Source organism: Durio zibethinus, chromosome 6 (genome assembly GCF_047325235.1).
Source record: "Durio zibethinus cultivar Kanyao isolate XHJ-2024 chromosome 6, ASM4732523v1, whole genome shotgun sequence".
NCBI lineage: Eukaryota > Viridiplantae > Streptophyta > Magnoliopsida > Malvales > Malvaceae > Durio > Durio zibethinus.
In genome coordinates, this window is record NC_143167.1 from 11,769,367 (window position 1) to 11,841,455 (window position 72,089).

The 72,089-nt window shown below is 32.8% G+C and overlaps 1 protein-coding gene and 1 pseudogene across 1 annotated transcript; both read right to left on the reverse strand.

Annotated features, from left to right (window-relative positions):
* Positions 1-33,566: 33,566 nt before the first annotated feature.
* LOC111285762 (nuclear pore complex protein NUP98A-like) lies at positions 33,567-50,345 on the reverse strand (annotated as a pseudogene).
* A 2,281-nt stretch (positions 50,346-52,626) lies between these two features.
* LOC111285529 (peroxidase 15-like) lies at positions 52,627-54,663 on the reverse strand. The gene is made up of 4 exons (XM_089762129.1): positions 54,388-54,663; positions 53,923-54,108; positions 53,674-53,842; positions 52,627-53,519 (listed from the first exon to the last, which is right to left on the reverse strand). The coding sequence occupies exons 1-4, from the start codon at positions 54,610-54,612 to the stop codon at positions 53,059-53,061; spliced, it is 1,041 nt and encodes a 346-aa protein (XP_089618255.1). The 5' UTR covers positions 54,613-54,663; the 3' UTR covers positions 52,627-53,058.
* Positions 54,664-72,089: the final 17,426 nt, after the last annotated feature.

Consider the following 72,089-nt stretch of genomic DNA (forward strand, 5'->3'; position numbering starts at 1 on the left):
TTCTGTTATTTCCAAATAATTTTGTTTTGTTTATTTTTTCCTTCTTCTTCTTCAACAATTCACTCTTTTTTTTTTTTAAGAGCTCTATCAGTTTCTGGTAAATTAATTTAACGCATGCTCAATTTCAACAACTAATCGATCAGACCGCCTTTTTTTTTTTCTTTCAAACATAGATAGTTGCGCAATGATTCCCAAGGAAGGAGTAAGGCTGGATAAGGCAGAAATTTTGCAATATTGCAAGAATGATCTTGCAATTTTCAAGGTCCCCAAGAAGGTTTTCATCACTAATTCCTTACCAAAAAGCGCGACTGGCGAAATCGAACGGAGGATTGTAGCAGAGCATTTATTGTCTCAAATGTCTGCTGCTAAAGTTCCCAAATTTGGAGCTTAATTCAGCCCTGCTTTCTCCCTCCCTACATTTACCTTTTGCTTTGTACTTCTTTGACCTTTGGGTGTGGTGGCAAGGGTCAGGTTACTTAGGTGCAGATTTATGTGGCTGAAGCTTTTTTTTTTTCTTTTACTTATTGGAATTAATATGATTTTTGAAATAGACTAATGACATCAAATAATTCTGATTTAAAATTATTTGCCATAGAAACATACTGTTGAAATTACTAATAAAAAGAAAGCAGTAATGCAAGTGGTATGTAATTGTGGAGACAGTAAAAAGTCCAGAGAAAATTAACAATACAGTGATCCAAACTCCAGAAACACGCAATGCGAGATTGCTTCAACGGACGGCACATGCACAAAAATATTCAAAGCACAACAAAAGCATTCAAATATCCTACAGTCTACAGAACAATGAGTCAAGCATATTCCATCAGTTTCAAGCCTCTTCCTCGTATTCCTTGTCTTCCTCATACTACTCGTCATCTGCAGTTGCATCCCGGTATTGTTGGTACTTTGAGACCAAATCATTTATGTTGCTCTCAACTTTTGTGAACTCCATCTCTTCCATCCCCTCTCTGATGTACCAATGTAAGAAAGCCTTCCTGCGAAACATAGCAATGAATTGCCCACGGACCCTCCCGAACATCTCTTGGATTGAAGTAGAGTTCCCAATAAATGTGGATGCTATCTTCAGGCCGTTAGTAGGGATGTCGCAAACAGTGGACTTCACATTGTTTGGAATCCATTCAACAAAGATTGAATTGTTGATTAAACTCCCTATTTGTCAAAGCTAGAGAGAGAGAGAGAGAGAGAGAGAGAGAGAGAGAGAGAGAGAGAGAGAGCGTAAGAGTTAGAGAGAGAAAGTGGTCCTGGAACGTCAGGGATCATCATCACAGAATAATAAGGAATCGCAGATCCAGCTTGTCAAAGAATGAGCAGTGGAAGAGGAAGCTGATAACTGTGTTTATTGACAACATTCATGCGAAAGAAACGAACATGACTTATGGAATCTGATAATGCAATACGGCCGATTATTAGACTTCCATATTCCTCTAATCAATGAAAGTTAAGATGAAGTAAGTTTGGTTTTTCAGGTTCAAGGATCTCGAGGACGCTCTTTCAGTATCTAGAGCATTGGACGGTTTCACCTGGAATAGAAAGAGATTTAGGGTTAGTCTTGCCAAATATAGCAGAGAGTTCAAACATCAACCAAGTCAGCTTACACAGGATAGAAGGGGTGCTAAAATCCCAGGATTGCTGCGATTCTCTAAGTGGACTGAAAAAACATCTTATGCTGAAATGGTGAAAAGAAAGCCTATGATTCAAAACAAGGAGGAGTTTGCAGATGAAGAAATAAAGATACCAGACAATATTGAGGGGCCACACTTGGAAGTTCCAAACACTCAGACTCCATTACATTAAAAGATGAAGAGCTTGAAATGGATTGGCAGGATAGATGTGCTGTTGCAGAAGTGAAGAATCCGCAAGCAGTCTACATGCTTCAACGACATATCTTAAGTCGGGGAGTTCTACACTTCTCAATAACAGTTATGGGGGGAAGTATGGTCCTATTAACCTTTGAGTGCAGAAAAGAAATGCTTGGCATGTTGAAGGATGGAAATACATGGCTAAGCGATTTTTTTTTTTTAAACCAAACCATGGAGTCCAGAATTGGTTTGTTTCGACAAATTTGTACGGTTAAAGTTGGAGAGGTTTGTACACATGGTGCTATGAACTCTTTAAGAAGGTGGGGAATCAGTGGGGATGTTTCATCACTATCGACGACATCACAATGAATAAAAAAGATTGGATTCTGCTAGAGTATTATAATTGATTAGGAATGATAGCCTCATTCCAAGCACTATTGGAGTTCAGGTGCAGGGGAAAACAAACATTAAAGTATCTTTGGAATGTGGGTGTTAAACAGATTTGCAATAATAAATCTAATACCTCATCATCCAATTCTCTGTCATATTCAAAATCGCTGAAAGGTAATAGGCGGAAAACAGATCACCATGAGATCATATTAGTAGTCTGTTCAGTGATCGTTGCATGCAGGAAAAAGAGGAACAGGCTGTGCTAGTAAAGAATTTTGAAGATAGGACGATTGATAGTCCATCATTGGGAATGATCACACCAAATGGTGGGGAATTAAATGTGTTGCCTAACCTAAATGATACCCCATCTCAAGGTGCTGTGGAAGAGTTGGGTTGGATTGCGAAGGATAATAAAGATCAATGTATGTTGGAGCAAAGGCTGATATCAGTGGGAAGATATTAGGTGGAAGAGCCGTCAAGTACAAAGAGGGAAGCCCGTACAAAGCCCAATTACAATGGGAAATAATTATGGGCCCCCTTCACTCGGTGATGGAAAATGATGATCCTCCAAAGTTTGCTGGGGGCCTTCATGGATCACCAAATGAAGATTTCCTTCTAGAAGCTGACAGCAACCTCGACGTAGAAGGGCTTAAGTCGACGAATGTAAGGACTGAGGATAAGGAAACAGAGGAGATGGAGCTGACTTTGAAGAACATGGTTACAGGTGTAGGCAGAAAATGAAGGAGAGCTCTCAAGTTGGAACCTCCAAATACCGACCTGAAAAGAGCAAATAAGGTGGCGAATCGTCCAAAAAAAGGTTAAAAAAATTTGTTAAATAAGTGGAGGGCAGATAGAGACGCAGTAAAACAGCATTTTATGAAAGGGGCAAACGTCTCAGATGATGACATTAGAAGCAGAAACAGGGCATTACGTCAGGAGGCCATAAAAACTTTTGAAGAGGAGAAGCTCCTGGGATTGACTTCAGAAGCTTCAGATGAGGAAATCATCCGCGAATTGATGAGCATGGATGAAGAGGACTGGGAAGGTAACCTTTAAGCTCTTTTAATACTGCCATTCGTTTTTCTTTTTTGGGGGACTCTGCTGTTTAATTATGAAGATAATTTCATTTAACATTAAAGTTATGGGTTTGAAAGAAAAGAAAAATGCGTCAAGAAAGCTTATCTAAAAAGAAAAACCTTCTATGTTTTTCATCCAAGAAACAAAGCTCTCTGGGATTTCTGGTAGAATAGTGCTCCAAATTTTGGGGAAAGATGGGATAAAATTTGCTTATAGTGATGCGTGTGGCCAGTCTGAAGGTCTATTAAGTATGTGGCCAGAGGATGGTTTTCAAACCTTCTCCATTACTATTAGGGAAAGGTACATCTGGATTAAAGGAAAATTTCCCACGAGCCAAGAAAATGTCAACTTGCTCAACTTATATGCCCTTAATGAGGTCAGGGAGAGGAAGGCTTTTTTTGAATAAGTGGCAATGGTTATTACCATTGGGGAATTTGGGTGTCTTGCTAAGGATTTCAATACGATCTTGAATAAAGAAGAGAGAATTGGGGTTTTTCATGTGTCTAGATCATTGTGTAATTTTAATAAGTTTGTGTGGTCTTATGGATTAATGGACCTACCACTTAGTGGTAGGAAGGTCACATGGTACAAAAGGTCCAAGGCTATAGTTATGAGTCGTTTAGACAAGTTTATAATCTCTCCAAATTGGCTATATGCTTATTCCTCCATTAATAAGTGGAGTTTAGAATGCTCCATCTCCAATCATGTAGCAATTTGTTTTGGCATTGATACTATCGATTAGGGGCTTAAGCCGTTTAGAGTGTTTAATCATTGGCTTGATAATGGTGATTTTAATAATCTAGTGGAGGACAAATGGAGAAGTTACACCGTTGAAGGCTTTACTGGCTATAGAATTCATCAGAAACTGAAACTCTTGAAAAGAAATATAAGGCAGTGGAAAAGATACACAAAAGGGGAGTGTAATTAAGGAGATTGATGCTATGGAAAAGGAAATTGCTCGTTTGGAAAAGGCCCACAAAGATTACCCTTCTGATGTTGGGATCAAGTTTTTAGTTAACACTAAAAGAAAGGAACTATGACACTTTTAAAGTGTTAAAGAATAGACATGGAGGCAAAAAGCAAGTAGGTATCTAATTTTGCCTGAAACATTTTAATATTGTTGATACGAGCCTATTTTTACATGTAGGCTAAAAAATCACCATCTTAAAGGCCTATTAAAGCCCAAAATGTGATCCATTATGCGGCCCTTTTAGGGGCCTTTTACCAGGCCCCAAAATGGAGTCCAAATCGACCCATTACAAGCCAAGGACGAGGCTAAGATTGGCCTTAGCAATGACCCATTTAAAAGGCCCATCACATGACTCGAATAAGAAAATTCTAAGCCAAAACAAAACCCAAAATCTTAGCCCAAATAAATGAAAACCCAAAATAAAAGAAAGGAAAAAATATGGCTTATGCATTTAAAAGCCCAAAAATAAACCAACAAGAAATAAAGCCCATGGTTGAGAGTTTTATCCTACTACCTCAAGATTCTTGCATGGGATTTTTCATAGACAAGAGGAAAGAAGGAGATCACGGGAAACAAAACTAAAAAAAAAAATGTTTAAATCGCAAAACAAAAAAGTAATAGGCAAAGGGAAGCCTGAGAATACCATTTTAAGTCTTGCATATGAAGGGACAAAAAAGATAGTCTCAACATGAGATAGGCTTATGGGTTTTAGTAATAGCAACCTGTAAAACAAAAAAAAAAGAGTTAGTGGCCAACAAAACAATCTACAAGGGCTGTAGGAAGAAAGGAAAACAACAAATGGTGAAACTTAATAAGGAAGGCTTATAAGAAAGGGGTTTAAGAAATCCTGGAAGAGGTTTTTTTGGCAAAAAAGAATAAAGAGAAAACCAAAAAAAAAAGTAATAACTTTAAAAAAAAAAGGTTCTTGAAAAACCAAAAAAGAAGAATAAAAGAAAATAGAAAGAGTTGGTGGAGGTTTTTAGTTTTGAAAAAAGATATTACCGAGAGAGATCTGAAAGTGAAAAAGGAAAAAAAAAAGGTTTTCAAGAATCCATTTAAAAGAAAAATAAAAAAAAAGAATAGCAAAAAAAAAGGAGAGGTCCTAAGGGAGGTTTGAAAGTTGATTTTTTTAAAAAAGAAAAGAAAAGGAAAAAAGGAAGAGTTTAGTAAACAAGGGAAGCCGAAGCTTTGGAAAAGGCAAAAAAAGGTAATTATTTTTTTTTTTGGTTTTTTCCATGCATGAGTGCTACTATGTTTCTGTATAGGATTTAGATACATAAAGCTTAACGTCACGAGCTTTACAGTTTCTTATATGTGATTCCACGATTTAGAGGTTTATGAAAGCATAAAGTAGTTTTTTTTTTTTAGTATTTGAAAGCTTAAAAAGTTGTTTTTTGGATATTTGTCTCATTTCATTTCCTTTTCCTTAATGTGCTAGGAGCTTCACCCTTCCTTCTAACTAATTGTTAGCTATTGGAAACAAAAAAGAACTTTTAAATGGTTTCAAAGTGGGAAAAGAAAATGGTTTGAAAGAGGGGTGAAGGAAAATTTTGAAGGTTTTTTGTTTCTTTTGTGGAATCTATCTATATTAGTTAAAGTTATATTAGTATATTTTGTGAAGACTATTCTTGGATGCTTAAAATGTTATTCATTCTACATTTGATTTTGGTATGTATGTGTGTGAATGTTTAAAGCTTTGCACTAACTGGATTTTGCATGATATACGAGTGCTTGTAAGGAATTACTACTTTGTTTTGTTGTGTGAAGATTGTTCTTAGGTGCTTAGAATGTCATTCTTTTCACGTTTGATTTTGGTATGTATGTGTGTGAAATTTTGAAGCTTTGCATGTTCACTGGTTTATGGTATAATGGTTGTTTGTGAAGAGAAGAACCTTAAGGCTTTATGTGCTTGTTCGGTTTTACACGATCTATGGCTGTTTATGAGAGGTTAAAAGTTTAAAACTAGTATATTATTCCAAGGTCCCACCTGAACATCAAGAGAAAGCTTCAAGCTTTCATGCCTATTTCTTGTCCTGTATGGTGATCGTATAAAGGGTGGGTAGAAAACTTAAAACTAGGCCATCATTCGTAAGAGAAGTTGTGAATCTTACATGTCTAATGCTCATCTACATAGTAGCCGTTCAGGGTGGGGAAAAAACTTAAAACTAGGCCAACATTTCAGGGCCCCACCACCCATGTTTTTTATCGTAGGCTTTATATAGATTAGTAGATAATATAGTACATTTGTCTTTTATATTATATATGTCTATTTCTTTTATGTTATTGAATTTAATATAAGCTTAAATCTCATATATTATGATATATGTGTCATTCAAAGTTTTATGTTAAATTTAATTCCATGCAATTTAATTTTTTGCATTGTAAATTATTTTTTGATTCAATTTATTTTCTATGCACACTAGCTTAATGCAAAATAATAATAATAATATCCGAAGATGATATTTTTAAAAAATCAGAGCAGTGATTATTTGAAATCCCTAGATGAGAATAATTTTTAAAAACATACTATCAAAGTAATGGAGTATTTAGGAAAATATTTAATACAAAAGATTTTTTATTCATTTATTTTCTTAAAATTATATTTATAATTAAAAAATGTTTTAAATAAAAAAATAATAAAAAGGAAAAATTATTCTTCTTAATAATAAATTTAATACAATGATACTTGAATATTATGATTAAGTATTTTTATTTTTAAATAAATATTAATTAATAAGGATAGTAATAAAAATTAAAAATTAGAATAGAATTAGATTAAAAATTAAGTAGAAATAAAAAGAGAGGAAACAAAAATGGAAATCTTTGTAGATGGGATTTTAAGGAAGTCTGAGTAAAGATTCCTAAAAAATCCCTAGGTGAAAATTTTTTTCTAGAAATACCATTAAAATATTGGGGTATCTAGAAAAATTTTTGATAAAAAGACTTTCTTTGCTTTATTCCTTTTAAAAATTTTAAATATTAATGATTGTAAAATAGCTAGGTGATTAAGATGAAATTAAAATGAGTAATGAATAAATATAATAAATAATACGTCTTTTAAAATTATATAAAATTTTTTTAATAATAATAATAATAATAAATTTTCGTATACATATTGCACTTGTCATTGTCATTACATAATCTTGAAAGTAACGTGAGTTTTCAATTATGGGACTTGGAAAATCGTAGTAATTCCCGAAAATTTCTTAGGTGAGGGAATTTGCTTAAAAACATTGTCAAATTATTAGAATATTTAGGATAATTCTTAATACAAAAAATTCTCATTTACTTTTTTTTTCTAAAAATGTACTTTCATGCAATAGCATCATGAATTAATCTATAAGCATCATTTGTAAAAATAAATGAAATCTCCAAGAATGAGATCCAAAAAAAGTCCGAGTAACAATCTTTTAGGAATCTCTAAGTAAGCAAAATTTATCTAAAATGTCGTCAATTTATTAGAGCATTTAAAATAAATTTCAATAAAAATTTATTGTTTTTTAAATAAATAGCGTAAGAAATAAATTTTTAGAAAATATTATTTGATTTTAAATTATAGATATCATTTTTTATAAAATGCTTGGTAAATATAATTATTGAAGATAAATATGAAGTACCAATGATAGGATTTTTGAAAATTTTGAGTAGTGATTATTAAGAACTCTTCAAGTGAGAAAATTTCTTTTAATAAAATTTAATTAATTTTTAGGATTTTATTAAAAAGATAATTTTTAATAGGTGGCCAATCACACATAGTCAAAAACAATTGGTGGCAACTCCCATTTGTTTTTAAATTTGTCAAATGGCTTTCAAACCATTACGATAGTTTGGCCACTCCACTAAAGATGTCAATTTTTTTAGTAAGTCAAGTAAAAGGTTAATAATGTGTTATATTTAATTTTGGTTTAATGGTCTTAATTTTTTTAATTTTATTTTTATTTTTTTAAATAATAATAACAACAACAATAATAATAAATAAATAAATAAAATAAAATAAAGCTTGTATTTCATTCTAACCATGTCATGTATATCTTATTTGCTCATTTATTTTATGCTTCGTATATAATATTATTATTATTATAAGGTACTTAGAATAAGGATTATAATACTCTATTCCCTCATTCACACACAATACATTCATATCATGCATGAGCTCTATACTAGGGCTCTAACTTTTTTAAGAGGGAGTAAGTATCTATGCTATCATGAGGTGGTAACCTCCACATTAGCAAATGAAACACTCTTATTCAAATTGAACCATTTTTGTTTGTAGCTTGTAATGGGTGGGATCAGGGTCCTTCACTAGTCTTGAGTGGATGCCAGTGAGGAACAATTTAGGGACTTTAGATGTGAATAAACTTGAACCAAGCATATAGTATGCCATAAGGGCCAACCCTAGGTACAGCTAAGCCCACCATTTTGTAGATCATCCCTAAAAATTAGGGCCAGTAAAGGAACATTTGTATTGCAATACTTTTCTAAGGAAACTCATACATGTACGCATCCATATTTGTTTTGATTTCTCAAAACCAAAAAATAAGATTTTTGTCTCGTTTCCTTGTCTTTTTCTAAAAAAATATATAAAAAAACTTTTCCTCTTGTCTCTTTCATTTTGCAAGCTTTTATTGCTATTATTATTTCCATTTCTTTTTTTCATACACTAACTTATCTTTTTTTTTTGTATTTCTTTTGCATAAATTACATTAGTATACTGCAATAACATAGTGAGTTATTTACTCCAAGACATCTTTAGGCAAAGTTTCTTTTCATGGATCCCACAGTACTAGAGATCTATTATTCTTTCGTAAATGTTCCGTGTGAGTCATACAATGAGGTGCATGAATGGTATAAGAAAACCTAACAAAAGGCAAGGAATTGCTTACCTATTGGTTATGTGTTAAGATTGTAAAAAAAAATACATCTGAATCTTACACAGAATAATTTAGAGGATTTGACTACCATAGGAATTAGATAAGTGAAGCGAGAAAAAAGAGATTTTTTGAAAAGTACGGGTAGATTGCATCTCTTATCTTAATAGTGATTAAGAAGCTTTTGGTTAGGGCAGTTGTTCAGCTTTAAGACCCATCATATAGATGTTTCACTTTTAATGAAGAGGATTTGACATTAACCATCGAGGAATATTCGTTTCTGGTGGGATTGGAATTGCATTATCCTTATAAAATATATGTTAAAAAACCAAAGTCAAGGTACTATAAGAAAACTAAATTGATTAGAATGAAGGTAGAGGCTATGGATGCTCTAATGAAGGACAAAGAAAAAGGTGTCAGCTTACTTTGGCATTTCTTTCAGAATTTCATTTTAAGACACATGAAAGATAATCAAGGTATGGTAGTATTCGACCTCGCAATTTATAGCATGGTAATCTTTCCAAAAACTTTAGGGTATGTTAAACTGGCAGTGGTTGATATGTTTAAACAAATTAAAAGTTAGGCGATTAATCCTATTTCAGTAATCTTAGCCAAGACTATTAAGTCTTTGAATTTTCATCACTGAAACGAGGGACATTTTATAGGGAGTGCATAGCTATTATTTGTTTGGATAAAAAGCCATTTTAGAGGTAAAAAAAAATGTTTTTTCTAAACCTTATCTTCGAAATAGAGCCCCGGTCAAAGAGTTTTGCCAAAGTTAATGGCCAACACTAAAATCCAAAGAAGAATGGATAGCGTTCTTTCAAAGGCTTACTAGTGATCAAGTATGGCACCATGAATGCCTCATGTGCTTATGTTATATCGAGGTGGAGATGAGCCATGAGTACTGCTTTTGGGATTGTAGGGGTGATAAGTTACGCTTCATTTATGGTGCTAAGGCAATTTGATGCAAAGCAGTTTGTCCTTGCAACACATAAACTTGCCTAAGTAGAATTTGTTTATGAAAAAATGTGCTCATCAAGAATAATAAAACAGTCAGTTCAAGTATGAAAAAAGACTCGAAGGCTAAAATTAGGACCTATCCTTGATAAAGTCACTCTTGATTACTCAATTCGAAAGGCACAGCATTCTAGAGATATTGTGCTCCATTCAAATGATTTCTCATTTCAACAAGTTAACTTATGGGCAAAAGAACCATTGTTAGAAGTTGAGCTTGTTAGGCAAGAATTTGAAGCAAAAAAAGAGAAATTGAAGAAAAAGAATTTAAGACTTTGAGAAAAAAGATGGGATAATTGAAATATGAAGCGAAAGCCTGAAAAAGTAGACTAAAAAAGGTAATGCAAGATTGGGATGTGGCCAAAAATGATTTAAAGAATTTGCATCAAGAGAAGAAAAAGATGCGAACCTAACTGAATGAGGGAAAATGTGCCAGACTTTATGATAGGCAACATAAGGAGATGATTGAACTTCAAGAAAAGATGCAACTTTGGAAAGTAAAGAAAAAGTCGAAAAGATTTAGTGAGAATAGTAAAACTATGAGGGTTTGTATTCAACAGCTTTAGCAAGGTTGATAGAATGTCAAAAAGAAGATGTGAGATTAAAGGCCCAAATAAAAGAGGAAAAGAGAAAACACTTTGAAATGCAAAAGAAAGAGTCACTTTACCAGGTAATTTAGGAGATAGAATAGTAATTACGAGACCACAAGGACCATATTTCCACGGTTATCAAAGAATGATAAAATAGGGAAGAAGATTAGAGATACACATGTGATCTTAAAGTGGATGCTTGCAAGAAGTGGAAGGTAGAGAGCTTGGGAAGGCAACAATACATAAAGCATCTAGCTATTCAAATTTGCAAGGCAGTGAGAAATGCAAGAGAGATGGTCGAAAGGGTAGAAGCTTTGATGTGAGAAATCAACTCAACTGAAAGTTATAGACAATGTCTATTAGACTTTTTGGTTTAAGCTAAAGATCATTATGAGTAAATTAAATATTTCTATGGTTACAATTCTAGAATGATAGACTCTTTATAACCAAAAGTTATTTAGAATCAATGAAAAATTTTAATGTTTGAGATATGTCTTGGAGTAAATACCTTTTAGTGTCTTCATGCATACATTGTGCATGTTCTTTCTTTCTCAATACTTCAACTCACTAAAATGATGTTTTTTTTAAATTAAAATAAATATTTTTCTTTCATAAAAATAATATGGTGTCCTAATTTTCAAATTGTAGTAATAAAAGTTTAAGGATGGCTTAATCGTTGAAAGTTCAAAATCAATCAGCTCGCCACTTATACAATACATATTCATAGATCAAAATTATGAAAAACGAATAGGTAGCCAAGATAGAAAAAATGAAAAAAGCTTAAAAAGATATATGAGAACGCATGACTAAAATGCAGAAAGAGATGAGAAGGCAAATGATAGGTTAAGGGAGTTAATGGGGGGCACGACCAAGGGAAAAGGTGTGATTGAAACCTCTACTGTAAGAGAGGAAAATTAGCCCAAAAAAAAGAACAATGTTAAAAAAGAGCCATTTTACCCATTTAGGTTTACACCACTTTATGCTTGAGCTTCTCAAGTGGTGTATCCACCACCATGGGTGGGCAATTTTACCCCTTCATACATGTGAATTTACCAGCTAATTAACAACAAAATCAGGGGTAATTTTAGTAAAACCCAAAATGTAATCCAATCAAACCAGTTTTCGTTCCTAATCTAGATGATCCCAAAGAGCAAGAGAAATTAAGGGGCATATCAAAGTTAAAAGAAAAAAAAAGAGATTCAGTATAAATATGGCTTACTATAAGAAAGATTAAAAGTTATGGAATGAAGGGATACCTTTGGAAGCATTGATGCAAATGAACTCAATTTAGTCCCTACTCTAGTAATTTTGTTGAAGTTTAAAATTTCTAATTTTGAGAAGTATGACAGAACTAAGTGCCTATTAGTTCATCTCACAATGTTCTATTGCAAGATGGTAGGCTACACGGATAATGATAACCTTTTGATCCACTATTTCTAAGACAGCCTTATTAGGTCTGTGGCTAGATGGTATGTTCAATTAAATAAGACTCGCATACATTCTTGGAAATATCTCGTTAGATCTTTTCTAGGCCAATTCAAGCATCTATCGGACATGGCTCTTGATAGGTTGTCAATTCAAAACATGAAAAAAAAATCCAATGAAATTTTCAAAAAATGTCTATAGATGAATAGATCTTACTATTCAAGTACAATAAGTTTGGATTAAAAATAAGACAATAGTATTTTTTGTCAGTACTCTTAAGGCATCATATTATGACAAGCTTGTTAGTAATACAATGAAGAATTTTGTTGATATGGTGATTTTTTATGAATGATAAAAAATGCTATTAAGAGTGCCAAGATTGAGAAAGATGATACCTTTAGCTCCAAAAAAGCAATGCCACCTAAGAAGAAATATAGAGAGGCACATGCTATGGCTTATGGGAATCAATCACCTAGAAATTTCATCCCATATCACCCCTATCGAACCTATCCACCCTATTACCCCACCACAAATAACATTTTTGAAGGTCCATACTTATATTAACTGGTACCATAATTGGGTTCCAATAGAGCTTTCACCCTTATATGCCTACTCACACCCTTACACCTGTAGCTCAACCTTTCAATTTCCTAAACAGTTCATGAACAATCTGAGAGGCTTAAGAGCCACTCAAGAGAAAACTCTTATTGACCCTACTTTCATGTCCTACACTAATTTACTCATTTAGCTGATAACAAACCATTTTCTTGCACCTGTCCCCTAGAGCCATTGAAACCTTCATACCTTAGATGGTACGATCCAAATGCTCATTGTGATTATTAAGATAGGGTTATGGGTTATTCCATAAAAAATTGTACAGTTCTTAAGTACAAAGTGTAAAATTTGATCAAAAAAGGATATATAAATTTTGATTCTAGCAGATAATCGAATGTCAATGAAAATCCTTTATCAAATCACAACATAATAAACGGTGGTATGTTAGGGTGCATTACGAGAAGCATTGATGAAATTAAAATCTTGATAGGTCAAGTGTTTGAAAGCTTGGTCAAAGTTGACATACTTTATCTAATTTTCTCAAACTAAGAGATCCATCTTGAAGATTATGATCCAGCTCAAACTTGTATTTATCATATAAATGTGGTAAGACACTTTATCTAGAATTGTGGCATGTTTTGCCAAGTGCTTCAAGTAATGATAGATTTGTCTTTGGTAGAGCTTTATGAAATAGATAATCAAGACTCAGTGAATGCACCAGAAAGAAGATTTTCATAAAGCATGTTCAGCAAGTTTGTCCCTAAGCCAGTGACCATTTTCTGCAATGAAAAACCAAGTGTGGTAAAAGAGCAACCCATTTCTTTTCCCATGATGAATGCAATAGAAAGAAAACCTTCAGAAACATGTTTTCCAAATTTGTACCTAAGCTGGTGACTATTTTTTGCAACAACAAGCCATGCTTGGCAAAGGAACAATTTATTTCTTTTCCTGTAAGACCTATAACAATTCAAACCCTAGCCTATTCCCTCACCAAAGTGACAAAATAGTGCCATGAAAATATGATTACAATGTCACGGCACAAGGATCAAATGACTATCAGGTTGTAAGTAACCAAATGCAACCAGCACTGTAAATATAATTGAAGTGGGTGGAATGACATGGAGTAAGAGATTTTATACTCTAGAATTGTTAGAAAAAGCTTGAAAAGGAAAAGCTAAAAAAGAAGAAGAGGTGTTGGGAAAAAAAGAAAAGACTTATTTTTTAGTGAGTTTTTGAAGCTAATTAAATAACAAATGCATAAAGTGGAATAGTTAAACAAGATACCCTCCTAAATTTTTCTGCTGTCACTATTGTTAAACTTTGAACCATATAGGAATCCTCTACTGAGAGTGTTGAATTAAGTGCATGTGGACAATAACATATTTGTCGAGAATGTCGACCATATTGTGAGAAATATTATGGCTCCAAATTTTATAACTTTTAATGATAATGAGATTCCATTGGAAGGTCAGGGCAGTACCAAGGTTTTTCATATTATTACTATGTGCAAAGGTCATATCTTAGCTAAAGTTCTTATTGATAATGGCTCTTAAATGAATGTCATGCCCTTGATTAACCTAACAAAGTTACCCATTGATACATCATATATGAAGACCAATCATATGATAGTGAAGGCTTTCAACAGGTCTTGAAGAAAAGTGCTAAGAGACATCAAAATATTGATGCAAATAAGGCCATGTACTTTCTCTATAAAATTTCAAGTCACAGACATTTTGTCGTCTTATGGTTTGTTGGGGTGATCATGGATTCATATGATATGCACTATCTCGTCATCTCTACATCAAAAAATAATGTTTATAGTTAAAGATCAACAAATTTATCTTTTTTAGAGAAGAAAACTTGTTGGTGACCAAAACTGTAAGTGCTTTTTTAAATCTTTTGAATTTATTAATGTAACTTATGTAGGAAAGGGATCGAAAGTGCCCACTCCATATTTATCAAGTGCAATAGTGATGGTCATCAAATAAACAGTTGGTAAAGGATGACGTGTTGGATATGGCCTAAAAAAAAATTTACAAGGAATTAATGAGCTGTCAAGGGTATTTGAAAACAAGGAAAGATTCGAACTGGAATCAAGGTCATTGTAGCAAAAAAGAAGAGAGTTATGGCTGAAAAAAAAATTAGCCCATTTTAAGGAACATGAGCCAGAGAATAAGAAAATGATTATTCATTTCCTCTATGATACGTTTCACTCTAGTGGATGTGTTCACCTTAATTTAATAGGAATCACACAAAAGGAACCCATGCTAAACATGGAAAAGGCTTTCTCCGAACTTCATATCCATATGGTGGGTGATGAAGCAACAATAACTCTGGAAGAGAAGCCCCTTGTTTATGTATATCCTTTGAGTGAAGAGCTATACAATTGGAAAACAATAAAGTTACCAGTTATCCTTAAATCTTTCAAAAAGTAATATAGTGGGTTATTTTCCCCAATGCTTTTACCTAAGAGCATTTGGAGGACTTTTGTGTATGGGCTTATCTTTCCTTTATCATTTTAATAAAATGACTAGTGTTTTTCATTTTCATTTCATCTATTATTTCATTCATTCAAAGTTACAATTTCTTTTTCTTTTTTTTTCCTACACATAAGCCTACATATTTTCAGTTTCACCTAATTTTAAATTTTCAAATAATGAATACAAGGATAATCATGATGATAATCCAGGATTTAACTTTGAAAAACTTATTCATGTTGAGGAACTTGATAATGAAGAGAATTCAAATGAGTACAATTTGTCCCTTGATTTATTAAAACTAATGAAACAAGAAATAAAACAAATTGAACTTCATGAGGAAGCTATAGATGTAGTCAATTTGGGTGATGAGAAAAATAAAAAAGAGGTTAAGATGGGTACATCCCTTTTTCCCATAAAAAGAAGAAAGTTAGAGGAATTGTTTCATGAGTTTGTTGATGTGTTTATATGGTCATACCAAGATACGTCAGGACTCAGTTCAAATATTGTAGAACACTGATTGCCATTAAAGCCCAAATGCAAGCCAATGGAATAGAAGTTGAGATGCATGAAGCCAAACATACTTTTAAAAATTAAAGAAAAAGTGAAAAAAATAATTTGATGCAAGTTTTTTAGAAATAGCCAAATACCCGTAATGGATAGCTAACAAAATCTCGGTTCCAAGAAGGATGAAAAAGCTTGAATGTGTGTGGATTATAGAGATTTAAATAGGGCCAGCCTCAAAGGCAATTTTTTTTTACCCCAAATTGATAATTTCATGGACAACACTACTAGGCACTCCACATTCTTATTCGTGGATGGTTTTTCAGGTTATAACCAAATTAAAATGGCCCATACTAATATGAAAAAAATCACATTTGTTACCGTGTATGGCATGTTTTACTATAAAAAGTTATGCCTTCGGATTGAAAAATATAAAAGTTACTTATCAAAAAACAATGGTAATCTTTTTCTATAACATGATGCATAAAAAAATAGAAGTGCATGTAGATGATATGATTGCAAAATCTCATAAAGGAAAGGTTCACATTACCAATCTTAGAAAGTTGTTTAAAATATTGCAGAAGTATCAATTTAAGCTAAACCTGACTAAATGCATGTTTGGTGCTAAGTTAAAAAAATTATTAGGGTTTGTGGTTAATGAGAAATGCATTGAGTTGATCTGGATATGATATTTTCCATCTAAAACTTATCTCCCCAATGCATGCAAAAAAAGTTAAAAGGTTTTTTTAGAAAGGTTGAATTACATTTCTCATTTTATTTTTCAACTCACTTCTAAATGTGACCTAATTTTAAGTTGCTTTGAAAACATGACTCCAGTAAATGAGATGAGGAATGTCAATGTGCTTTTGAAAAGATTAAGGAATACATGTCAAATCTGTCAGTGTTGGTGCCACTTATTGCGGGGAAACTATTGATTTTGTATATCAACGTGCATGACCATTCCATGGGATGTGTGTTGGGGCAACGAGATGAAATAAGCAAAAAAGAGCAAGCTATTTATTACTTGAGTAAGAAGTTCACTGAATATGAGTTTAAGTATTCCCAATTGGAGAAAATGTACTGCACATTGGCATGTATAGCCTATACGTTCAGGTAGTATATGCTATATCATACTACTTGGTTGATAGCAAGATTAGACCCTCTTAAGTATATCTTTAAAAGACTATCATTGTCAGGGAGGTTAGTGAAATAGCAAGTCATACTCTCTGGATACGATTTTATATATGTTGCATAAAAGTTGATCAAAGAAAACATGACAGCTAAATTCTTTATAGAGCATGAAACTAATGAATATGAGCCTATAAAATTTGACTTTCCTGATGAAGATTTGATGGCCATCTCCAAATTGAAAAAGGTGAACCAATAGAAAAGCCATGGAAAATGTTCTTTAATAGAGTTTTGAATGCTTTAAGGTATAGGATTGGAGCAGTTCTGAGATCCCTTAACGAAAAACACTATCCAAGCACTATGAGGTTGGATTTTAATTATACTAACAATGTGACAAAATATGAAGTATGCATAATGGGCTTGCATATGGCAATTGAAAAAAAGATTATAGTGTTAGAAACGTATGAGGATTCGACCTTGGTAATTTATCAATTATGAGGTGAATAGGAAATAAGAGATTTAAAGTTGGTACGATACCAAAAATATGTGATAGATTTGATCAAACAATTTAAGAAGGTTCAATTTGGACATGTACATTGAAAAGATAATCAAATGGCTTATGCTTTGGCTGCATTACCTACAATGTTCAAAGTTAGTGATAAAATAGAGATCCAACCTATCTTGTTGAATATAAAAGATCACCTAAAAATGTATAGGGATTTGACTTTGGTAATTTATCGGCAATGAAGTGAATGAAAAATAAAAGATTCGAAGTTAGTACGATACTAAAAATATATGGTAGATTTGATCAAATAATTTGAAAAGATTCAATTCTGGCATGTACATCGAGAAGATAATCAAATGTCTCATGCTTTGGTTACATTGGCTCTTCAAAATGAGTGATAAAATAGAGATCCAACCTATCTGGTTGAATGTGCAAGATCACTAGCATATTGCTAAGTGTTAAAAAGGATATTGATGTCCTGCCTTGGTACTATGACATAATGCAATATGTCAAACACCAACAATACCTAAAACATGCATTAGAAAATGAAAAACAAATTATCAAAAGACTGGCTATGAAATTTTTCCTAGATGGAGAAATTTTATACAAGAGAAATCGAGATCAAATGTTATTGAGATGTGTGAATGCTGCAAAAGCAAAGAAGATACTTGAAGAAATGCATGAAGAAAGTTGTGAAGCACATGCAAACAGTTACATGATAGCTAAACAAATCATGAGGGTAGGTTATTATTGGTTAACATTGAAAAGTGATTGCATTAACTATAAAAGAAAGTGTCATAAATGTTATATTTATACAGATAAGATTCATGCTCTTTTGATTCCTTTATATGTTCTCACACCTTTATGGTCATTCTCCATGTCAAGGATGGATGTGATTAGACCCATCACTCCAAAAGCTTCAAATGGGCATCAATTTATTTTTGTAGTGATTGACTACTTCATAAAATAGGTAAAAACTAGACCTAATAATTTAAAATATGACAGGGTAACATGACATGAATACGATATAAATATAGGACACGAAGGTGACATGGCTTAAAATTTTAGTAATAACTATATCAAGGTTTAACAAAATAAAGAAAATATATTTTATATTTTTATGTTGATATGAATTATGACACGTGATTTTCGTGTAAAATATAGTACGAATACACAAATCACCAGGTTCGATAGAAACAACTTCTTATACTAATATGATAATGGTGGTGGTGGTATAGATTTATATATAAAAAAAGAGATAATATGTCGCTATGGCCTTTCAGAAAAGATTATCTTTGATAATGCTTGCAATTTGAATAATAAGATGTTAGCGAAAATTTATGCTTAGTTTAAGGGAAGCCTCATAACTCGACCCCATATCATCCAAAGATGAATGGGCCGATAAAAGCTACCAATAAAAATATTAAGAGGATAATAAAAACATGACTGATAAGTATAAGGATTAGCATGAAAAGTTACCTTTTACGCTGCATGCTTATAAGACATTAATACACACATCTACTAAGGCAATTCATTTTTGCTCTTCTATAAGATAGAGCTCGTGTTGCCAATTGAGGTGAAAATTTCCTCTTTAAGAGTCTTGATAGAAATGGATTTATAGGAAATAGAATAGGTTTAGAATCATTACGAAAAATTGAACTTCATTAAAGAAAAAAGGCTCAAGACTCTTTGCCATAATTAATTGTATCGAAAAAGAATGATGCGAATACATGACAAGAAAGTTCGATTTAGGTGCTTTTAAGAAAGAGAATTGGTTTTTAAAAAAATTCTTTCAAATCAGCCTAATGATAAAAAAAAAATGGATGTCGAAATGGGAAGGTGCATATGTAGTCAAAAACATTTTTTTCGAGTGGAATGTTGATCTTAGCAAAGATGGATAGAGATGACTTGCCAAACTCAATAAATTCAGATGCTATGAAAAAGTACTTTGCTTGAGAAAAAGACAAGGAAGGGTGAAAAAAATGAGAAACAAAAACAAAAACAAAAAAATAATGAAAAAAAAGAAAAAAATTGTGATGAATAAGGACTCATAATTGAAAACCCAAAAATGACAATTGGAGTCGAAGGAAATATCTAAGTTAAAAACTTGAAAGAAGGCTTAGACGCAAAAAAGTATCAATTTTCAAGTATAGAGGGCAATGTCCAATACAATGAACTCAGAAGAATTAAGTGCATCGATAGAATAGGTTTTAAGAGAAAGAATTTTGGAATGTTGTTCATAATTGTTCGAATATTCACTATCTAAATATGAGTCCTTTATTTAAATTTTATACTAGTGCTCACTTGTCTAAACTCCTCACTTAACATGTCTTTGTACCTTCTTATAATGAACATTTTATCTTTTTCTAATTTAGCTTGCTTTTTAATACTTTTCATTCTCATAAATAGAGGAAATGTTAATTTACTACACTAATCATGAAAATTGGAATTATGATAAATGATTGATAATGTTCGTAAAAGGTTTTGCATTAGTTTGCGAAAGTCAAGGATGACAAAGGTAAAATAAAGATTAAGAAAAACAAGGGAAAATTTGAAAAAGTGCTCACGTTCAAAATCATCAAGCCAAAAAAAACTTGCTAGAAGTGGTGTCGAATAACGATATTGGCAAATGATTGTCACAATTTATAGGAAATCAATTCCTAAATTTTGCAAATCAGTTTGAGATTGGCTATTTTCAAATAAAAAAGATGAAAAAGTAAAAAGGATTGACTTAGAGAATTTTTTTATCATAATTTGCATGCATCATAATGGTTTCTAATAATACCTACATTGCATGTATTGCATTCATTGCATTCATGAATTACATTCTGTATATTTTTCAAAGAAACAAAATTTTTAACTTTCGATTTTTAAGGTTGAACCTTTCAAAGAAAAGATTGAGGTATGGGAAACGATTTCAAAATGAGCACAATTTGCGAGAGCCTCGGGTCATAATTTCATGGAGCATTTTTTAAATAAGGTTTTTAAAGTTTTAAAGCCTTTGTTTATGGGGAGTAATTTTCAAACAAGATTTTTTTTAAAGTTTGAAAACCTCTATTTATGAGGAGCAATTTCCAAACAAGATCTTTAAAGTTTCAAAGCCTTTGTTTATAGGGAGTAGTTTTCAAACAAAATTTTAAGTTTCATAACCTCTATTTATATGGAGCAAATTTTAAACAAGATTTTAAAGTTTCAAAACCTCTAATTAGAAGAGCTTTTATACATGTAGAGATTTGTAAGACCTCCGAACAAAACATTTTAAATTTTTAGAGTTTCAAGGTCTCTGATAGAGAAACGTTTATACATTTTGAGATTTGTATAACCTCTGGTATAATCTCTAAGACTTTTAGACAAAACATTTGAAATTTTTAAAGTTTCAATGCCTTTGATTATAGGACCATTGAAAGATCTCGAGATTAATAAGACCCATAAGCATAATCTTTAAGACCTCTGAACAAAACATTTTAAATTTTCAAAGTTTCAATACCTTTTATTAGAGGAGCATTCATAGATCTTGATATTTGTAAGACCTTTTAGCATAATTTTTAAGTCCTCCAATTAGGATTTGTAACTCTTCTAAGTTGAATCTATTTTAGTTTTGAGATTTGTAAGATCTCTAGGTATGATTTCTTATTTTATTTTCAAAAGTTATCAAGTCATTGTTTAAAGAAATATTTTTGTAAAGTTTTTAAATAGTCAAATATTTTGAATCCTTTAAATTAAAAAAAATAAAATAAAAAAAGAAGGGAAATGGAGGGGTTTTCTCTCTTCCAAAGGCATCATCTAAATAAAATTATTATCTACATCTTTACAGTATTCCTGATTCTCAGAAATATATAATGAAGGGTAACTATATAGATCTAATTTTGTCAAAAATATTTTAGCCTAGTTTTGCACGTGGGCTAAAGACCATTATTTTTGGGCCCATTATATGACCCATATAAACCTCAAAATATGACCCATGATGCGACCTTTTAAGAGACCTTTTACCAAGCCCCAAAATAAAGCCCAAATCAACCCATTACAAGCCAAGGATGAGGCCCAAGATTGGCCCTAGCAACAACCCATTTAAAAAGCCTATTGCATGACCCGAATAAGAAAATTCCAAGCCAAAACAAAACCCAAAATCTTAGCTCAAATTAAGGAAGGCCCAAAATAAAAGAAAAAAGAAGGTATGGCCTACACATTTGGAAGCCTAAAAACAAACCAAAAGGAGAGAGCCCATGGTTGAGAGTTTTACCTATCTACCTTAATATTCTTGCATGGGATTTTTCATGGACAACAAGAAAGAAAAAGAGCATGGGATACAAAAAGGAGAAAAAAATAAGGTTTAAATGGTAAAAATAAAAGGTAAAAGAGAAAATGAAGCTTGAGAATACCATTTTAAGTCATGAATATGAAGGGATAAAAGGGACAACCTCAGTATAAGATAGGCTTATAGGTCTTGGCACTAGCAACCTACATAAAAAAAAATGAAAGTTAGTGGCTAGCAAAACAACTTACAAAGGTAGTGGAAAGAAAGGAAAAAACAACAAATGGTGAAACTTAAGAAAGAAGGTTTTTGGGTAATATGATAGGGGGCTTCAGAAGTCCTAGAGGAGTTTTTTTGGCAAGAAAGAAGGAGGAAAAAACCAAAAAAAAGTAGTAACTTTAAAAAGAAAGAAAAAAGAGTTTTCGAAAAAACAAGGAAAAAAAAAAGAAAAAATGAGTGATGGCTTTTGGTTTTGAAAGGAGGTGCTACTGAGAGAGATCTGGAAGTAAAAAAGAAAAAGAAAAAAAGGTTTCAAGAATCCATTAAAAAAAAAACCAAAAAACAAGAATAGCAAAAAAAATGGTCTTAAAGAAGGGCTGAAAGCCAATTTTTGTTTAAAAAAAAGAAAAAGAGGAAGAGTCTAGTAAACGAAGGAAGTGAATGCTTTGAAAAAGGCAAAAAAGGTAATTATTTTTTTTTAGGTTGTTTCTATGCATAAGTGCTACTATGTTTCCATATAGGGTTTAGATACACAAAGCTCAAAGTTATGAGCTTTGTCGATTTTCCTATGTGATTTCATAGTTTAGAGGTTTATGAAAGCATGAGGTAGTATTTTTTTTAGTATTTGAAAGCCTAAAAAGTTGTATTTTATGTATTTATCTTGTTTCATTTCTTTTTACTTGGCATGCTGGGAGCTTCACCCTCCCTTATAATTGATTGTTGGCTATTAGAAACAAAAAAAAACTTTTAAATGGTTTCAAAGTGGGAAGAGAAAATGGCTTGCGAGAGAGGTGAAGGAAATTTATGAAGTTTTTTTGTTTCCTACATGGAATCTATCTATATTTGTTAAAGTTATATTATTAAATCTGCTATTTTATGAAGACTATTCTTAGATGCTCATAATATTATTCATTCCATATTTGATTTTGGTATGTATGTGTATGAAATTTTAAAGTTTGCATGCTCATTGGATTTTTCATGATATATGGTTCCTTGTGAGGAACTATTACTTTATTTTGTTTTGTGAAGATTATTCTTGGTTGCTCAGAATGTCATTCTTTTCTCATTTGATTTTGGCATGCTATGGGTGTGAAATTTTAAAGCTTTGCATGTTCACTGGTTTATGGTATGGTGGTTGCTTGTGAGGAAACGAAGCTTAAGGCTTTGCGTGCTTATTGTGTTTTACACAATATATGGTTGTTTATAAGGGATAAAAAGTTTAAAACTAGTATATTATTTGAAGGTCCTACCATGAACACTAGGAGAAAGCTTAAAAATTTCATACCCATTTCTTGTCCTACATAGTGATCATTTGAAGGGTGGCGAGAAAACTTAAAACTAGGCCATCATTTTAAGACCTCACCACCCATGTTTTTTTATCTTAGGCTTAATATAGGTTTGTAGATAATATAGCACATTTGTTTTTTGTATTATATATATATATATATATATAATCCATTTCTTTCATGTTATTGAGTTTAATATAAGTCTAAATCTCATATATTATGATATATATGTTGTTTGAACTTTTATATTAAATTTAATTCCATGCAATTTAATTTCTTACATTGTAAATTATTTTGTTTATTTAATTTATTTTTTATGCACACTAACTTCATGCAATAATAATAATAATAATAATAATAATAATAATAATAATCTCCAATGATAAGATTTTAAGAAAATTCGAGTAGTGATTCTTTAAAATTCTTATGTGATAATTTTTTTTTTAAATACTACCAAAGTAATAGAATATTTAGAAAAATATTCAATACAAAAGATTTTTCATTCATTTATTTTCTTAAAATTATATTTACAATTAAATGATGTTTTAAATAAAAAATAATGAAAAGGAAAAATTACTCTTTTTAATAATGAAATTAATACAATGATACTTGAATATTATGATTAACTATTTTTACTTTTCAATAAATATTAATTAATAATGATAGTAATAAAAATTAAAAATTAGAATTAGAATTAGATTTAAAAAATTTAAGTAGAAATAAAAAGAGATGAAACAAAAATAAAAATCTCCGATGATGAGATTCTAAAAATTTCGCATAAAGATTTATAAGAAATCTTTAGGTGAGAAAATTTATCTAAAAAAATCGTCAAAGTATTAGGGTATCTAGAAAAATTTTCAATAAAAAGATTTTCTTTGCTTTATTCCTTTTAAAAAATTTAAATAATAATGACTGTGAAATAATTAGGTAATTAAAAGGAAATTAAAATGAGTGACGAAGAAATATAATAAGTAATACATATTTTAAAATATATATAATATGTAATAAAAATTTAATAAATTGAAATATAATAATAATAATAATAATAATAATTTTTTGTATGCATATTGCACTTGTCTTTGGCATTACATAATTTTGAAAGTAACGTGAGTTTTCAATAATAGGACTCCGAAAAATTCGAATAGTGATTTTTAAAAATTCTTTAGGTTAAAAAATTTTTTTAAAAATATTGTCAAATAATTGAAATACTTAAAATGATTCTCAATATGAAAAATTTTCGTTTACTTTTTATTTCTAAAAACGAACTTTCATGCAATAACCTCATAAATTAATCCATGTGCATCATATTATAAAAGTAAATGAATTCTTCGATGATAAGAATCAAAAGAAGTTCGAGTAATGATTCTTTAAAAGTCTTTAGGTAAAAAAATTTATTTAAAGTGCTGCCAATGTATTAGAGCATTTAGAATAATTTTCGATAAAAATTTCTTGTTTTTTAAATAAATAACATAAGAAATGAATTTTTAGAAAACATTATTTGATTTTAAATTACAGATATCATTTTTTATAATATGCTTGGCAAATATAAATATTGAAGATAAATATGAACCGTCGAAAATAATATTCTTAACAATTCCGAGTAGTGATTCTTAAAAACTTTTTAGGTGAGAAAATTCCTTGTAATATCACCAGAGTATTGGAATATTTTTAGGGATATTCCAACACGTAAGGTTCTTATTTATTTTTCAAGCAAATAACTTAAAAAATCAAAATATGTTTTTTTTTTACAAGAAGGAAAATTAGAAAATTAATTTTTAAATATCAAAATTAAGACTTTTTTTATCAAAATTAAATGATAACACATAATTAATTAGTATTATTTTTTTTAACGAACACTGTTGGGGTATTAATTCTTTTTCACACATAATAGATTTTCGAACCTAAACTATTTTGCAAAGTCAAAAATTATCTTTTTTTTATAAATTTTAATAAATTTTTAAAATTTTATTAAAAAAATAAGTTTTAGTAGGTAATCAATCATACATAATAAAAAATATTAATGGTGACTCTCATTTGTTTTTTAATTTGTCTAGGAGTGCAAAAATTTCCTAATGACAGCAAACAGTGAAATGGGAGCGCGAGGGTGATAAGAATACATAATTTTTTCATTGCATGGCAAACTGTCGGTGGAGAAGCAACTTTCTGGGACACATCTCTTTCAAAGGCAAACAACTCAGCAATTCTATAGAGATTAAGCGTGTAGTCGAGTGCCACTTTGGCGATCACTTTGCTAAAAGATTGTAATGGTGATAAAACTTCGGGCCCAGACGGATTCAACTTCAACTTTATAAAGAAAAAGTGGATGATTCTGAAAGATGATGTCATGGATTTCCTTCATGAGTTTTACATGGGAGGATCCAGAAAGGCATCAACTGCTCTTTTATTGCCTTGATTGCTAAGAAGCGGTGCATGGAATCATTGAATGATTTTCGCCCCATTTCCTTAATTGGCAGTATTTACAAAATAAATACAAAAACATTTGCAAACAGGATGAAGCAAGTCATGGGGTCCCTTATCCATCCAACTCAATCAGCATTTGTGGAAGGAAGACAAATTATGGACTGCATCTTAATAGCTAATGAAGTAATTGATTCTATCCAGAAAAAATCAAAGGGTGGACTGGTCTTCAAACTTGACTTCGAAAAAGTGTTTGATAGTGTTGATTGGGACTTCCACGTCTCTATTATGAAACAAACGAGTTTTCGAAACAAATGGACCAGATGGATATTAGGCTGTATCTCTTCTGCGTCCATCTCAATGCTCATCAACGGTTCCCCAACTAATCCTATCGTGATGCAGAGGGGACTCTCGTAAGGCGACCCATTATCACCAGTCTTATTTCTTATCGTTGCCGAAGGTCTTAGCTGTCTTCTGCGTAGGGCAGTCTCGGTTGGTATCCTTCATGGCATCAAAATGAGCTGTAAAAAGCTGCAAATATCTCACTTGCAATTCGCAGATGATATAATTATTTTCTACCAGCCATTAGAAGAACAACTACTAATGATTAAAAGGATTCTTCGATGCTTCCTTATTATTTCTGGGTTAAAGGAAAACTTCAAGAAAAGTGCTCTGCTAGGTATCAAAGTTGATCATCAGCTAATCAAAAAGTGGGCCTCAAAAATCCATTGCAAGGTAGATTCTCTAACTACTAAATACCTAGGCTTCCTTTGGGGTCTAACCCGAGATTGTCTTCCACCTGGCAGCCCATTATAGACTCCGCAAAGAGTAAACTTAGTCTATGGAAATGCAGGTTTCTATCCCCAGCTGGAAGAGAACTTTGATTAAATCAGTGTTGGCAAACCTGCCTTATTCTCAAAAATTCATTCGGGAGAATTTATGCTATGCCACTAAACAAGAGCGAAATGAAAACAGATTTTGGCTACTAGGAAGGGTCAAACTGGGTTTAGAAGATTGCTTTAAGACAGGAACTCTTCGATTGGCAGGTTGGCGTGTGGAGGCAATTATTGGAGCTCCTAAATTCATTCACGTTATCTCCACATGCCACTGACAAAGTAATCTGGACTCACTCGTCAAACGGCGTCTTTACTCCACGTTATTTAGGCAGGCCTTAGAGTTATCTAAAATATCAAAGTTCAAACTAAAAGTTTTATCTGGAAAGGGATCGCTCCACCGAAGGTAGAAATTCTGTTGGAAGGCTATGAAAGGAAACCTGCCAATGCTTGAAGTCCTCAAAAAAATAATAGTCAATAAAGAAAGTAAAATTCAATGAGATTCAAAATTTCTTATGAATTATTAATCATAAATTCTTTTAGAAGAATTTAAAATCTAGAAAGATAATAACAAAAAACTTATCTTGTATTTAGTATTTATTTCTAAAAGAAATTATTTGGATAATTGAAGCTTTCTATATTTGTTTCAAAAGTTTGTTTTGCCAACTTTGCCAATTTTTTTTTTTTCTTATCTCTTTCTCATAAGAAATATGAATTTTATAATTAACTTTAAATTGTAAAAAAAAATATATAAGGGAATAGAAATAATGGAAAAGAATTTTGATTTTGAAACATGAAGAATATTTTCTTAAAGGTAATTATGCTTATAAGATATAATAAAAATTTATTTATAGTTGATGAATAAACATGTCTTTTTATGAATATCTAAGTCAATTTGTTTAAATTTTTGTAACTCTTTCGTTATATAGCTATTATAAACAAACGTTTTTATTCAAAAATAATTATTCATTTAATGGTTGTAACTCTTTTGTTACATAACTGTTTTCAACAAATATTTCTTATTTAAACATAATTATTCAAACTATGAATAATTAAAATAAATATTCTATTTATCAATGCACAAACATTCTAAACTATGACGGTTCTTAAAGAGCACTTTCTCTGAAGAAGAAACTTGGGAGGCTATTCAGAGCTGTGACGGAAACAAAGCACCAGGTGCGAAAGAGTATAAGCTGAACCTTTTCAAGAAATATTGGAGCATGGTCAAAGGTGATGCAATGTGCTTTTTGCATGATTTTTTAAAATTCTTCTTCCTCGAGTAGATGCACTAATTCTTCTTTTATTACACTGATCCCCAAGTGTGCCAATCCTACGAACTTAAGTGAATATCGACCAATAAGTTTAATAGGAAGCATCTATAAGATACTGGCGAAAATGTTGGCAAACCGTTTGAAATTAGTGGCTGGGGAAGTTGTGGGGGATAATCAGTTTGCGTTTATAAAATAAGTCAAATTATGAACTGCTCCTTGGTTGCAAATGAAGTGGTTGATCTTATGAAAAAATCAGAAGAGGGTGGAATTTTGCTAAAAGTAGATTTTGAAAAAGCCTATGACAGCATCGATTGGGATTTTCTTGACCTGGTAATGGGAAAAATGGGGTTCGATCAAAGGTGGCGAAAAAGGATAAAGGCTTGTATATCCTCAGCCTTTATTTCTGTGTTAGTCAATGGAACTCCAACAAGACAATTTAGCATTAAAAAAGGGCTTAGACAAGGCTGTCCTTTGTCTCCATTTTTGTTTAATTTAGTGGCTGAGACTCTCAGTGTAATTACAAAAAAAACTATTGCGGAGGGATTGTTTTATGGTATTGGTGTTGGGGACAATAATTTTCAAATTTCTCACCTTCAATTTTCTGACGATACTATTTTTTTCTGTAAACAAGTTTTTGAGCAGGTGCAAAATGTCGAGTATTGAGATGCTTTCAAGCTATTTCTGTATTGAAAATTAATTAAGGGCACTCATCGCGGCATTAGAGTTGAGTATCAAGGGGCCAGTCACATCATGTGCCAAATTGAAAATTGCCAATGATTTACCTTGGTCTTCCCTTAGGAGCTAATATGTGGACAACAACAACTTGGTCGCCTGTTATTGATAAATTTGAAAGGAGATTAGATAGCTGGAAGTCACAATTCTTATCTATAGGAGGAAGGGTTACACTTATCAAATCAGTTCTTGCAAGTCTTCCCTTATACTACTTGTCCGTCTTTCAAATTCCACGTGGGGGTTAAGGAGAGGCTTTGGATAGAATTCAAAGAAGGTTCCTTTGGAGTGCATCTTTCTCAAGAAGAAAATTGCATCTTGTCGATTGGAAATCAGTAGTAATTACAAAGCTAATGGAGGTCTTGGAATTATGGATCTGGAGCTCAAAAATTGCGCAATGTTGAACCAATTGATTTGGAGATAGGGAAACGAGCACTCATGTCTTTGGAGGAGAGTAATCATTGAAAAGTATGATGGTGAGTCATCAAACATTTTTCGGCCACATGGTTCTAGTAGAAGATTCTGTATGGTTTGGAGGAATATCACTACCCCCCTTTCCCCCGATAACAAATGCTTCTCTTTAACTTACTCTCGTCTTTGTTGTTCACTTAGCGATGGTAGTCTTATCAAGTTTTGGTATGATGAATGTATTGAAGGGGTAATTCTACAAATAATGTTCCCTCACATATTTCCTTTGGCAACTAACAAGGAAGGCAAGATCAGGGAGTAAGGGAAATTGGACAATAATTCATGGACTTGGGATGTCTTTTTCAGAAGAAGATTATTTGACTGGGAATTGTTGGGCTAAAAGCCTCAAATCCAATCACACCAACGGAAGCGAAATCAAACAATAAATCAAACACACAAGAGACAACAATTTAACGTGGTTCGATCTAATCAGCCTACGTCCATGGATGAGAAATAAGATCCACTAGTTGTAGAGAATTATAAATATACATCAAATCATCAACCTCACTCAACAATCAATACTCATAAGACACTCTCAATCTCCTCTAGTCCTATGGAGTATTCTCAATCCAAACAAACACAAACCCAAACCCTTGTGCACCCTTTCAACATAACCAAACACATACTCATATGCTTCCATATATCATACCTATGTGGACCCTTTCAGTCTCCCCTCGTCCACTCACAAACAAACATACACACCCATAAGACATAGAGTCCCAATACTCCTATGGGGTGTCTATCCCATAAAACCCTATAACTCTCTTACATCTTTTTCTCATACCTAACCCTGTAGAGACTTCACCTATTTATAACCATACAAACTTGCCCATTAAGAATCCCTTTCCTTTTAGAATTCTTCTCCTGTAAGTCAAACTTGCATATTAAGAATCTTTTTTCCCTTAGAATTCTTCTCTTGCAAGTCAAACTTACCTATTAAGAATCTTCTTTCTTTTAGAATTCCTTTTTTGCAAGTCTTCTTATCCATTAAGCAATATCTAACAAATCTCAAACAAATCTCTTATGGGATTTAAGTCAATATTCCCCACAGGAATTTCACCAATGACGGGACTTCAACAATTTGTTACAAGGATACTATTTATGCAGCAACATAAGGGACTGTCTGATTTGGAAAGGTTCTCTTAGTGGAAAGTATTTGGCCAAATCATTTTGTAAAATGTTTCTTAATGATCCTACTTAAAATGTTTATCTATGGAAGTTTGTGTGGGCGGGACTTGCACCACCAAAGGTGGAAATTTTTTGTTGGCAAGTACTAAAAGGTAGAATAGCGGGGAAAGAAAAACTTGCAAAAAGAGGAATGTTGAGCTAGGATTTGGCTGTGTTTTTTGCAAGCAAGAGGTGGAAACGGTCAATCACTTGTTTTTGAACTGCATTGAATTGTGGAAAGTATAGGCAGTATGCTATCTTTGTTGGGGAATTTCATGGTTTGCACCAAAAGACACAATTTCCTTTTTCCAAGTGTGGCAAAACATTCCACCTGAGGGACAATGTAACAAGGTATGGCATATGAATTTTTTTTGCTATCATTGGGTCTTTATGGCTATATAGAAATGATATGGAGTTTGATATTTCACAACTTGTTCATACCATTAAATTGAGAGTTGTTTGGTGGTTCAAAGCAAGATGGCCAACAGTAAAGTGTTGAGAATATTGACTCAAATCTCATAAGAGATTTGTTAGAGATATATTTGAGATTTGTTAGTTATTGCTGGATGGACGAGAAGACTTGCAAAAGAAGAATTCTAAGAGAAAGAGGATTCTTAATAAGTAAGTTTGACTTGCAAGAGAAGAATTCTAAAAGGAAAAAGAATCTTAATAGGCAAGTTTGACTTACAGGAGAAGAATTCTAAGATGAGAGAGATTCTTAATGGGCAAGTTTGTATAGTTATAAATAGGTGAAGTCTCTACAAGGTTAGGTATGAGAAAAAGATGTAAGAGAGTTGTAGGGTTTTGTGAGATAGACACCCCATAGGAGTATTGGGGCTCTATGTCTTATGTGTGTGTATGTTTGTTTGTGAATGGACTAAAGGAGACTGAGAGGGTTCACATAGGTATGATATATGAGAGCATATGAGTATGTGTTTGGTTATGTTGAAAGTGTGCACAAGGGTTTGGATTTGTGTTTGTTTGGGTTGAGAATACTCTATAGGACTAGAGGAGATTCAGAGTGTCTTATGAGAATTAATTGTTGAGTGAGGTTGATGATTTGATGTATATTTATAATTCTCTATAACTAGTGGATCTTATTTCTCATCCATAGACGTAGGTTGATTGGACCGAACCACGTTAAATTATTATATCTTGTGTATTTGATTTATTGTTTGATTTCACTTTCGTTGGTGTGATTGGATTGGAAATTTTTAGCCTAACATAAAGAACCTAGTTATTAATCTATTCAAATATCCGAAAGAAATGGTTGCTACAAGGACATACAAGTCAAATCAATATAAATCAGTCTGGTTAATACCTAGGCTTGGCTTGCTCAGATTTAACGTGGATGGATCTGCATTTGGAAAACCGGGTCCTACAGGTATAGGTGGAATTCTTAGAGACGAACATGGGACTGTAAAATTGAAATTCTCCTAGTCAGTGAGGATAGCTGATTCAAACAGGGCTAACTTGTTGGTAATAAAAGAGGCATTCATTTTGTTTGTGACCTCCTCGTGGGCTAGTACTCATACTTTGGTTATTGAAAGTGACTCTCTAAACACGGTGAATTGGGTCAAATCACCTCAAAATACTCTTTGGAGATTAAAAAGCACATGCTGCATATGGAAAACTTGAAACGGCAACAAGGAACTTAGGCAAATTTTTCATATACCGCGAGAGGCTAATGAGTTTGCTGATGGTCTTCCCAAGTTAGGTATGTATAGAACTCAAAATCTTGTAGAGTGGTTTTCATAAATAAATGTTTCTTGCTTGTGTTTTATTTTTTGTAAGATCTAGCACTTCTTTTTTAAAGATTGTTGTACCATCTAATTCTGCTATTAATTTAAGATTTTAATTTTTTTTTTTACAAAAAAACTCTATCTTATTAATATCACTTAAGAAATTATCTTTTGAAATTAAATGATGATCTCCTCATTTGAAAATTATTGTGTATGAGAGTTCAAAAGATATCAATCATAATTTATCCGAAAAAAATTATATATAAAATATATGAAATTTACAATGAATCTTCTTGGAATAGGAAGGGTAATTAAATTGAAAATTATTCTTTATAAAGTTCCATATCTAGATGCATTGCTAATCAATGATAATATAATTGGACATAAGTTCATAATAGACTAATAACTCTTTTGAGTAAAGTGTAAAGTAAAAAAAGAGGTTGTGAATTGAAACATTTTAGATAAGTCTTTTTATGCAACTAGAGAAGTGAGAGGCAGCGTTTTATGGATTTTCGTTAATCTTAGAGTACTTGTTAACACAAGATCTGCAAATACATATTACTAAGCTGCAATACTATTGGAAAAAGTCACAGACCAATCTAAGGTGTCAATATATTTGCTTGTGTTTGTATTAAATTTAAATGTTCAAGTCTAGGCCACCTTTTAAATTCATGTCGTATGCATTTGTTTTGAAAAAAATGAAGTTTGAAATTATAAAAAGATTGCTCTTAGAAGCAATCGACTGCCCATAACATTTAAACATTTTATTTGAGATTTTACCTAAGGTAATCGAATATTTTAAAAGGGCAGTCGACTTCTCAACAAGATTTTATATTTTGTGTGAAAATTTGCCTAGAACAGTCAAATACCCTAAGAGGACAATCAACTTTCTTGTAGAGTTTTGCATTGCGTGTAAAAATTTGTTTAAAACAGTTGGTTGCGATAGCCGGGCATTCGAATGCCCTTTTTGAAAATAAAAAAACCAATCCGTTGAACATGATATTTTATTCTAAATGTGATAGTTCTTAATCCAAAAGGTAAAACATTCTCGGAGAGGTGTTTCAAAGTTCGTTTGAGAATTATAAGTATATCTGTTAACTTTCATTTAATAAAACTTTAAAATCTCTAAAATGAATATCAGACTGCTCTCTTACACTTTTTTTTTTTTTCTGGTTTTGATTTATATGATTTCAAGAACAGTTTAAAGTACAATTTTATTATTTTTTGTTTAAAAATGATATCTTATTCAATTTACACCAAAAAAAAAAAAAGTTTCCTCTTATCCAAAAGTTTCTTTTTATTCTTCATTAGTTGCACTAATTGACCACCATCACATACAGCACCTTTTTGTTCCCAAAGCAGGTTTTTAATGAGATTACAGGGGTGATTTCTATTTTTTTTTGGAGAGAAGTAGAGGCAAGGAAAATCCATTGGCAGAGTTGGGGAAAATTGATCCAAATGAAGAAGATTGCAGGTACAGGGTTTAGAGATCTTCACCAATTCTATCTAGCCTTATTAGCTAAACAAGGGTGGCGAATTGCTTCAAATCCTTCTACTCTTTGAGGTAGAATTCTAAAGGTTTGGAAGCTAAGAGAGGAGGAAGACTATCCTGGTGTTGGAATAGTATTCTACGAGGGAGATTCTTAAAGAAGGTTCGTTGTGGCAAGTGTTTTCTGGTGATGATATCAAGTCATGGGAGGACAAATGGACCCAAAGCTTGAAGCAGACAGTTTATCTAATCATGGTCCAGATAAGCTTGTAGTGAGAAAAGGTTTTTTATTTCATCGATCCAAATACCAAATGTAAGCATAACCTTAAATCTCAAGAATTTACCAATATTCATGGTAGACATAACTTATGATGACAAGTATCTAAACATACAAAAATTGAGTACAAAGACCAATCAGATAAGACTTTAATCAATTTATCGTATTTACTAGTCTTATCAATAATAATTAAGGTGTCTGTCATAACGTCTAGATCTCCGGATCTATCGCTAGACATTGACTTGAAGGAGTCGCCACCAATCTTTTTTATCTAGGTGCGATTTGTCACCTAAGGAATCTATCCTTTTAAGGAACACCTAAGCTTAAAGGTCCCTAAAAGAATAGGTTCGGGTCTACTAACCAGAATAGGGTTCGAAAGTTCGGTTACATGTGAGGAAGGTTATAGCACCCTCACAAAGCCCATCGAAAGATGGTACCAGCTTAATTTTGTGTTATCTAATAAGCCTTAAAATTTTACCAAGTAATTAATTATCAAAAATTATTCTCAATTGACTCTAATACTTTTAGCAGAAAATTGAGAAAATTCCCTCACCTTAAGAGTGTGCAAGAAAACTATTGTTTCACTTACAGAGGCTCCATCATTGGATTATTTAATATTAAAGAAAATTTAAGGAAAAAAATGATTGCTTTTGTATAGGAAAAATTAATAATTTTAACTTTTCCCCAAAATATTTTTTAGAAACTTTAATTTCGAGGAAAATTGATAATTTCAACTTTTTCCCAAAAATACTTTTTAGAAAGCTTATTTTCAAGGAAAATTGATAATTTCAACTTTTCCTCAAAAATATTTTTTAGAAAGCGTATTTTCAAAGAAAATTGATACTTTCTTGCAGGCAACCTAATCCACCTTTGTGAAAGGTGTCGAGAAGTCAACAAAGGCAAAATTCTAACAGGAGCAGGTTTGTCTACAGCAGGCATGCTGAACAAATGGTGCAATCCCAGCCCGCATAATGGAAATTTGACAAATTACAGGGAGTGTTCCATAGGGGTTTGTAATAGTCACGGGTTGTACTGCAGTAGCATTCTGTGTAGCAGACAAATTCGGTAGGGCAATATTACTCTGACCAAAAATGCCTGATCCACCACCTGATTGTGTCAGACCAAAATTGCTAAAGCTGAAAGCACCATTGGTCTGAACTGGCTAAAAAGGTGAAGCAGAAGTGGGAGTTGCTGGGCCAAAAGTAGATGGGTTACTAGAAGGAGCCACCGATAGGAACTCAAAAACATATTCCCACTAAACCCAAAGGAAGGTGTATTGAAAATGCTTGTTTGACCAAAGTTACTAGTGTTCTATCCAAAGGCAGAGGTCATCTACCCAAAAGCATTGCCTATCTGCCCAATTGCAAGGGTAGAATTGAACAGAGGGGATGTCCGACTGCTGCTAGAATTTAAACCAGTAGTAAATGCTAGAGTTGTTATCGAAGCTCCACCAGTACCAAAAATGGATGGCAAAGTTGAAAATGAAGGAGTGACAGATGAGCTAAAAAGAGATGGACCAATTCCAAATGTAGGAGTTGCAGATGAACTAAATACTGAAGTTGTTGATGAAGTTGGGCCAAAAAGGCTTGATGATGTTGATTGAAAAGGATTTGATGTAGTAGTTGAGGTTGTAAAACCTATACTATTAAAGGATGGTGATTTTAGGCTAAATGGATTGGTACTTGTGTTGCTGGAAAAAGGATTTACAGATGTTTGACCAAACATTGAAGAAGAGCCAAAAGGATTAGTAGGTGCGGTTGACACAACAAAGCCAATCCTTCCAAAAGGCTGAGCAGCTACCTGTGGTCCATCTTTATCCCCTAATTGATAATCCTCCCATCTCAGCTCCTCATGACTTTTATCTTTGTAAACAAGCATCGCTGATATTGACTTCAGCTTTGCAACTGGCTGTGCACTACTCCCACTATCTACTTCAATTGTAGGTGTGTAAGGAGCTACTCTACTTCCTCCACGTTGACGCTCAAATGGTGATTGGCCAAAGCTAGTGCTTTCAAATGTTGGTACAGAATATTGGGTTCCAAAAGGAGAACTCGAGGCTCCAAATGTAGTGGTTCCAAAAGGAAAACTACCGAATGTTGACGTTGATTGGCCAAAAGCTAGGCTAGACCCAAAGCTGAATGAAGGAGTAGAAGATGCTCAAAAAGGAAGAGTGTTTGAAGCCTCAAAAGTAGGAAGGATGGAACCCCAAAATACAGAACTAGAAGCACCAAAAATAGAAGTGCTAGAAGTGCCAAAAGCAGGTGTGCTTGATGTTCCAAATGTGCCCCCTGTTCCAAATACCTAGGCATTAAACACACCGAATGTAGTTTCAATGCTCCCAAATGCTGGACTTCTAGTTGAACCAAAGGCAAGGGTGCTTATGGAACCAAAGGCAGGGGTGCTCGTGGCACCAAAAGCAGGAGTACTGAAACCAAATGTAGATTGACTTGAACCAAATGGTGTGGAGGAACCAAATATACCACTACTAAATGCAGGCTGTGATTGTTGTGTTGTGGCGATAGGGGCTTCCCCCTTTGTTTTGCTTCTCTTTTCTCTTTCCCCCATCTGTTTCCGTTGCTTTGTTGCTATTTATAGGACCAGATCAGAAGAATTTTTGATCAAATCAAAGTTCTCATTCGACTGGGTTATCAAAAACTTAAGACTCATCCTACCTCATATTAAAACCTATAGGAACTCTACAACCTCCAATTTAGGACCAAAGATATAAATTTTTTATTTTTTATCACTAAGTCTTGTTAACTAATGATAAATCTAATAAACAGATAAATCAACTAAAAAATCAAAGAAAAATGAAAATAAAAGTCAATTAGGCCTGCTAGTTGGATCCTAAATCGGGTCCAATGGGCTTAGACCCAAACCCCATTGGATCAGGCCCAATGGGCTTGGGTTCGAATTAAATAGGGTGTCTACAGCTGCCCCTCTTTGCATATTTTCTACGAAGTAAGAATTGTGCAAAGACATAGACACCCATTCAAGACTCAACTTGACACTTTTTGTTTTTGTTTTTTTTTTTTGTTTTTTTTTGTTAAAATTTTGAGCAAAGCTCCTCTAAGCAGAGGCTTAACGACTTTGAGAAACATAAACAAAGCTCATTTAATCAGAGGCTCAACAACTTTTGAAAAATAAACAAGGTTCCTTTAATCAGAGCCTCAACAAATTTGGAAAAATAAATGGCTCCTCTAATCAGAGGCTCAACGACTTTAGAGAAATAAATGGCTCATCTAATTAAAGACTCAATGACTTTAGAAAAATAAATTGCTCCTCTAAACAGAGGCTTAACGACTTTAGAAAAATAAATGGCAACAACTTTGAAAAATAAATGGCTCCTTTAATCAGAGGCACCACGACTTTAAAAAATAAATTGCTCCTCTAAACAGAGGCACCACGACTTTGAAAAGTAAATTGCTCCTCTAAACAGAGGCAACAGAACTTTGAAAAGTAAATTGCTCCTTAACAATCATGTCCAAAGGAGTTATAGATCGTGACTGAAGGAATTTTGTACTGGGAACTCAAGGATTCACAATTTGAGTTCAATATTCAGAGGTTCAGATTCGCAAGAACCTTCCAACTTCATAAGAATTTATTAAAATTTTATTCTCAAAATTTCAGTTTCATTTAAATTTGCAAGATCTCAAGATTTGCATTCGTAATTTGCAAGACTCGCATTAAAGATCCTTATTTGAATTTTGGAGGTTCACATCCAAAAGTTCAAGGCTTTTTAAAGGTTTGCATTTGGCAAGCTTGGGATTCACATCCAAAAATTCAAAGCTTCTCATTTGAGTTCAAAAGTTCAACAATAAAACTTAGAGTTTCACATCTAAGTTGAAAGGTTCTCATTTAAAAATTTAGAGATTCATATCCAAAAAGTTGAAGCTTTGTATTTTGGAGATTCACATCCAAAAGTTTAAAACTTTTCATTCTAGTTTGAAGATTCACATTCGACGAACTTTAGGGTTTCACTCCTCAAAGATTCTCATTTCGAAACTTAAAGATTCTCATCTGAATTCTCAAAAATTCTCATCAAAATATTCATAATTTTTTTTTCAAGTGACTCAAAATTTTACATGAATGAATGTTATGACCAAAGATGCAAATGCCTTCTTAATGATGCAAATGCGGCAACCTATATTCTCATAGTGCCATGCATGTCCAAACAAAGTTTAATTCATCGAATTATGTGCATATACTATTCAAGCGATGATGCCACCATGATGCATGTAATACGAATGTCAATAATGTCATGAAATCCTAAATAATTATGAAATATGGTCCTCAAGACCCTACCATCTCACATTCTCCCCTTATTTAGCTTCTCAACATTTTAGAACAAGCTTCATCAATTAATCATCATTGTTTCCATTACTTGATCACCATCCGAAGGTTTCTCAGCACCAATAAATTTTACCTATTACCCCACATGCCAGGCTTATCAGCACTAACCATTTCAAAATAAATTTCATCTTCTGTCACTTGGTCATCGTTCATAAGCTTCTCAATACTAGCCATTTCAAAACAAATTTCATCATCTATCACTTGGTCATCGTTCATAAGCTTCTCAGTACCAATTTCATCTATTGCCTTATATCATTTTCATCACTTAATCATAACTCATAGGTTATATCGACCAATACATCCCCGTATTCATCACTTGATTAATACTTTTCAAGATTTGCCCTATCTTCATTTTATTGTCCAATCCATCATCATATTCTCTATTTGGTCACATCATATGTCTTTTCAAATCATCTTTTTAAGGTTCTACCATTTCTTCAATTTTGTTACCACCATTATCTTATATTTCTCTTTAAAGGAATGCATGACCTTTTTTATGCACATTGTCATTCATTCATCATCATTTCAATTCTTGACAAATATAATGCACTCATACATTTTCTTGATTTATTCTAGGGATGTAACAATAAGAGAACACAAGGTGAGTTATGGTAAAGATAATCAATGAAGATCTATTTTAGTACAAAATAAATGGAAAAGGAAATAAATTGGATACATGTCATTGGGATGAATGGTATGTCCAAACGATGAATATTCAGACAATTCTCAACATTAATCTAGGATTTTTTTTCAAAAACTCATTCCTTTTACTGTTAAAGTCATTTTGAGCTTTACGAACTTTGCCCCAGTCTTTAAGGGATCTTCAGATGTCTTTGATCTTCCATCCATGTGAACCGTTTGACCTAAGTCTTTTTCTATCCAAATCAACCTTTCAGGTTTTCAATTTGAATCTTTTTTTTCATTTTCTCATTTTTTTTCTTTTTTTTTCCTTTCTTTCTTTTTTTTCTTCCATTTTTTCATTTTTTTCATCATCTTCTTTTCTTTTTTCTCATTTTTCATCCATTGTTGATATCTTTTCACACATAAAACTTTAGAGAATGTAGCATGATTCCGTTATTTCATCATGAGCATTCCTTCGCCTAACATATGATCATTCAAGTTGAGCATTCACACTTGATCCAAATAAACTTTTCAAGGTTGTAATGTTGGTCAAGGTGAGGGGTCATAAAAGAAATGGATATAATAGGTTCAAAACATGTATTAAAAAGGTTCAAGACCAAAGGATCATTTAATGCAACTTGACATTTTGCCCCCACATCATTTCACTACTTTTTTCTTTCCTCACACAAAGGATTCTTATTATTTTACCCCAAATCATGTGTGACATTTATTTTTTCTTTTGCTTTTCTTTTTCTTTCCATCTTTGAGACCTTTTGTGATATTTTTTCAAAAATTACCCCATAGTGTAAATGATGATCCTTGGTTAGGATTCTTTAGAAAAAGAAATCATAATAGGCTTAAAAGGGTAGCAATGAATGGTTTTTCGAGTGGTAAAAGAAATATGACCATTTTTCATCTCAATTGTGAATACTTTTCTTGAACATCATCTATTGAACAAAGCTCATGAACCTGTATAAAAGATTGTATATCTTCAAGATATATCTATTTCACCTTTGGTAATAGCTTACTTTTTTGCTCAAATCATCTCCTCATATTAATGTGGATGAGTTCTCAAAATTAAATCTCAGAATTATTGTTATCATTGTCTAAATATTCATCATCTGAAATTTGAGAATGAGAATGTAAAGTTATGAAAGGTAACAGAGCATGGAATAATGGTCGAGTGAAAGAGAAAATGTAATGAAATGCATTAACTTGTTTTTATTAAAATGATAACAAGTGAAATCATATTACAAAAAAGAAATCATAACTTTACTTTAAAAGAGCTCTTAGAATGACAAGTAGCATTCAACCAATTTTAACATCCTTCTTTAAAATCATACCCCTGTGCAATCAAGTGAAGGATTTTTATCTCGCCCCATTGATTCTTTATAACTTTTCAGGCCTTTTTGAATTAACATATTCTTGATTCTCATTCAGAGCATTGACATTGTGATTAGGCAATGGATTACCACTAATATTAGGTGTTATTGCTTTTCCTTGATCAAAACTTACCATTCCATCATTTATTAACCATTGCACCTTATGCTTTAGAGCAGTGTAATTTTTAATGAAATGGCCAGCAATTTCATAGTGGTAGTCACAGTGAACTATAGGATCATACCACTTTGGATAAGATGACTTGAGTAGCTCTACACAACTTGGGGCAATCAGGTAGCTATTATAGAGCTCTCGATATTTTGTATAAGTCATGAGGATTGGATCAAATATGAGCTTTTCTTGAATAGTCTGTTGCTCTCGTGAACCACTTGTCAAGCTAATAGGATGAATTTAGGGTCTTGTAAGAGTTTAACTGTTAAGGCTATATATGGGAGCTTGGGGGATAAAAATGGGCTGGTATATGGATGAATTAGATGGTTGTAGGGTTGGTTGGTATGGATAAGATGAATATTGTTCACAGCAGGATAGTAGGGAGAATAATCTTAAGGTGGATAGGGTTGATATCCTCTGAATTGTCGCCTATCAAAACTCACAGCTTGAGCTTCAGTTTCTTTCTTTTTTGATGCCTTATTGGTTTCTCCTCATTTTAGCTTGCCATTTTTTAATGGCATTCTTAATGATTTCTCCTGATATCACCATGTTAACGAAATTATTTATGGCATTCCTTATCATCTTTTTATAATAGGGGAATTTCAAAGTGTTGACAAATAATACGGTAGTCTTTTTTTCAATCAAAGGAGGTTATACTTGAGAAGCAATATCCCTCCACTGTTGGGCATATTTTTTGAATGATTCAGTTGCTTTCTTTTCTATATTCTATAAAAAAAAAGATAATCAAGGGCCAAGTCTATTATATGCTGGTATTGACTAATGAAAGCATGAGCCATATTACTCTAAAAACGAATACAGGTCCTGTCCAATATGACATACTACCTTAGGAAAGCCTGTTAGGCTATCTTAGAACACATGCATTAATAGCTTTTCATTATTAGCATGGGTGGCCATTTTTTGACAATACATGGTAATGTGAGTTTTCGAACATTTTGTACCATCATACTTCTCAAACTTTGGCACCTTGAATTTTGAAAGAATAACCACATCTGAGATTAAACAAAATCCAGCAGCATCAGCTAAGCCATACAAACTGACTCCCTCCACTGCTCGTAGCTTTTCCTCTAACAAGTTTATCTTTTATTCAGCTTTTGAAGCTCTTACAGGCTCCTTTCTCTTTGGGCCTTAATTTTTCTTTTTTTTTTGGATCATCCAAATCAGGAACTGATATTGGTTCTACTGCCTTTTTCAGTAAAGTCAGGATTTATATATCTTTGGTACTGTCCTTGATTTGAAGCTAATGGCATTCTGGGATATGTGTACCATATAGGATAGGTGAACTACTGTAGTGGTGGACCTTGTGCAGATTGGACCTGATGTGGCTCGAAATCAGGAGGGTACAATGGGTCATCCTTCTCTTGTTGGCTAACAATCTCTTTTATTGCCTTTCTCTTGTTTAGCTTATTCAAAGCCTCTAAAATCTTATTCAACTTTTCTTCTAACTTCTCCTACGCTTTCTCTAATCTCTCGAGACGATTAAAATTTTCTTGTTCCATTTGTCTGGCTAGAGCTCTTGTATTGTATTGGTTAGTGGGGTTGCTTGGTAAAGCTATCCTTGAACCTTTAGCACCACAATTATGATTAAAAATGCTATGATATGATTTATGTATGATACGTTGATGCACGAATGAAACGTACATTTTTATAGATGAAATCTAATATGAAATGGATGCAAATGATTGTGTTAAAATATGATCATGAAGATAATACAGATGCATAAAATCAGACGTACAACATGGTTAGTTTCATAGATGAAATGAAAGTGATGCCAATGCATAATGTTGCATATAATAATGAAAATGATGCACAAAGTCAAACAATCAAAATGATTAGATAAACACCCTTTTTGTGTCTTAGTTTCAGGGTATATCTATCATTGGTTAGAAATGGCTCTATCTTATGTTAGGCACTTCTAAGGTTCACTATATGTAGTTCAAGGCTAAAGTCTAAAGGTTCCCAAATTGCTCCTTACATCATTATCCATCACAGACTAGTAAGGCACCCCAATCCTTACCCATTATAGGCTATAAGTGAAAAATGTTCAATTTGAGTGAAAGTATTTCGCTAGCCACTACAGAGGCATTAAAACCTCATGAAAGCAATAGGTACTTTACTCCCTCCTAGAGGGACGAAGCTCAGGTATAGAGCTTATGTTATGCATATGCATATGAATGACATAATTAATAAAGTAAATAAACATGAATGAATAAAAAAAATCTATACAAAAAGTTTAATTTTATTAGACTTTTGGATAACACAAATTTATTTGCTAGCCTGACTCTCAGACTTCCCCAGTGGAGTCACCAAGCTATCATAACATCTAGATCCCCGGATCTATCGCTAGACATTGACTTGAAAGAGTCGCCACCAATATTTTTTATCTAGGTGCGATTGGCCACCTAAGGAATCTATCTTTTTAAGGAATACCTAAGCTTAAAGGTCCCTAAAAGAATAGGTTCAAGTCTACTAACCAGAACAGGGTTCGAGAGTTCGGTTACGTATGAGGAAGGTTATAGCACCCTTACAACGCCCATCGAAAGATGGTACCAGCTTAATTTTATGTTATCTAATAAGCCTTAAAATTTTACCAAGTAATTAATTATTGGAAATTATTCTCAATTGACTCTAATACTTTTAGCAAAAAATTGAGAAAATTCTCTCACCTCAAGAGTGTGCAAGAAAACTATTATTTCACTTGCAGAGGCTCCATCATCGGATTATTTCATATTAGAAAAAATTCAAGAAAATTAAAAAAAAAATGATTGCTTTTGTATAGGGAAAATTGATACTTTCAACTTTTCCTCAAAAAATCATTTTTTGAAAACTTATTTTTAAGGAAAATTGATACTTTCAATTTTTCCCCAAAAATATTTTTTAGAAAGCTTATTTTCAAGGAAAATTGATACTTTCAACTTTTCCTCAAAAATATTTTTTAGAAAGCGAATTTTCAAAAAAAATTGATACTTTCTTGCAGGTAACCTAATTAGCCTTTGTGAAAGGTGTCGAGAAGTCAAAAAAAGGCAAAATTCTAACAGGAGCAGGTTTGTTTACAACAGGCATGCTGAACAAATGGTGCAGTCCCAGCCCGCATAATGAAAATTTAAAGAATTGCAGGGAGTGTTCCATAAGGGTTTGTAATAGTCACGGGTTGTACTGTAGCAGCACTCTGTGTAGCAAAGAAATTCGGTAGGGCAATATTACTCTAACCAAAAATGCCTGATCCATCACCTGATTGTGTCAGACCAAAATTGCTAAAGCTGAAAGCACCACTAGTCTGAACTGGCTGAGCTGGTTGACAAAGTGAAGCAAAAGTGGGAGTTGTTGGGCCAAAAATAGATGCGTTACTAGAAGGAGCCACCGATAGAGAACTCGAAAACATATTCCCACTAAACCTAAAGGAAGGTGTATTGAAAATGCTTGTTTGACCAAAGTTACTAGTGTTCTATCCAAAGGTAGAAGTCACCTGCCCAAAAGCATTGCCTATCTGCCCAATTGCAGGGGTAGAATTGAACAGAGGGGATGTTTGACTACTGTTAAAATTTAAACCAGTAGCAAATGCTGGAGTTGTTATCGGAGCTCCACCATTACCAAAAATGGATGGCAAAGTTGAAAATGAATGAGTGACAGATGAGCTAAAAAGAGATGGACCAGTTTCAAATGTAGTAGTTACAGATGAACTAAATACTGAAGTTGTTGACGAAGTTGGGCCAAAAAGGCTTGAAGATGTTGATTGAAAAGGATTTGATGTAGTAATCGAGGTTGTAAAACTATACTATTAAAGGATGGCAGTTTTAGGCTAAATGGATTGGTACTTGTGCTACTAGAAAAAAGATTTACAAATGTTTGACCAAACGTTGAAGAAGAGCCAAAAGGACTAGTAGATGCGATTGACACAGCAAAGCCAATCCCTCCAGAAGGTTGAGCAGCTACCTGTGGTCGGCCTTTATCCCTTAATTGGTAATGCTCCCATCTCAGCTCTTCTTGACTTTTATCTTTGTAAACAGTCATCGCTGATATTAACTCCAGCTTTGCAGCTAGCTGTGCACTACTCCCACTATCTACTTCAGTTGTAGGTGTGTAAGGAGGTACTCTACTTCCCCCACGTTGACCCCCAAATGGTGATTGGCCAAAGCTAGTGCTTCCAAATGCTGGTACAAAAGATTGGGTTCCAAAAAAAGAACTTAGGGCTCTAAATGTATTGGTTCCAAAAGGAGAACTACCAAATGTTGGCGTTGATTGGCCAAAAGCTAGGCTAGACCCAAAGCTGAATGAAATAGTAGAAGATGCTCCAAAAGGAGGAGTGTTTAAAGCCCCAAAAGTAGGAGGGATGGAACCCCCAAATGCAGAACTAGAAGAACCAAAAATAGGAGTGCTAGAAGTGCCAAAAGCAGGTGTGCTTGATGCTCCAAATATGCCCCCTGTTCCAAATACCTGGGCATTAGACACACCGAATGCAGTTTCAGTGCTCCCAAATGCTGGACTTCCAGTTGAACCAAAGGCAAGGGTGCTTATAGCACCAAATGCAGGGGTGTTTGTGGAACCAAAGGTAGGGGTGCTCGTGGCACCAAAAGCAGGAGTACTGAAACCAAATGTAGATTGAGTTGAACCAAAATGTGTGGAGGAACCAAATATACCACTACTAAATGCAGGCTGTGATTGTTGTGTTGTGGCAATGGGGGCTTCCCCCTTTGTTTTGCTTCTCTTTTCTCTTCCCCCCCTCCGTTTCCATTGCTTTGTTGCTATTTGTAGGACCAGATCAGAAGAATTTTTGATCAGATCAAAGTTCTCATTCGACTGGGTTATCAAAACTTAAGACTTATCCTACCTCATATTAAAACCTATAGGAACTCTACAACCTCCAATTTAGGACCAAAGATATAAATTTTTTATTTTTTATCACTAAGTCTTATTAAACTAATGATAAATCTAATAAACAGATAAATCAACTAAAAAAATCAAAGAAAAATAAAAATAAAAGTCAATTGGGCCTGCTAGTTGGATCCTAAATCGGGTCCAATGGGCTTAGACCCAAACCCCATTGGACCAGGCCCAATGGACTTGGGTCCGGACTAAATAGGGTGTTTACAGTGTCTTATAACAATTTTAATCTTACACATTCTTTTAAAGAAAACATCATGATTTTGTATGATCACACCTCAAAATAAAAAATACAAATATTTTTAAAAATATATCCCTTTTGGACAAATAAATTCCCTAAGCCTATGTATCTTTTCACTTTACAAAAATAGTTCACAACATTTCTAAATTAAAAACATATAATTATCCCCCTTGGGTAGGTAATCAGATGTGGTAACTTAGAGACAATTCATAATAACATAATATATTTCATAATCATTATATTTCTACTAATTAAGATAAACTATTTATATATATGATCACTCTAAGCAAGATACTAATCCAAATATATTTCTATGGGCTACTAAAAGTTAAAACTTAGAATGCCTATTATCGTTTTATGTACCTTAAAAATTTTCAAGTTATGTTCTATAATCATGCTATCAATTAATATAAACACCTAGCATGCCACACTATTAAGTAAGTTATCTTAACAATTAATAATACTTTAATATGACATTTCAATTTTTCAAGCATGATTACAAAAAATTTTAAAATAAAAACCTGACTGGCAACAAAGAATATCTTTCAATATAGATATTTTATACATGAGATTCAACAAAATTCATTATTTTCATACCATAAATCTCTAAATAATAGTATATGATAATTGTCACCAATACATAATTTTTCTAGGAAATCATATACACACAATAATTATGGTATAAATCAATCTCATGTATATGATAGTGTTCATATGAGGAATATAATATTTTCAATATCACTAAGCATGAGTTGTGATATTAAAGATTAAGGCAAGTTAATTAATCTAGAAAGCCATAACAATAACACATTTCAATTAAAATCTTAAAAATTGCAAAACTAATATTTACTTACTCTTACAGATTGAAACTTTTACTCATATCTATTTACTTTCGCAACTCCTTTTTTATTACCCAAAATCTTTATAGTAATATTTGTAGAGTTTCACGAAATCAAAAGCATACTCTAAATACTTACTAAGAAATAAAATTTTACCGACTACTCTCTCAAAATATCATAATTAGAAAATAATTAATATCTTATGGGAGCATACTTGACTTAGTAAGTATTTTGTAAAAGCAAAATATTTTAAAAGATAGTCTTACGATTTATGTGAAATAAATTCATGTCACAATTATTTTACACATGTTATTTCCCATAACATAATTGCATAACTTTAACGGCAAAACTCTCCCATTGTTCAACAGACTACATAAAATTTAAATGCCTTTCATAAATCATAATAGCCGACATATATGTTTCATATGTCCATGTATTAGGCTTTAAAACTTAATGCCTAAAATTTCAAATCATAATTATGAAATATATATAAAACTAACACATTGTAAGCATGCTAAATATATTTATCACATATAACACATGCTCTCAAAATAACCAAACTTAATTTCATGTCACATTTTGTATAAGCATAATCCTTCATAAAATTATTTATCAAACGATAATATATAGGAATAAAGTAATATAACAAATTTACTAATCATGCATGTGATAATTATTTTTATGAATTCATATGACTAAATAATATTTAAAGGGTTCACAAATTGTCTTAAGTAAAACATTTTTATCATCACAAAATTTAAACATTTTAACAATTTGACAATAATTAATGAAAATGTTCAATACTTAACAATTTTTTCCAAGAAAATACCCACGACTTAATTAAGCTCTAAATCACCTTTTATCCCTTTTAATTAGAGCTACTTAGTTTTTATCACCAAAATCAATTGTAATAGTTAAGATGAAAGAATGTAACTCCTTACATATGAGCAACAATCTATACAAATATCACTAGTCCATAATGTGTTATTTGTAATTAAATTGAAAGTCCAAGTGTATCATCACAAACTCTCCTTTAGGCAGAAAATATAACATGCTAATAGACACTTTTCACATGAAGGTAATATGGAAATATCCTAGTTTTCAAACAGTCTATCCCTTTTAGGCAAACAGCCGTTATAAATTAATATATCTTGATCCATGATACTTCATGTCTACTCCAAATTACCAAACACAATAACTCCCTTTGGGTGAACGATTGAATAAGAAATTTGATAATACTTCCATTTTTGCACATGAGAAAATCTTATAAGTTTCAATAAATAAGCCACTTTGGCAGCTAAACACCCACATTAACTGATTATATATTCTCACACCAAGAAATTTAAATTGTTCATAACTATATTTTTTGTACTTAACTAAATGTATGTAATTTGACCACTTATTGCAAGATACTTAACCATGATATATCTCTTTGGATCATTAAATACTTATAGAGCTTATTATTCTTGCATGAGATACCAATAATTAATGTGTATCCCGATAGACCATTTATAATCTTTCCTTGTGAGATAATTAAATCAAAGGTGTCTCACTAGATGAAAATTAATTTATTGTATTCAAATCGAATGTCTTGAATGATTTATGAATAAATTAATATTCAATATCTAATAACTTATTCTTATGTACCATCTATCATATTATAAATTTCACAAATAAATGATGATAAATAACTCAATATAGCATGGGATGCATAAATTAATGTAGGCAATATTATAAATTCCAATTATTTCAAATGAATAATTATTCAAAAATTATGTATTTATTAAATGAAATTACCAAATAAAATTATTAATTTGATACTAATTGTACCAAAATCTTATGAAATTTAAACTTAATTTACCTTTATAAAATAAAACATGTTACATTTAGATGACAATCTAAAAACATAGTAAAATAAATTTTACTAAATTTATTTAATTATAGCCATAGCTTTATGTCAAGAATACATAAATTTTAAACAACATATAAAAAGAGTATGTACGTTCAATAAACTCTTAATGTACTAAAATATTTTATTATCAAAAAATATATGTATAACATACAATAATTATTAAATTATGTATAAATATAAAATACAAATCGTTGCAACTATTCTCTAAACTTGATAATAATAATAAGCGTTGCATACTGCAGAGGCAATAAATTTTTTCAATTTGAAAAAAGAAAGGAAGTATTGTGGGAAGGTTGATGCCAAGTTGTCAACTGTCGGAGTTCGTGCGGAAACAGGTGCTGCTAAAACAATGAAGCTTCCCCAGACTATTTAGATTTACCAATGTTTCCATTTATCTTAAAATAAAGGCATCCTAATTAGTACCAATAAATAGTATCATTAAATCATTTTCTATTTGTAATTAAGATCGGTGCATTTGGAACTCCAAAATTTTGAACGCCGAAACGGACTGGCGTTGCTTAATTTCATGGTAACAGAGTTTTTCAATATCGTCGTAAGAGATACGTCGTGGTAGTTGATCATCTGCAACTCTGTAGTCAACCACGCTAACTTCCTTTTTCCCCTTTCTGATTAGAATAGAGTTGAAAGATTGGCGCACAAAATACAATCCTCATTCAAGAATTAAAATACATAAAATATTAAAAATTTAATAAAATTTTAAATTTGATTCAAATTTTATATCAAAAACTTTAAACTTTGATTTTTTTTCTCTACAAAATGAATTACGAAAAATTATTAGTATAATTTTAATTTTTGTTTCAAGAAGAATAAAAATGCTAATCTAATTTCCAAAAACAATAATTGGAAATTGAGATTTTTACAACACAAAATTTGTCCAAAAATAATGTTTTTATTTAAAATAAATTTGAAAATAATATTTTGGATCCTAATCTCATATAAAAAGACTTTATACCACATATAAGTATAACTTTAAATCTCAAGAATTATATGTGAATATTATAATATCAGATTTAATCATATTACGTTTATGTTTAGATAAACATAATTATAAATAAAAGTAATTGTAGTTTTATGAAAAGACTAAGTCCTTTTTTTTTTTTGTTCTTTTTTTATTGACAACTCTCCATAAGTAGATTTATAAGTGAAAGAGAACTTTGTCAAATATTATTAAAACCTTAAAAACATTTTTATCAAAAGTTTATCAGATTAAATGCCTATATAATCATCAAATCATATTGATCTAATAAAATATCTAAAACTCACATAAATTATTATAATTAATTATTTAAACTCTCATATTTATAATATGACTAAATTTATCAACTTATTTTATTAAACGATAAAATCATTAATTAATAATTAATAATAGGTCACTGAAAAATTCAAATACCAAAAACTGGCAGGTAGTTGATATTGAGCAAAAGATTTATGAGGATGAAGAGAAAGCGGTATTCTTTTTAATCTAACGGCTGAAAGGGACAGACTATAATGGAGTAAGGATAGGAAAGGTCTCTTCTCGTTAAATCCACCTATCATGTGGAAAAAGAAGCTGAGGATAGTGTTAGGCCAAAAAGGCCCCAATCTAATTACACCAGTGGAAACGAAATCAAATAATCAATCAATCACACATAAGAAAATAATTTAACGTGATTCGGTTCAATTAACCTACGTCCACAGATGAGAAATAAGATCCATTAATTGTAGAGAATTATAAACATACATCAAATCAATTTCACTCAACAATCAATACCCATAAACCCTCTCAATCTCCTCTAATCTTATGGAGTATTCTCAACCCAAACAAATACATACCCATGTGCACCCTTTCAACATAACCAAATACATAATCATATGCACCCATATATCATACCTATATGGACCCTCTCAATCTCTTCTAGTCCACTTACAAACAAACATACACCTTCATAAGACGTAAAACCTTAATACTCCTATAGGGTATCTATCTCACAAAATCCTATAACTCTATTCACCTATTTATAACCATACAAACTTACCTATTAAGAATCTCTTTCCTCTTAAAATTCTTCACCTATAAGTTAAACTTACCTATTAAAAATCCATTTCCTCTTAGAATTTTTCTCCTGTAAGTCAAACTTACCTATTAAGAATCCTCTTTCTCTTAGAATTCTTATTTTGCAAGTCTTCTTATCCATGAAGCAATATCTGACTAATCCCAAAAAAAAAATTTTATGGGATTTGAGTCATTATTCCTAATAATCTCCACCTTGACTCAAATTTCATCAAATCATCGTCTTCATGCTAGACATGCTTGGCTCCACCTGTAATGAAAGTCTCACAATCATCTTTTCTTGTATGTCTTCATGCCTCACGCAAATTGATTCTCAATCCTCAAAACTTGAATTGGAATTATTCTCTTGAATCGAGTTCATTTGGACTTACTTCTTCCCATGGCTTGAATCATCAACTTTTTCAATGTCTTGAACCTTCAACTCTTTTCATGTCTTGAACCTTTAGCTCTTCCCACGTCTCGAACTTTTGGCTCTTCCCATGTCTCGAACCTTCAGCTCTGATACCACTTGTTAGGTAAAAAAGCCTTAATCCAATCAAGCTAGCGAAAGCAAAATCAAAGAAACAATTAATCACATAAGAGACAATAATTTAACGTGGTTCGATCCAATTGACCTATGTCCATGGATGAGAAATAAGATCCACTAGTTATAGAGAATTACAAACATACATCAAATCAATCTCACTCAATAATTAATACCCATAAACCCTCTCAATCTCCTCTAATCCTATGGAGTATTATCAACCTAAACAAACACATATTCATGTGCACTCTTTCAACACAACCAAATACATACTCATATGCACTCATACATCATACCTATGTGGACCTTCTCAGTCTCCCCTAGTCCATTTACAAACAAACATACACACCCATAAGACGTAAAGCCTCAATACTCCTATGGAGTGTCTGTCTCATAAAACCCTACAACTCTCTTAGATCTTTTTCTTATACTTAACCCTGTAGAGACTTCACTTATTTATAACCATACAAATTTACCTATTAAGAATTCCTTTCCTCTTAGAATTCTTCTCTTACAAGTCAAACTTACGTATTAAGAATTCTCTTTCTCTTAGAATTCTTCTTTTACAAGTCTTCTTGTCCACCAAACAATATCTGGCTAATCCCAAATAAAATCTCTTATGAGATTTGAGTCATTATTCCCAACAGATAGAGCATCGATGAGCAATCCCTCATCTTCCTTTATTATCCCTGAGTGTTTCTGGAAGTTTAATTGGAGTATTTCTTATCCAAACAAATTTAAGTCCTTTTTGTGGAAAGTAGCCTAGAATATTCTTCCTACAAAGGATAGATTCCGTGCACTTTGAGTGGAGTCCGTGGAACACCTGCTCCTTAATTTTGTGCCCCTGGACAGAGCCAGTATGGTTTAGTGCTTGTTCAGGACCAGTAGTGGAGAAGGAGAAGGAGGTATCATCATTTGTGCAATGGTGGATGGGAAATAATTTTGAAAATCAGGATCTGGCCAAGGATGACTATTCTCTGCTGGCTACTAGAATGGTATTCATTTGCTGGCATATTTGGAAAGAAAGAAATGAAGCTGTCTTTAACAAGGCTACCGCAAACCGGAGAGAATGGTTGAAGAAGCTATCTCTGCTTGCGAAGAATTTTTGGAGGCTGTTCAGAGGCCAGGCTGTAGCCTACCAACTGAGAAATAGCAACAGGGGAGGAAGTGGAAGCCCCCTGAGGTAAGGACCGTGAAAATCAGTGTAGATGGGAGCTTGGGGAAGGAGATGGTGCTGCTGCTATCAGTGTGGTGATAAGTAAATGTGAGGACCAGGTGATTGATGGAGTTGCTAAATTTGTTAATGCTTAGTCGGCTTTGGTCACTGAAGCTATTGCAATCAAGGAAGGAACTCTTCCTGCATAGGAAAGGAATTTTTAGAAAGTGTTTCTGGAATCAGACTCTCAAGATGTGGCCGGGGGGGGGAGGGGGGGGATTAATGAAGGTAGGTCTTGTTGAGTTTGGGAAATGGAGCCTCTGTTGGAAGATGTCAGAAGGTGGAGTTCATCTTTTGAATCTTTCGAGTTAAATTGGGTTCCTAGATCTTTGAATGAAGCAGCCAACTGGGTTAATGTGATGTGTCGCACGAGGATGTGCCCATTAGATAGGGTCATAGCACCACCCCTCCCCCCCACCCTTGCCCCTTTGATTGGGATTCTATCTTGTGGTGGACTTCCATGTCCTCCTTACTTTTATATATAATTCTTCATGCTGTTACATCTATGGTTATTTACAAAAGAAAAAGAAGAAGAAGACGAAATTGTTAGTTATTTTCTCTCCATTCTAACCTAATCTTACCGGTTTCTACTTTTTCGAGGTAGAATAAAAGTAACACATATTGTAGGTTGAATTTTCATTAATTAATTAGTGTTAGTTATTTGGTCATGATTGGGATTAATTAAGTAAATATATTGACAATTTTTACGGTCCAAAATTGCACATATATGATTAAATTTCATATTACATGAGGAAAAAAGGCATGTCATCTGCATGCGATCCTTTCTGTCAAAATTATATTTAATTATACCAAGAAGTTGAGATATTGATTCAAACCTAATCTAAAATCGAGCAATTAACCCCTTAATTTATAAATCTTTCAACCAACGATGTTATCGAGTGAATCTACCTTAACTCAAAATTAGTATTCAATTTTACCATCAAGTGGTAACTATTTTAGTTATTTTTATTGAGAAGAGGCACTAGAGGTTTACATTACAATACAATAGGCAGAACAAAGGACCACTGAACACGGAAAAAGAAAAATTTCAAGATTTTCCACCTATTGATATCAGGAAAGAAGGAAAAGAAAATGCAAGCGACAAGGGAGGACAAGAAAAGGAAATACTTTCCAGTTCCCACCCAATACAGCAATTCAAACCCTTCCTTCATAGGATACTGTTTTTGCATACTCTTGTTATGTATTATACATTCAATTATAATTGAACTGAATAAATATCTATAGTATATTACTTGTTATTGTTTTGAGATGCACAGAATAGCTTCCCTTCTTGACTTTTTTTTCTTGGCCTTGAACTCCATAATTTATATATTGGCCAAAAAACACTCCATATTTTATATTGAGCTGACGAGAGCACCATTTGACTTCGATCTGATCGTGGCTGCATTTACCGCGTGGCAATTCGATCTGATTTCTCCGCTCGTTCCAGTTAACACGCTGATATTTCCCATTCTGATCATAGATTCCACAAAGCTCTCAAAGAAGGCTGTTTGATTAGCACTAAACGTGTTGACGATTTCAATGGTATCAGCACCATCAGTCGAAAACAGCTGTTGATCAGTTCGAAGCAGGCCTTCATGAACTTGCAGATTAGTGAAGTAGTTATTGTCAAAAGTATTAGGTGTTGTGAGATCAAGATTAGTCACTACACTGGCATTTCCACCTTGAGGGCATATTTGGCGTAGTGTTTCCAAGTATGTGGTGTTCAGGGTCGGATCTGTGTCTCCCACGCCGGTAAAATTGTACAACCGAAAGGTAAAAGTTAAACACTGGGCCCGGCCAAATGTGTGAGCACCTGAAAAAATTTCATGCCAATTGCTGCATTTGTCAAAGGAAAAGAAAGAAGAAAAAAAAAAAAGCTCCTTGACCATGTGATAGTTCTTTGGTCAAATTCTAAGCCAGTTTTTTTATTCCCGTAACAATACTTCAAGCAAGTAAATAATGATTACCAGACAAAGCTACTACATCAGTTGAGGTGTTAAGCCCCACATTTGCAAACTTGGTTTCGATTGAATCGAGGGATTCATTGAAGCCTGGCAAATTTAAGTTGGCGAGTGTTCGATTTGCTGTCAAGCCATCCCTTCTTCCTACTGGAACTGCCCATGGAGGACCTCCTGCCTGCAACGATTAAATAATGTTAGACAAGATGGTTGAATTGATAAAGGGAGACATAAAATGAAAAATAAGTGCGTCGCTACCAGGCTGACAGATTCTTCAGATGCAATGGCGAGAATATCAGCGCAGGAAACTGTGTTGGGGCAAGCACTCTCCAAGGCTGCCTTCATGGCATCAACAACCTCATAACCCCTTGCTGAATTATTATTTGCTAAAGCTTCTTTCTCACCGTTGACAGGATCGTCCAACAAAATCGAAGCATCACATCCCTGAAATAGGAGCTCACTAAATAATTGTCATTGAAAGAATTAATTAGACTCTCTGACCCCTGTAGGCGATATGTCATTTTTTAAGGTTCTCAAAAAGTTGAGAGAAGGATCTAATTACCACAAAAATTTTAGAAGAAGCAACAAAACAGGTATGATCAGTACTGATAATGTTCTCGTTCATTTAATTTCTTTCTTTTTTAGTAATTACTTTACTTTTCATGACGGGAATAGGATATTGAGCAAAAGTAAAATTATGTCAAAGAAGGTTTTAGTTGTTACTTGAACAAAGCAATCATGGAAGTGAAGCCTAATAAGACTGGCACCAATCCTAGGATCTGACAACGAAGCATTAGCAATGATTTCTCGGATGATGCTTGTAACATTTGGGCATGTTTCATCGTAAAATGTTGGACTCAGTTGGGCATTTGATAATGATCCCTGAAGTAAAACCGCAAAGAAAAGAACAGCTACTGTGTATTGAAAACAAGGCATTTTTTCAGGCATTCCCCAAAATAATGACTCCTTAAATGACCTTTTATTTTTGACGATTGATTGAGAGATTTGAGACTCGATCTTTATTTATGGAAGGGCAAAGAGGCTTGGTAGGTTATTCAAGACAACAAGAAAAGTCTAATATCAAATCAATTGTCGGATAAGCAAGTAATTTCCTTGGTTTCTAAGCAATTAATTCTAACACGATTAATGGTTTCACATGCCATTGAAAGAAAAAAATGTTGAATGTAAGAGATTTTGATTCCTAAGATGCCCTAACTTCAAACATGCATGTGGACTTTGATTCTTTTTCGTCTTCTTCATTTTTTATTACTCGTACGACCGAGAGTAGGTACTGGTTTCAATCCAAACAGCCAAAAATTCAATACCTTGTATATTGTTTAATTGAATTATTGTACCAGCTGTCAGGAACTTCTAGTTGGCAGTATTTATTTTCGTTTCTTTTTCTATCCTCAAACCTAACTAATTGAAGCCACTATTAGTTCATGATTTAATATTTTTCAGTCCTGATCTTTTTTTGCTTACTTTATGTATAGTGTCGACATCTAATTTGATCCAATCCGAATCAATTAGACCTGATCCAAATGGAGTATAATGGCTAATTTTATTTTTAATTTTATTATTTTTATTTTTATTTATATATTTTTTTTATATCTAATAATATATATATATATTTATTAGTTATCCATTAATATTATTTTTTATTATTTATTTATTAATGTATATTTTTTATATTTATCTATTATTATTTTTTTTATTTATATATTAATATTTTTTATATTTATCGATTAATGTATATATATTATTATCTATTTTTTTTGGTTGGTTTATCCTGTCTGAATTTTGTTTTAATTATAATTCTTGGTTCTAGAAGGGAATTTGACCGTAAATCAGGGGATTGGGAGAGTTGAGATTGAATTCAAAATTTGAATCCAAATCTCAGAGGAAATTGGGATTGATCAGAAATTCTTCTGATTAATCCCTATAAATAAGTTTTGAAACAGAATCTAAGGACAGACACGAAAAAACACAAGAGAGGTGAAACAGAAGCAAAAATAGCATTTAGAGGCAGTTTAGAATTTTTAGAAGATTTTTAAGAATTTTTTTGGTGAATTTTTTTTCGAAAAATTTTGAAATTTCCAATTTCTGACCACATTTTCCTACGAAATTTTAAGTTTCCAGCGTGATTTTCTAGATTTCGACATTATTTTCTAGAATTCGGTGAAAATTTAATTGGATTCTGGGTTGTGTTTTTCAGGTAGAGAGAAGGAGGAGAAAGCTGAGGGGAAGAGAGAGAAGGGGGAAGGCGCATTTGAAGAAAAAACTCGTTATTTGTCTTTTATACCTGCGTAAAATGACGTCGTTCTAGTGTTAGTATGTTATCAGGATCCGCATGTTTTTGTTTGGGCTGACCCGACCTGATCGCGGCCCGCTTCGTTAACCCGCGTGCTAGCCGATCCTTGGAGCCGAGTCGAGCTGAGCCGATTTCCCCCAACCGTGTCTTCGAGCCGCCTATTCTGTCTTGAGCCAAGTCATTTCCCAACCGAGCTGAGCCGTTCCAAAGGTTTTTTTCTTCTTATTTATTATTATTATTATTTCTTTTATTATTATTATTATTATTATTGTTATTATTATTGTTTATTGATTAGATTTAGTATTCCTTATTTTATTTTATTTTTATTTTTATTTTATTTTTTAAAAATGATTTTCTTTAAATAAAATTCCAAAAAAAGAAAAAAATATATTGTTGAGAAAAAGTTGAAAGTATCAATTTTCCTTGAAAAAAGTTTTCTAAAAAAATATTTTTGAGAAAAAGTTGAAAATATCAATTTTATTTGAAAATAAGTTTTCTAAAAATTATTTTCGAAGAAAAGTTGAAAGTATCAATTTTCTTTGAAAATAATTTTCTAAAAAAAGGGTTTTTTTTGAGGAAAAGTTGAAAGTATTAATTTTTCTTGAAATTAAAGTTTCAGAAAAATATTTTGAGAAAAAGTTGAAAGAATCAATTTTTCTTGTACAAAAGCAATGAGTTTTGAAGATAAAAGGATTTATATCTAAAGTTGAATCATTTTTTTATTTCTTTTCCTTTTTGTTTCTTGAATTTTCTTTACTGTTAAATAATCTGACGATGGAGCCTCTGTAAGTGAAATAGTAGTTTCCTTGCGTACTCTTGACGTGAGGGAATTTTCTCAATTTTTTGCTAAAAGTATTAGAGTCAATTGAGAATAATTTTTAATAATTAATTATTTGGTAAATTTTTAAGGCTTATTAGATAACATAAAATTAAGCTGGTACCATCTTTCGATGAGCGTTGTGAGGGTGCTATAACCTATTTTTTTCTGTTCTGGTTAGTAGACCTGAACCTATTTTTTTATGGACCCTTAACTTACGTGTTTCTTAAAAGGATAGATTTTTTAGGTGGCCAATCGCACTTAGATAAAAAAGATTAGTGACGACTCCTTCAAGTCAATGTGTAGCAATAGATCTCTAGATCTAGATGTTATGACAGTTTGGTGACTCCACTGGGGACGTCTGAGAGTTAGGCCAGCAAATAAATTTGTGTTATCCAAAAGCCTAATAAAATTGAACCTTTTGTATAGATTTTTTATTCATTCATGTTTATTTACTTTATTAATTATGTCATTCATATGCATATGCATAACATGAGCTCTATACCCGAGCTCCGTCCCTCTAGGAGGGAGTAAAGTACCTATTACTTTCGTGAGGTTTAATGCCTCCGCAGTGGCTAGCGAAATACTCTCACTCAAATTGAACCTTTTTCGCTTGTAGCCTGTAATAGGTGAGGATTAAGGTGCCCTACTAGCCTGTGATGGACAATGATGTAAGGAGCAATTTGGGAACCTTTAGACTTTAACCTTAAACCACATATAGTAAACATTAAGAATGCCTAACCTATAGATAGAGCCATCATCCCTCTCTTTTAGAATTGACCAAAAGCATAGGGTTCATTCCTCTTATTCTAAGTGATATTTTAATTTACTTAGTTATTTATTTATTCCTTTTTTTTTGCATACTAACATTTTCTCTCATTTTCATGCTCATATCATAAAGTTGCATAAAGAACATTTGCTTGAAAGATGGTCCTCAACAAAAAGTTTTTCATGGACTCCATAGAATGATTAGTTTGCTCTTCATCTGTATTAGCTCCTTGTGAGCTACCCAATGAAGTAAAAATCCAATAAGAAAAGATGCAACTAAAGATGGAGCATTGTTTACCAATCGGCTTTGATTCTACCCTATCTCAAGAAACATCTATCCTTCTCAAACAAAATAATCTAGAAGAATTAGTTGATATATGGAAGAAGATGAGCCCAGCTAGACAAGAGAAGTTTTGCCAAAGACACGGGCATATAGCACACATTCTCATAATAGTTGTCGACAATCAACTAATCAGAGCTGTAGCGTAATTTTAGGATCCTGTATACAAGTGTTTCATCTTCAACGAAGTTGATATGACACCAAACATCGAAGAATATTCGAGTTTGTTGAATTTGCACCTCAAGGCTCTTGATAAGATATATGTCAAAAAATACAAGTTAGGATTTCATAAGGATTTGGCTCGACTTAAGGGGATAGATAAAGAAGTTACTGATTCTCATACAAAGAAGAAACAAGAACAGGTTTGCCTACCTGGAAGTTCTTTCATGAGTTTCTAGTGCAACAAGCCAACGAAAAATAGGGGTTAGATGTATTTGCCTTAGCTATATACGGAATGGTGATATTTCCAAAGTTTTAGGTTATATTGAAATAGTGATGGTTAACTTATTCGAGAGTGTGATCAATGGTTGTAACCCTTCAATGGTAATATTAGCAGAGACTATCAGATCTTTGAGTTATTATCGTCGGAATGGAGGGCGTTTTATAGGCTGCCTATAGTTATTATACTTATGGATGAAAAACCACTTTGAATGAAAAAAAAGTGCTTTCTCAAAGCTTTATATCCACAATCGAGCTTCAATTGAAGAATTATATAAAAGTGGGTGGTCAGAACAAAAGTCTAAAAAAGAGTGGATAGCTTTCCTACAAAAATTGAATAGTGTCGAAGTAAGATAGTTGGTCCCGTGGATGAATCATGAACCTAAGTTGTATCAGTGTGAAGATAATACTGTGGTCTCACTTTTGGGTTTATGAAGAGCAACAAGTTATACACCACTTCTAGTGAGAAGGCAGTAAATTGGCTGTAAATCAGGGGACTGGGAGAGTTGAGATTGAATTAAAAGATTGAATCCAAATCTCAGAAGAAATTGGGATTGATCAGAAATTCTTCTGATTAATCCCTATAAATAGGTGTTGAAACATAATCTAAAAACAGATACAAAAAAACATAGGAGAGGTGAAACAGAAGCAAAAATAGCATTTAGAGGCAATTTAGAATTTTTAAGAGATTTTTAAGAATTTTTTTGGCGAATTTTTTTTGAAAATTTTTTGAAATTTTCAGATTCCGACCACATTTTCTGACGAAATTTAAAGTTTTCAGCTTGATTTTCTAGATTTCGGCATTATTTTCCAGAATCCGATGGAAATTTAATCGGATTCTGGGTTGTGTTCTTCGGGTAGAGAGAAAGAGGAGAAAGCTGAGGAGAAGAGAGAGAAGGGGGAAGGCGCATCTGAAGAAAAAACCCGTTATTTGCCTTTTATACTTGCGCAAAATGATGTCGTTTTAGTGTTAGTATGTTATCAGGATCCACATGTCTTTGTTTGGGCTGACCTGACCCAATCACAGCCCGCTTTGTTAACTCGCGTGCTAGTCGATTCCTGGAGCCGAATCGAGCTGAACCGACTTACCCCAGCCGTGTCTTCGAGCTGCCTATTCTGTCTTGAGCCAAGTCATTTTCCAACCGAGCTGAACCGTTCCAAAGGTTTTTTTTTTCTTATTTATCATTATTATTATTATTTCTTTTATTATTATTATTATTATTATTATATTAGAATTATTTAGTATTTTTTATTTTATTTTATTTTATTTTATTTTTATTTTATTTTTTAAAAATGATTTTCTTTAAATAAAATTCCAAAAAAAGAAAAAAAATATTGTTGAGAAAAAGTTGAAAGTATCAATTTTCCTTGAAAATAAGTTTTCTAAAAAAATATTTTTGAGTTTCTTTGAAAATAATTTTCTAAAAAAGGGGTTTTTTTGAGGAAAAGTTGAAATATCAATTTTCCTTGAAATTAAAGTTTCAGAAAAATATTTTGGGAAAAAGTTGAAATAATCAATTTTTGTTGTACAAAAGCAATGAGTTTTTGAAGATAAAAGGATTTATATCTGAAGTTGAATCATTTTTTCATTTCTTTTCCTTTTTGTTTCTTGAATTTTCTTTAATGTTAAATAATCCAATGATGGAGCCTCTGTAAGTGAAATAGTAGTTTCCTTGCATACTCTTGAGATGAGAAAATTTTTTCAATATTTTGCTAAAAGTATTAGAGTCAATTGAGAATAATTTTTAATAATTAATTACTTGATAAATTTTTAAGGCTTATTGGATGACACAAAATTAAATTGGTACCATCTTTTGATGGGCATTGTGAGGGTGCTATAACCTTCCTCACACGTAATCGTACTCCTGAACCTTGTTCTGATTAGTAGACCTGAACCTATTCTTTTATGGACCCTTAACTTAGGTGTTCCTTAAAAAGATAGATTCTTTAAGTGGCCAATCACACCTAGATAAAAAATATTAGTGGTGACTCCTTCAAGTCAATGTCTAGCGATAGATCTCTAGATCTAGATGTTATGACAGTTTGGCGACTCTGTTGGGGACGTCTGAGAGTTAGGCCAGCAAATAAATTTATGTTATCTAAAAGCCTAATAAAATTGAACCTTTTGGATAGATTTTTTATTCATTCATGTTTATTTACTTTATTAATTATGTCATTCATATGCATATGCATATGCATAACATGAGCTCTATACCCGAGCTCCGTCCCTCTAGGAGGGAGTAAAGTACCTATTGCTTTCGTGAGGTCCAATGCCTCCGCAGTAGCTAGCGAAATACTCTCACTCAAATTGAACTTTTTTTGCTTGTAGCCTGTAATGGGTGAGGATTAAGGTGCCTTACTAGCCTATGATGGACAATGATGTAAAGAGCAATTTGGGAACCTTTAGACTTTAACCTTAAACCACATATAGTAAACCTTAAGAATGCCTAACCTATAGATAGAGCCATCATTTTTCCCTTTTAGAATTGACCAAAAGCATAGGGTTCATTCTTCTTATTCTGAGTGATATTTTAATTTACTTAGTTATTTATTTATTCCTTTTTTTTGCATAATAACCTTTTCTCTCATTCCTATGCTCATATCATAAAGTTGCATAAAGAACATTTGCTTGAAAGATGATCCTCAACAAAAAGTTTTTCATGGACTCCACAGAATGATTAGTTCGCTCCTTATCTATATTAGCTCCTTGTGAGCTATCCAATGAAGTAAAAATCCAATAAGAAAATATGCAACTAAAGATGAGGGATTGTTTACCGATCGGCTATGATTCTACCCTATCTCAAGAAACATCTATCCTCCTCAAACAAAATAATCTAGAAGAATTGGTTGATATATGGAAGAAGATGAGCCCAACTAGACAAGAGAAGTTTTACCAAAGACACGAGCATATAGCACACCTTCTCATAGTAGTTGTCGACAATCAACTAATCAGAACTGCAACATAATTTTGGGATCCTGCATACAAGTGTTTCATCTTCAATGAAGTTGATATGACACCAACCATCGAAGAATATTCGATTTTGTTGAGTTTACACCTCAAGGCTCTTGATAAGATATATGTCAAAAAACACAAGTCAGGATTTCATAAGAATTTGGCTCGACTCATGGGGATAGATAAAAAAGTTATGGATTCTTATACAAAGAAGAAACAAGAATAGGTTTGCCTACCTTGGAAGTTTTTTCATGAGTTTCTAGTGTAACAAGCCAACGAAAAACGAGAGTTAGATGTATTTACCTTAGCTATATATGATATGGTGATATTTCCAAAGTTTTAAGTTATATTGAAATAGTGATGGTTGACTTTTTTGAGAGTGTGATCAATGGTTGTAACCCTTCAACGGTAATATTAGCAGAGACTATCAGATCTTTGAGTTATTATCATCGAAATGGAGGGCGTTTTATAGGCTGCATATAGTTATTATACTTATGGATGAAAAGCCACTTTGAATGAAGAAAAGGTGTTTTCTTAAAGCTTTATATCTATAATTGAGCTTCGATCGAAGAATTCTATGAAAATGGGTGGTCAGAACAAAAGTCTAAAAAGAAGTGGATAGCTTTCCTATAAAAATTGACCAGTGTCGAAGTAAAATTGTTGGTCTCGTGGATGAATCATGAACCTAAGTTGTATCAGTGTGGAGATAATATTATGGTCTCACTTTTGGGTTTATAAGGAGCAACAAGTTATACACCACTTCTAGTGAGAAGGTAGTTTGGGGTAGAATAGTTCATTCTTATGACGTATGAGCTTCATCAATTAGATTTCTCTTACAGTGAGTCAAAAGCATTTTAGAGGATGAATGAGATAATTAAAGCATGGAAAAACCCTTGAAGAGTGAGTCCTGTACTGTTCACTGATAAAGTCACTCTAGGGTATTTACTTTGGAGAGCAAGACAAAGACAGAAAATAGTATTCACTTATGAAAGCTTTCAATCGCCAACAGAAGGAAAGCTTGAAGAGACACCATCAAAATTAGAGCTTGCGATAAAAGAATTTGAGTTTGAAAAGGATAAGTTAAAGCAAGAAATCTAAAAGCTTTAAGAAGAAAAAGATAGTGGAAAGATAAAGATGAAAGACATGAAGCCAAAGTTTGCAATACTGCTAGAGAACGTGATATAACTATTGAAGACCTAGTAGAGCTACACCAAGAACATAAAAGGTTATATGTGAGAGAAAAGGCCAAAAAGATAACAATTGTTAAGCTGACTGAAAAGAATGCAAGATTGAAACAAGAATATGTTGAATTGAAAGAAAAAAGTACCCAAGTACAGACAGAAAATAACATGTTGAATAGCTACCTAAGTAGGTTGAGACAAAAGTTGAATGAATAAGAAGACCATATTGCTGCATTAGTTAGAGAGCATAGAGAATTATCATACCAAGTCTTGTATGGTAAAAGAGATAACTTAGAAAGATAGAAGTACATTGAACACCTAACGATCCAAATTTGTAAAAGAGTATGTAAGGCAAGAGAGATGGTAGAAGAGATAGAGGCATTAAAACAAGTGGTGGCCCTAGTAGGAGAACATGGACAGTGTCTCTTAAACTTTATCGAAGAAGCCAAGGCTCAGTATGAGCAGATCAAATAATTTTATGGTTATAACTCTAGGATGATAATGTAAATGAAAGTTCTTTGGAATAAACGAAATCTTTTAGTTGAACACTGTCTTAAAGTAAACGTTCTTTGCATACAAGCATTTTCATTCATTGCATTCTCATTCATTACACTTAACAAAGTAACCATGAGATAGTCATATAAATTTGCTAATTCTAAGATATGGTATTCAAGGTTCAAGGATAGCTCTATCCAGTAAAAACCCCCACCCACCGATATAACATAAGAGCCAGAGCTAGACAAATGGAACAAAAAAACTCTCATAGATTTGAAAAGTTGGAAAAAACACAAAAAAGATAGAGAATGAGTTGAGCAAGATTAGATGCTCTCAATAAGCTGAACAAGGGAAAAGGAATGAAAAAAAATACAAGCCAATAAGGCCCCCCATTACAAGAAGTGGCCGACCCTTTGTATCCTCTAGGTTTTAGTCCACAACAAGCCTAACCCATACAGTATATTCCACCATAATAGTTCACATATCCTGTATACCCCGGAATACCACCAACTTCAAATCCAGGGCATTACCATAGTTATGTAAATCATGTCTTTACTAAAAAGGCAATAGAGCTGATTCAACTCCCTGATCTAGATGACTTGAAAGAGAAAGAAAAAGCAAAGGTGATGGAGTCTCAAGAAGATTCAAAGATTAGTATGCTTGAACAAAGATTACGGGCCGTAGAAGGGATTGAATTTTATGATTTTGTTGATGCTGCTGGGCTGTGCTTGGTCCCATATGTAGTCATTCTACCAAAATTTAAGAAATATGATGGCACAAAGTGCCCAAAAACCCATATCACCATGTACTGTCGAAAGATGATAGCTCATGCCCATAATGAAAAACTATTAATGCACATTTTTCAAGATAACCTTACAAGCTCTACTACCATGTGGTATATCCAACTGGACAGAACCCGTATTCATTCTTAGAGTGATATGGCTCATAATTTCATTAGTCAATATCGACATATTATGGATCTAGCTCCTGATCGTTTGTCTTTATAGAACTTGAAGAAAAAGGTAAATATGTCTTTTAAGGAATACGCCAGAGATGAAAAAATGTAGCTTCTTAGGTACAACCTCCACTGATTGAGAAAAAGACTATAGTGTTGTTTGTTAGCACTATAAAATTTTCTTATTATAAAAAGATGATAGGAAATGCAACCAAAAATTTTACTGATATGGTAATTTTGAGAGAAATTATTGAGAGTGCCATCAAGAATGGTAAGCTAGAAAGAGATGAAGCATCCACTAAAAAGGCCCCGAAGAAGAAAGAGACTGAAGCTCAAGCTATGAGCTTTGATAGGCAACAATTCAGGGGTTATCAACCTTACCTATCACAAAGATACCCCTCATATTATTCTGATGTGAATAACACCTCTCCTTATCCATACCAACCCATCCCACAGCCATCATACCCCCAAACATATCAACTTTCTTTCAGACCTCAGAATGCCACATACAGTTCTAACACTCAACCTACCTCAAGACCTTAAACGCATCCAGCTAGCCTAATGGAAGGTTTTCGGGAGCAACGAACCACTCGAGAAAAGCCTATATTTGACCCAATCCCTATGACCTATAGAGAATTATATTATGAGCTTTACAACAGTCATATGATTACTCCTAGTAAATTAGAGACACTCAAGCCACCTTACCCTAAGTGGTATGATTTCACAGCCTGTTGTGACTATCACTATAGGATCACTAGTCACTTAACTGAAAATTATACTGCCTTGAAATATAAAGTGCAATGACTAATCAAGGATGAAATGATTAGTTTTGATACAAGAGGGATAACATCACCAAATGTTAGTGGCAATCATTTGCCTAATCATAATGTGAATGCTCTGAGTAATGAACATGAATGCTATCTGAAAAGAAAAATGACAGATATTAAGACACCTCTTAGTCAGCTATTTAATATTTTATGGAAAGCTAACATGATACAACCAGTGAGTCTGCATAGCTATCATGGAGTACATATAACAGGCACTAGTTGTAAATATCATAATGGGGCAGATGGTCACCCTATCGAAACTTGTGAGCAATTTCATAAAGAGGTGCAAACGCTCTTAGATTTATACCAGTTGAAAGTCTATGAAGAGGGAAAAGTTTTAAAAAGTGTTGAAGTATCTATGATAGATAAGCCTGCAAAGCTATTTCCAAAGCCAGTGATGATTCATTGTGGGAATAAGCTAAAATCAGTCCTAGATAAACTCATTCTCAGGTTGATAACTTTTAAAGTTCTGACTCCATTCTCATATAAAGATGATAAAATTGTACCTTAAAAATATGGTTGTGATACAGTGATTCAAGGGTAAGAAGAGAATGCCTCTAAGACTGATGCCTCCAATATAACTGGTATACGAGGCATTACTCGAAGTGAAAGATGCTACACTCTAGAAATATTAGAAAAGGCTAGAAGAGAAAAAGTTAAGATAGGACAAGAATGAAATAACCTTGAAATGGAGCCTGAAGAGGATCGTCCAAAGTCAGTGTCAGAAAAAGAGGCTTATGAATTCCTAAAGTTAGTAAAACATAGTGAATATTCAATTGTTGAACAGTTGAACAAAATGCCAACACGAATCTCATTATTATCTCTATTATTGAATTTGAAACCACATCAAAATACCCTACTGAAAGTATTGAACCAAGCATATGTGGCACATAATGTATATGTTGAATATGTGAACCACATGGCTAGAAATTTAGTCATGCCAAATTATATTTCATTCAGTGATGATGAGATTCCTCCATAGAGAAAAAGAAGTTCCAAGGCTCTGCATATCACAATCAAATGTAAGAGCCATATCATGGCTAAGGTTCTTATTGATAATGGCTTCGCTATCAATGTCATGCCTATGTCAACTTTGGCAAGGCTACCTATCGACTACTCTTATATGAAAGACAATCAAATGATAGTGTGAGCTTTTGATGAGACTAGAAGAGAAGTCTTGAGAGATATCAAGATGCCTTTGTAAATTGGGCCATGCACTTTTAATACGAAGTTTCAAGTAATGGATATCTCTCCGTCTTATAGCTGTCTACTAGGAAGGTCATGGATTCACATGGAAGGGGTTGTTCCTTCTACTTTTCACCAAAAAATTAAGTTCAAAATGGAAGGCTAGTTAGTGGTAGTGTTTGGGGAGGAAGACATGCTAGTGACCCAACCTTTGAATGCCTCATATGTGGAAACTATCGAAGAAGTGGAGGAGTGTTCCTATCGATCTTTTGAATTGGTTAACTCTGTGATTGAAGGATTTAAAAATCAACATTTTTCAAAGATAGTGATGAGCCAAGTCATCAATGAAGGCTAGTATCTAGAAATAAAACTAGGCAAGAACTTACAGGGAATAAAGGAACCCCCAACAGTGCTAGACAATAGTGAAAGGCTAGGCCTAGGCTATGAGGTAATAGAATTAAAAATCAATAGAAGACCAACAGGTAAAACAATAAGACTAATGATTATCCCACACTTGTACGAGACTTTTAGACCTGGAGGATTCATGTACCTAGATACAGAAAAAAGTATGAAAAGAGCTTTTACCCAGTTAACGATCCATGCTATTGAAGATGAAGTATGGCTTAATAAAAAAAGATGGGTTCACCTTTGTCTGCCAGATTATGAGCTGAACAATTGGAGTGCCATTGAAATGCCTTTGACTTTTGAAACTAATTCAATGTAATTGTACATCCCAATAGTTATTGCCCAAGGCATTGGGGTGATCTTTCTTGTTTGGGCCACTTATCTTTTATTATTCTAATAAAGATTAGGAAGGATGTATTTTCATTCATTTTTTCTTGTGTCTTCATTATTCCCATTTTTTCAAACACATCTTGCCAACATATCCCATTTCATTCAATTTCAGGTCCTTAAATGAACATGAAGATAATTATGATAACAATTAAGAGGTTAGTTTTAAGAATTCAATTAACACTGATGAACTTAATAATGAAAAGAATTATGAGGAATATGTTATGCCTCAAGACCTAATGAGATTGATTAAATAAGAAAATAAACCAATTGAGCCTTATTAGGATATAGTTGATTTAATGAATCTGAGAGATGGAGAAAATAAAAAAGATGTCAAAATTGACACTTTACTTTCATCAGAAGATAGGCAACATTTGGAAGATCTACTTCTAGAATTCATAGATGTGTTTGCTTAGTCTTACCAGGATATGCCAAGATTAAGCACGGAGATAGTAGAGTACAGATTACCCCTAAAGCTAGAATTTACATCAATCCAGAAAAAACTAAAGTAAATAAAGCCTGAAATGCTATTAATGATCAAAGAAGAGGTGAAGAAATAGTTTGATGCTGATTTTCTACAAGTGGCTAAGTATCCAGAGTAGGTAGCTAATATAGTACCAATTCTTAAGAAATATGAAAAGGTACAAATATGTGTAGACTATCGTGATTTAAATAGGACTAACCAAAGGATAACTTTTTTTTGCCTCATATTAACACACTGATAGATAACACAGCTAGGCATTCAATTTTCTCCTTTATGTATGGGTTCTCAAGGTATAATCAGATAAAAATGGCTATAGATGATATAAAAAAAACTACTTTTGTGACTATGTGAGGAATTTTTGTTACAAAGTCATGCCTTTTGAGTTAAAAAATACTAGGGCAACATACTAAAGAGCTATGGTGACACTCTTTCATGGCATAATGTACAAAGAGATTGAGGTGTACGTGGATGATATGATTGTAAAATCTCGTGAAGATGAAGATCATACCACTAACCTCAAAAAGTTATTTAAGAGATTGAAAAGGTTTCAGCTCAAGTTAAACTTAGCCAAGTGTACCTTTGGGGTAAAGTCAAAGAAGTTACTAAGCTTTGTAGTCAGTGAAAGAGGGATTGAAGTCGATCCAAACAAGATACGGGCCATTCAAAATTTGTCACCTCCGAATACACTAAAGGAAGTTTGAGGTTTTTTGGAAAGATTGAATTATATTTTTAGTTCATCTTTCAGCTTACCTACGAATGTGATCCCATATTTAAGTTTCTTCGTAAGAATAATCCTGGAGAATGAAATAAGGAATGCCAAGTGGCTTTTGATAAAATTAAGTAATACTTATCAAATCTTCCAATGTTGGTGCCACCTGTTCCAAGGAAACCCTTAATTTTATACTTGACAGTGTGTGAGAATTCAATGGGATGTGTGTTGGGGAAGCAAGATGAGTCTAACTGAAAGGAGAGAGTTATTTACTATTTGAGTAAGAAGTTCACAGAATATGAATCCAAGTATTCCTCATTAGAGAAAATATGTTGTGCATTAGCGTGGACAGCCAAAAGACTTAAACAGTATATGCTCTATCATATCACATAGCTCATAGCAAAATTGAATCTAATTAAATACATCTTCAAAAAGCCTTCTTTATCTAAAAGAATTGCTAGATGACAAGTAATGCTCTTGAAATATGATATTATTTATATAAGCCAAAAGGTAATAAAAAGGAGTGCTATAACGGAGTTTCTTGTAGATCGTGTTACTGAAGAATATGAACCAATGAGATTAGAATTCTTTGATGAAGATCTAATGACTATTTTCCAATTGAAGAAGGAGAAACATGAAGAAAAGTGTTAGAGAATGTATTTTGATGGAGCTGTCAATGCCTTGAGATATGAAATTTGGGTGATTTTGATCTCTTCAGAAGAACAATACTATTATGTAACAGCGAGGTTAAATTTTAATTGCACAAATAACATCACTGAATATGAGGCATGTGTCATAGGTTTACAAGCTACTATAGATAGAAGAGTGAAAGCACTAAAAGTGTTTGGGGACTTAGCTTTAGTTATATATCAATTGAAAGGAGAATGAGAGATGAAAGATTAAAAACTTGTTTCAGATCATAAGTATATTTTAGAGTTGATAAAGTAATTTAAAGATATCCAGTTTGACCATTTACCTCGAGAAAAAAATCAAATTATCGATGCCTTTGCTACTCTAGCTACAATGATTCGAATTAATGACAATACTGACATTCAACCCATCAGGCTAGATGTTAAAGATATGCCAGCTCATTGCTCCAATATAAAAGAAGAAGAAGATGGAAAGCCCTGGTATTATGATATCTTATAGTATATTAAGGATCAGCAATACCTAGTTCAAGCAATAAAAAATGATAAAAGGGTCATCCGAAGATTAGCTATGAGCTTTTTCTTGGATGGAGTGTTTTGTACAAAAGAAGTCGTGATCAAGTATTACTAAGGTGTGTAAATAAGACAGAGGCAAAGAAAATAATTGAAAAGGTGCATGATGAAATATGTGAGGCACATGCCAATGGATATATGATGGCAAGACAGATTATGAGAGCAGGGTATTATTGGTTGATAATGGAGAATGATTGCATTGACTATGCTCGTAAATGTCACAAATTCCAGATATATGCTGATAAGATCCAAGCTCTATCATCTGTTTTACATGTTTTGGCACCACTTTGGCCATTCTCAATGTGGGGTATGGGTGTTATTGGTCCTATTACCCCAAAGGCTACTAATGGGCATAGGTTTATTTTTGTGATGATAGATTACTTCACAAAATGGGTAGAGACAGCATCATATGCAAATGTAATATGATCTGTGGTTTACAAGTTCATAAAAAAAAAGATCACCTGTAGATATAGACTTTCAGAGAGAATTATTTCAAACAATATCAAGAATCTAAATAGTAAGATGATGTAAGAAATATGTGCTCAATATAAGATCAAGCATTATAACTCGACATCATACCGTCCGAAAATGAATAAGGCAATTGAGGCAGCTAATAAGAATATCAAAAGAATTCTTGAGAAAATGACTAAGACTTATAAAGATTGACATGAGAAGTTACCGTTTGCACTGCTTGCATATCAAACATCAGTGCATACCTCTACTGGGGCAACACCATTTTCTTGAGTTTATAGGATGGAAGCTATACTACCAGTGAAAGTGGAGATCCCATCCTTGAGGGTTCTAAAAGAAGTTGAATTGGAAGAAGTTAAATGGATTCGAGAACGCTATGAACAGTTAAATTTCATAAAAAAAAATAGATTGACTGCATTGTGCCATGGTCAGCTATATTAAAGAAGAATGATAAAGGCTTATGATAAAAAAGTTTGAGCCCGTTACTTTCAAGAAAGAGAGTTGGTCTTAAAGAGAATCCTCCTAACCCAGCACGATAATAAAAAAAAATGGACTCCGAATTGGGAAGGGCCGTATGTGGTGAAACGAGCTTTCTCCAGTGGAGCACTGATACTGACTGAGATGGATGAAATGATTTATCCCATCCTATAAATTCCGATGTTGTGAAAAAGTACTATGCTTAAAAAAAAAATAAAATGAAAAAAATGGAAAAAAAATGAAAAGAAAAAAAAATGAATGAAGAAGGAATACTCAAGGCGAAAACCTTAAAAAGGTGGTTTGAGTCATAGGGGATTTACCTAAGTTAAAAACCTGAAAAAGCAGCTTAGATAAAGACAATACAACATCAAATTTAAAAATTCAATAACATGGAGGCTAGCAAATTTGGAGACGCTCTAAGTTGTTAAGTGCATCAGATGATTGGGTTTTCAAAAGAACCTTGAGATATGTTATCATGATTGTCCGATTGTTCATTTTTGGGCATTGTCTCCCTATACCTATTTTTGTAATTCTTTCTTGGCCAAAGTGTGCCAACATTTTTGCTAATAAAAGATATTCTATTTCACTCTTTATGTGCCTCTTCTATTGACTGTTTCCCAACCATTCTTATTCTTTTCTTCTTAATACCCTACAATGGAAGAAATGTGCAAATGCATTCTTACTTTTTGAGTTTGAAATAATGATTGATAAATGAATGATGGCATGAAAGATTTTTGCATTACATTGAAGAAGTCAAGAGTGATAAAGGCAGAATCAAGATGTTCAGTTCCTGATAAAGACATCAAATTTAGAAAGAGATTTTCTTACAGAAAGAATGTGAAAACTAAATGAAAGAGATGATTGAGAGTTACACTGGCTCGATTTTAGAAGAATAGCGTAACTTGGTCTTTGAAGAATCAAGGGTTCGAGGCCCAAGAAAAGAGCTTGAGAAACTTGAGTACCATAATTGAATAGGAATTAATTAGCCAACATTTGCATAGCATGCATTGAATTTCACACGTATTGCATAGTATATACTACATTCAAGAAAATATAGTGCATAAATTTAAAAATCAAGGGTATTCCAAAATCTCACATGGAGAAGACAGATGTGAAGACATTTTTAAATTTGAAAAAAAGCTTGTCAAGTAAGTTCTAATCCTTAAAATATGATATCTCTCGGTATCAGGGTTAATTTGTAAGACCTTTGGCCCTGAAATTCCTTCAAACATGATTTTTTAACTCCTTTGGACATGATTGTCAAGGAGCATTTACTTTCAAAGTTGTGATGCCTCTGTTTAGAGGAGCAATTTACCTTTCAAAGTTGTTGAGCCTCTGTTTAGAGGAGCAAATTATTTTTTAAAGTCAATGAGCCTCTGTTTAAAAGAGCAATTTACCTTTCCAAAGTCGTTGAGCTTCTGTTTAGAAGAGCAATTTACCTTTCCAAAGTTGTTGAGCCTCTGTTTAGAAGAGCAAATTATTTTCCAATGTCGTTGAGCCTTTGTTTAAAGGAGCTTTATTTATTTTGCCAAAGTCGTTAAGCCTCTATTTAGAGGAGCTTTATTTATTTTGCCAAAGTCGTTGAGCCTCTGTTTAGAGGAACTTTGTTTATCTTTCCAAAGTCGTTGAACCTCTATCTAGAGGAGCTTTATCTATTTTTTTTAAAGTCGTTGAGCCTCTGTTTAAAGGAGCTTTATTTATTTTCCAAAGTCGTTGAGCCTTTTTTTAGAGGAACTTTGATCAAAATTTTAACCAAAAAAAAATAAAACAAAAAAATGAGCAAAAAATATCCAGTTGAGTCTTGAACGGGTGTCTATGTCTTTGTACAATTCCTGTTTCACAAAAAATGTGCAAAGAGGGGCAGCTGTAGACACTCAATTTGATCCAGGCCTGGATCAATTGGGCCTGGTCCAAATAGGGCATAATGGCCCATTTTATTTTTAGTTTTATTATTTTTATTATTTATATATATTTTATATCTAATAATATATATTTTTATTAG

What these genes read in the sequence shown, in the direction of transcription:
- LOC111285529 (XM_089762129.1), bottom strand. Translation starts at nt 54,612, where the DNA reads ATGCCTGAAAAAATGCCTTGTTTTCAATACACAGTAGCTGTTCTTTTC. An exon ending in TCCATGATTGCTTTGTTCAA is followed by an intron (nt 54,109 to 54,387) that starts GTAACAACTAAA and finishes CTCCTATTTCAG; the next exon opens with GGATGTGATGCTTCGATTTT. An exon ending in TGATGTAGTAGCTTTGTCTG is followed by an intron (nt 53,520 to 53,673) that starts GTAATCATTATT and finishes AAATTTTTTCAG; the next exon opens with GTGCTCACACATTTGGCCGG.